The 67,556-nt window shown below is 39.2% G+C and overlaps 1 protein-coding gene and 2 long non-coding RNA genes across 7 annotated transcripts; 2 read left to right on the top strand and 1 right to left on the bottom strand.

The window, feature by feature from the left end:
* The first annotated feature begins 32,261 nt into the window (after positions 1–32,261).
* On the top strand, positions 32,262–33,237 carry LOC103444160 (uncharacterized). The gene is made up of 2 exons (XR_011570975.1): positions 32,262–32,400; positions 32,898–33,237. It is a non-coding gene; the product is annotated as an uncharacterized lncRNA (long non-coding RNA).
* Positions 33,238–53,669: 20,432 nt separating this feature from the next.
* On the top strand, positions 53,670–55,601 carry LOC139187963 (uncharacterized). Of its 2 annotated transcripts, XR_011571006.1 has the most exons (3): positions 53,679–53,820; positions 54,367–54,450; positions 55,473–55,601. It is a non-coding gene; the product is annotated as an uncharacterized lncRNA (long non-coding RNA). The 2 variants fall into 2 exon arrangements; XR_011571007.1 differs by lacking the exon at positions 55,473–55,601 and having other exon boundaries at positions 53,670–53,820; positions 54,345–54,617.
* Positions 54,508–66,731, bottom strand: LOC103444158 (DNA glycosylase/AP lyase ROS1-like). 4 transcript variants are annotated; one of them, XM_070804648.1, is made up of 21 exons: positions 66,482–66,703; positions 65,101–66,337; positions 62,252–64,069; positions 61,803–62,156; positions 60,204–60,294; positions 59,041–60,106; positions 58,669–58,938; positions 58,488–58,567; positions 58,262–58,346; positions 58,073–58,164; positions 57,927–57,995; positions 57,791–57,827; positions 57,626–57,708; positions 56,870–57,307; positions 56,482–56,518; positions 56,347–56,404; positions 56,112–56,251; positions 55,961–56,026; positions 55,640–55,754; positions 55,514–55,552; positions 54,508–54,952 (listed from the first exon to the last, which is right to left on the bottom strand). In XM_070804648.1, the coding sequence occupies exons 2-21, from the start codon at positions 66,089–66,091 to the stop codon at positions 54,837–54,839; spliced, it is 6,045 nt and encodes a 2,014-aa protein (XP_070660749.1). In that variant the 5' UTR covers positions 66,092–66,337; positions 66,482–66,703; the 3' UTR covers positions 54,508–54,836. The 4 variants fall into 4 exon arrangements, with proteins under 4 accessions (XP_070660749.1, XP_070660748.1, XP_070660746.1 ...); XM_070804647.1 differs by having other exon boundaries at positions 65,101–66,286; positions 66,482–66,692; XM_070804645.1 differs by having other exon boundaries at positions 58,669–60,106; positions 65,101–66,286; positions 66,482–66,731.
* Between the last annotated feature and the right edge of the window lie 825 nt (positions 66,732–67,556).

The raw sequence follows: 67,556 nt of genomic DNA, 5'->3' as shown, positions 1-67,556 counted from the left end.
ATATTTATACCTTATGCAATGGTGTTTAATTATATTACTTCCCATAATATTAATCCTAATTAAACTCAACCTTATCATGCAAATCATAAGTATCCATATCAGCTAATATAACATTAGTATTGTTTATCAGAATTGTTTAGCTACACTCCTTATCGTACACAACCTTTACAAACCAAGTTATACTCTAACTCTTATAATCTCAAACCCTAGTTACATGTATCTACAAGTGTGCAGCTCTTATAAGTCTTACATTCTCCCACTAGAGCTAACACTTTTTGATACCAGTAATACCGAAAAGAGATTATACTTAGATGGCCATGAGTTTTCGAGCTTAACATAATTCTGAAAATCAAGTTTCTTTCATTGCAAAGCATTCATAAAGAGCTACAAGGAACAACATGGTCATTATCAGAACATCGTCCCCATAACCACTTAACAAAGCTCTGCCATACATACAACTCCACCAAGATATGAAAATATGTAAATGTGACTGTACATATATTTAAACACATTTAACATGTGGTCCACTTTATGACTACCAATGCAGACTTTCTTCATGCTTCAAAAGAAGCTACAACGGTTGTTATTCTTTAAACAATATCTCATATTGTCATTCATGTATTAAAACATATCATTATAAATAATGATGTACGCCTTAAGGGAATCTTGAACAACCAACAGCAATGACTTTATTAATTATAAATAAAACCTTATGTTCAAATGCATAAATATTAAACTTGTTTAACTGGAAACATAATAAACTAGATTAACATAGCTCCCACTATTCCACAGCTTCGAAATCTGATAACACACCTATCTTGGCTACAAGCCCTTTGAACACTGCAACTGGTACTAGTTTATTCAAAGGATCTGTAATCATAGAACCAGTTGCCAAGTAATCAATCTTAACAAGTCATGCCATTACCTTTTCTCGAGCAATAAGATACTTAATCTCCAAATTCCTTGTTGCAGTTGACCTCTTCTTGTTCTTGGAGAAAAATATAGCTGCATTATTATACAGAATATATGACTAGGCCTTTGAATTGAGTCTATAACTCTTAGTCCCACAATAAAGTTTTTCATCCATATTGTCTGATTGACTGTTTCACAGCATGAGAAATACTCAACTACCATAATTGAGGTTGGAACAATGTCTTGCTTAGCACTTTTCCATGACACAACATCTCCTACCATGATGAAGACATAACCTGAAGTCGATTTTAAATCATCAGGACATCCTGCAAAGTCAGCATCACTATAACCCTCCAAAACCAAACTTTCAGTTTTCTTGTAAACGAGCATGTGAGATTTGGTTCTCTGAAGGTACCTCAGAACCATTTTCCTTGTATTCCAATGTGCTTCTCCAGGGTTAGACTGAAATCTCCTTAGAACACTAATGGTAAATGCAAGGTCAGGCCTTGTACAAACCTGAGCATACATCAAACTTCCCACCAATGAAGCATATGGTTTCTCCTTCATGTTCTCCATTTCAACCTCATTTCTGGGACTTTGTTCTTTGCTCGGTTTATCACTTTCTTTATGTACCCTTTCTGCAACAGTCCTAGAAGTCATCTCTATATATCTCTTTTGATTTTAATTGGCAAGACATATGAAGCTTCACCTAAATTGTTCATTTCAAACTTTCACTACAAAAAAGACTTAGTTTCATCCAATAAGCTAGAATAGTTTGCTGCTAAAGGATGTCATCTACTTACAGCAGTAATACAATATAAGTGCTCCCACTGACATTCAAATATATGCATTAGATAGATTCTCTGTAAAACCATGCTCCTTGATTACACGATGGAATTTTAAATACCACTGTCCAGATGCCTGTTTTAGACGATAAATAGATTTCTCCAACTTGCAGACCATATCTTCATTTCCCTCCTCTTTAAAGCCCTCATGTTGTCTCATACCTATATCCTCTTCCAACTCACCATTTAAGAAGGCTCTTTTTACATCCATTGGATGTAAAAACAATTCATAATGTGCTACCATTGCAATAATAACCCTGAATGCATCTTTAGTGGATACTGGACTAAAGGTATTTTTGTAATCAATGCCCTCTCTTTGTGTAAAGCCCTTGGAAACAAGCGTTGCTTTATGTCTTTCCACATTTCCCTTTGAGTCTCTTTTAGTTTTAAAGACCCACTTATAACCTATGGGTTTAGTTCCTTCTTTCAACTCCACTTAGCTCCAGACTTTGTTTTGTTTCATTGAGGGCAGTTCACTTGTCATTGCTTCCATCCACTTATCTACATTATTGCCTGAGATTGCTTCTTTATAACTCATAGGATCATCAAATTCAGACATGCTATAATCTGTCTCTACCATGTATACAAAATCATTCGAGTGTGTTGTCTTTCTTGCCTTTGTAAACTTTCTTAAAATCACTAAAGCTTGAGCAGTGGTTAATGTTTCCTGGTTTTGATGCTGATCAATCAATGTTATACCAATGTCTGCTAGCTGTTGATCTTCAATAGTTGGTTCTTTAATTTCATTCTATGGCAATGAATGTTCTTCTTTATCTTCACAACCCTCCATTTGATCGAAGATCTCCACTGTTGTTGTCTTAGTTTATTGCTTGTTACATTCAGCCCCTATGTCTTCTTCTTAAAAAATAAATAAAAAAGAACTATTCAGACCTCGAGCTAGTAATGTCATCATTCATCCCTAGTTCCAGAAACATATTTTGCCAGCCTCAACAATCTTCATATCATGAGTAGGGCAATAAAATATGAACCTTTCAGTTTTCTCAGCATATCCCACAAAGTAACAAGAGAGGGTCTTAGGGTCAAGCTTTTTGCCATTTGGATTATAAACTTTAGCTTTCGTTTTACATCCCCAAATATGAAGATGGTTTAGGCTAGGTTTTCTACCTATTCAAAGCTCGAAAGGTGTACTCACAACTGCTTTTGATGGAACTCAGTTCACAATATAATTAGCAGTCTTGACTGCTTCTCCCCACATAAAAGTTGGCAAGTTTACCTTGCACATCATGCTCCTAACCATGTCCATTAGGGTTCTATTTCTCTTCTCCGAGACTCCATTTTGCTCAGGTATACTAAGTGTGGTATACTGAGCTATGATGCCATTGTTCGGAGATATAATGCAAATGGTCCAGGCTACCTACCAGTTTCACTTTGCTAGCCATAGTATTCCCCATCCCTATCAGACCTAACCACTTTAATCTTCCTTTCCAATTGGTTTTCAACTTCTGTTTTGAAAATTTTAAAGACTTCAAAAGCTTTTGACTTTTCAGGGATTAAGTATATAAAAGAAAAACATGAAAAATCATCTATAAATGTTATATTGTGAAATGGCAGACAAACACTTGTCTACGGTCCGACACACAACGGGTAAATGGAGGGATATAAGGTCTTGTTACACTGCTTCAGGCTTGCTTCGAGGTCCTGTATAAGGTTGGTTCTAAGGCTAGTTTGGAACCCTTCCCTTGAACAGGAGCCTACTTATTTCCATCAATTGTTTTTGTAGGATAAGGTCCACATATATCTATATGAATGATTTCTAGAAGTTGTTTGCTTCTAGTTGATCCTTCTTTTCTTTAATTTGTCTTCTTTCCTTTAATGCATCCTATACAAAAATCCATATCTTTGAAATTCAAAGGTGGAAGGATTTCACTTTTGATTAAGGGTTCCATTCTTGGCTTTGAAATATGTCCAAGTCTTTTATACCAAATATGAGATGATTGTTGTAGTTTTGAGGTGTTCTTTACATTGAAAACCAAATTTTTGACAGTTAGTTTGAACTGAAACATGCCATCACAAATAGCACCAGTGCCAATATGAGAAGAGTTGTAAACGATGTTGAAGCTAATTTTATTCAATGTAAAATAATAACCTAGCAAAACAGGCTTTGAAACCAAGACTAACTTCCTTCTCATGGAAGGTACATAAGCAACATTCTCAAAATCCAAATGAAAACCAAATTCTAACTTGAGTCTAACTGTCCCTAAGGCGTTGACTTCAATTCTTCTTCCATTGCCCACCAAGACCTTCACTTCATCTTTATTTAGTGTTCTCTTTGTTGTGAAGTCTTGCAATGTATTTGTAATATGAATAGAAGAGCCAGCGTCAAGCCACCATGCATTACAAGGTATGACAACTGGAATTAGATTCAAAACAAACAAAAAACATTTTTACCTTTCTTAATTTCTTGCTTGGGAAGCCAAGCTTTGTATTTTGGACAATTTTTCTTCATGTGGCCTGCCTTTTTACAGAAAATAAAAATAAAAATTTGAAAATATTTGGTTTGTTAAATTTGAAAACCTTCTTAGAGAGGGCAATATTTCTGGCAGTGTCATACTTTATGTTATGATTAAAACTTTGAGCACAGTTGATCGATTCCACCTTTTTTTTCTAATCCCTTTCTTTATTGATTCTCACTTCCTCACCCACACATATAGATGTCAACTCATTGATGTCCCATTTAGCTTGTAATGCATTGTATGAAACTTTTAATTGAGTATAGCTTTCAGGTAAGGAATTCATAATAACATGAACCAAAAATGTCACAAATATCGGTACCTCAAGTGTCTTCAATTTTCCAGCAATGTCTACCACTTTGAGTATGTATTCTCGAACATTTTCCACTCCATCATACCTCATAATGGTAAGGGAATTCATCAGATTACTTGTTTCTATTTTCTTTGACTCCTTGTATTTGTCTTCAATGAATTTCATAAGTTCTTTAGCACTTCATGTCTATAGGAAGCCCTCTTGCACAACATCTGTCATAGTCTTCCATATGATCACTAAGGAGATTCTATTAGCTTTCTGCCACTTCTCATGTTTGGACCTTTGGCTTGCTGAGCTTCCTTCATTAGGCAATAATGGTTCATCACTCCTTAGTGCTAAATCCATATCCATCACTCCAAGTAGGACTGGAAATTTTCCCAAAAATCCCAAACCAAACCAAAAAAAATCCCAATTCCATACCAAAAAATTCCCAAACCGATAATACTGAAATTTTTGGGATCCATACCGAACCGATCCTAAAACTTTCAGTACAAGAATCGAGATTACATATTCAATGGTTCAGAATCCTGAACCGAATTGAAAATATATACGTATATTTATTATGGTTGCATGCATGTTGAATGTTGAATTTAAGTAATTTGAGAGTAGACTTTATTAGAAATAGAAGTATGAAATTAAGTAGTTTGAAACATTGGAATGTCAATTTGACTTTGTAAGAATGATTTGGTATTTCAATTGGTAAGAAATTTCAACTTAGTAAAGGTAAAAAGCCTAAATTTCAATTGATATGAAATTGGGCAACAAAATTTTAAGCCAAGGGCCCAATTTTAGCCCCCAACCCAAAAATCTCAAATTTATGCTCAAAAGCCCAAAACGCAATCCTGATCCATCCCAAAATACCGAAAACATTTCGGGAATCCCAAAAAATGGGAATACCAAAATTTCGGTTTGAGATTAGTATTCAGATTCTTGTCTCGAAAATTTTTTGTTTGGGATTTAGGATCCATTTTCAGTTTGGGATCCCATACCGAACCACCCCTAACTCAAAGTACAATCTCAAAATCCTGTTTCCACTTTTTATAATTGATTCCAGTAAGTGGCTCGATGGTATTGATATTCATGGAGCTTGGATTAACACCATGTTGATGCACAAAATTAGCGAGGACTTTGGTACAACAGAAAATGTTAAGTTTGTGAACTTCGCTAGATTGCTCCGGTCGCTATTGTGGACAAGTATGTAAATGGATAGAGACAGGGAAGCAAACACAAGATGTACGTGGTTCACCTAGATTGGCTACGTCCACGGAGTAGAGGAGTTCTCATTAATTGTGAAGGGTTTACACAAGTACCTAGGTTCAAGCTCTCCTTTAGTGAGTACAAGTGAATGATTTAGTACAAATGACATTCAGAAATATTGTGAGAGAATGATCTCTATTTATAAAAGAAAGTTTCTAGTTTCATTCTGACATTGACACGTGTCATATTGTGATTGGCTTCTAATGTTGACATGTGTCGCACTATGATTGGCTTCTAATGTCGACACGTGTCGCACTGTGATTGGCCTCCTGGTTGGAAGGAAACTCTTATGGGTCATTGACGGTATAACGTTGACCGGTGCTCAGTAGTTTCAGGATTGGTCGAGTATGGTACAAACAATGCTCCCCTAAGTTCCCGAGTAAGGGAAGCTCCTCGGTTGGGGACTTGCAAGATCCAAGCTATTGAGTAATCACGAAACTTCTAAGTACCGAAGTGTGGTATCATTTTCACTTGCCTTATCTGTCTCATATGTAGATGTGGCATCTTCTCTGGAAGTACTTTTCCTCCATCCATGGGTGGTATCTTTAACCGATGAAGATGCACAAGGTAATGTATCAATTTCACTTGAAGCTTACTTGTAGTTTCGGGCTTGGTCAAGTGCGATACAAACCCTATAGTAGAAGTCCCCCAAGTCGTCGAGCTAGGAGATTTGCCGAATGAGGTAACAGACAAGGTAAGCAATCAGACTTCCAAGCAAGTAACCTAGATCGGAGGTTCAACTTCAGCTTCCGGTTGATTGTTCTCATTCTCCTTGTGTCGTAAATAGCACCAAGGATAAGGAGAAGCATATGGAGAAGAGATGATATGAGATACTTTTGCTTTTGAAGAAGTAACTTTCCACAGGCTTATTCTTGAACTGGGCTAGAGGGTTTTCTGGTTTCCTCCAGAGTATAAGGCCGACTCAAGAATTTGAGGGTCAAAACAAGTCCATCAAATCTAGAGTACGTTCGACCATGATGATATAGGATACTTTTGCTTTTGACAAAGTAATGGATGTATCAGCACGTGTTCTGTTACGCTTGTTTCCACATGCTTCCTTGTATCCTTCTCACTTACCCTATATGTTCCTCAAACAGATATGGTATCTTCTCTGGAAGCATAAGATGTTGAAGATGAGTACTCAAGAGCAATGCCAGGTAAGTAATCAAGCAAAGGGTTCCAGGCAGTCAGTTCCTGACTAGAAGCTTGATTTTAAGTGCTGACTGATTGCTCTTTTTCTCCTTGTCTTGCAGGTAAGAACAAGGCCAAAGGAAAAGACAGGGAAAAAGCATGATATGGGATACTCTTGCTTTTAACCCTGATGATATGAGATACTCTTGCTCTAGTGTGGCTTGTTTACAGAGGTATTATCGAGAGGAAAAGAAGCTGAGTATTTCGAGAGACTCTGCTAAGAGTGCCCTCTCGGATGTGAAGAAAAGTTGAGCATTTTTTTTTATTTGCAGGTTTGCCTGGCTGTGGAGGATGGAGGTCGACATATATAGGAGTCTCCCTAACAACAAGTAGTAGTGCTATTCCTTTACCCTTCTTGGTCATAGCAATGTAGTGGGAGCTGCAAGCTTCACGTGTTTTAACTTTGTCAGAGCACTTTGAAAAAGTGGTATGTGGTATCTGGAAAGCTGATGCTGCGTGTGAAGATTGCAGATAAGCTTTATCCAAGGAAATCTGGCTCTCAAAGTTCGGAGAGCTGTGCCTCTTCGATTTTCAAACAAGCAATCCTGTCGGGGATCTGGCTCTCGAGATTCAGAGAACTGTGCCTCTTCGATTTTTGAGAAAGCAATCTTGTTGGGAGTCTGGCTCTCGAGATTCGGAAAGCAGTGTCTCTTCAATTTTTGAGAGAGTAATCCTGTTGGGAGTCTGGCTCTTGAGATTCGGAGGGCGGTGCCTCATCGATTTTTGAGCACGTAATCCTGTTGGGAGTCTGGCTCTCGAGATTCGGGGAGCGGTGCCTCTTCGATTTTTGAGAAAGTAATCCTGTTGGGAGTCTGACTCTTGAGATTCGGAGAACAGTGTCTCTTCGATTTTTGAGAAAATAATCTTGTTGGAAGTCTGGCTCTCGAGATTCGAAGGGCGATGCCTTTCGATTTTTGAGCAAACAATCTTGTTGGGAGTGTTTTCTTGAATGTGAGTAAAGGTTGGGCATTTTTGCCAGTCTGCCTTGCCACGAAGCACGGAGGTTGACACACATTGGGACTTTCTAGTTATCAAGCAATGGTGATGTTCCTTTACCCTTGTGGGTAATAGTAGGGTAGCTGGACCTTCAAAATTTATGTGTCTAAACTTTGTCAGAGATCTTTGACAAAGTTATCTGTGGTACCCGATGAGCTGATGTTACGTGTGGAAAGTGGTGCCTCTTCGAAATTCGGAGAGTGGTGCCTTTTCGGAATCCGGAGAGTGGTGCCTCTTCAATTTTTTAACCAACGACCATGTTGCCCTTTCTTTTATAAGGGCACCAATTGTGTGCAAGAAGTACATTCAAAGAGTTATTGCTTGTAGAAATTTTCCCTTTACTTCAGAGATTTATTGCACCTCATTTCTCCTTCATCATTTCTGAGAATGTCTAGCCCATCCGACCGTCGTTTTGACTTGAACTTTGGTGAAGAGGCAGCCATGCCTTCTCAAGACAACATATGGCGCCTATCCTTCTTATCCCTTACTGGTCATCTTACCGTTGAGGACTCTTTGATGAAGAATGATATGACCGCTGCGGTGGTGGCCAGGAACCTTCTCATTCCCAAAGATAACAGACTACTTTCCAAACGGTCTGATGAGTTGGCTGTTAAGGATTCTCTAGCTCTCAGTGTTCAGTGTGCAGGTTCTGTGTCTAATATGGCCCAACGCCTATTTGCTCGAACCCGCCAAGTTGAATCATTGGCGACTGAAGTTATGAGTCTCAAACAAGAGATTAGAGGGCTCAAGCATGAGAATAAACAGTTGCACAGGCTCGCACATGACTATGCTACAAACATCAAAAGGAAGCTTGACCAGCTGTAGGAATCTGATGGTCAAATTTTGCTTGATCATCAGAGGTTTGTGGGTTTGTTCCAAAGGCATTTATTGCCTTCGTCTTCCAGGGTTGTACCGAGTAATGAAGCTCCGAATGATTAACCTTCGGTGCCTCCTTCTTCTGGGGTTCTGCCCAGTACTGAGGCTCCGAATGATCACCTTCTGGTGCCTACTCTTTCTGGGGCTCTACCGACTGCTGAGACTTCTCATGAGTAACCTTTGTGAAGGCTCCCTCTTGTTTGTTTATTTTGATTCATGTATATGTACATATTTGTAACTTATCGGAGATATCAATAAAGAAGTTTTGCTTCATTTCAACGTATTATGTTAAATACACCAAGGCCTTCTTCACTAAGTTCTTTGAATTTTTTCTTTTGTTAAAGCTTGTATGTTGCACCTTTGAGAGTGAAGAATGTATGTTGGGGTAGTGCTCCCTTAATTTCCCGAGTGAGGAAAACTTCTCGGTTGGAGACTTGAAAAATCCAAGTCACTGAATGGTCGTGAGACTTCTGAGTATCAAGGTGCAGTAGCATATGGTAGGTGTCCCCCAAGTCTCCGGTTGAGGGAGTTGACGAATGAGGCATTTCCTTTCTAAGTGGTAGCCCAAAACTCCTCCTTCATATATATTTGTTATGAAAGTTGTTAGACCCAAAGAAGAGGAGGCCTAGGCAATTTTTTTTTTTTTTTTTGAATTTTTGAATTTTCGAAAATATATATATATATATATATATATATATATTTTAAGCTTTATAGGTGAAGCTTTTGTGTTGAAGCTTTGTAGGTGAAGCTTTAAGGTTGAAGCTTTGTTGGGCACCATGAATTGATTTTGCTTCACACTATCTTGATCAAGATAGTGTGAAGCTTTTGTAGGTGAAGCTTTTATGTTGAAGCTTTGCAGGTGAAGTTTTTGCAGGTGAAGCTTTTGTGGGTCAAACTTTTGTGGGTGAAGCTTTTGTAGGTCAAGCTTTTGTGGGTCAAGCTTTTGTGGGTGAAGCTTTTGTAGGTCAAGCTTTTGTGGGTCAAGCTTTTGTAAGTGAAGGTTTTGTGGGTGAAGCTTTTGTGGGTAAAGCTTTTGTGTTGAAGCTTTTGTAGGTGAAGCTTTGGAGTTGAAGCTTTGTAGGTGAAGCTTTGGAGTTGAAGCTTTTGTTGGGTACCATGAATTAATTTTGCTTCACACTATCTTGATCAAGATAGTGTGAAGCTTTTGAGAATTTGTAGTTGTCCTCCATTGATGAAGCTTTTGTTGGTGAAGCTTTTGTGGGTGAAGCTTTTGTGTTGAAGCTTTTGTAGGTGAAGCTTTGGAGTTGAAGCTTTTGTAGGTGAAGCTTTGGAGTTGAAGCTTTTGTTGGGTACCATGAATTGATTTTGCTTCACACTATCTTGATCAAGATAGTGTGAAGCTTTTGAGAATTTGTAGTTGTCCTCCATTGATGAAGCTTTTGTTGGTGAAGCTTTGGAGTTGGAGCTTTTGTTGGTGAAGCTTTTTTGGGTGAAACTTTTGTTGGGTACCATGAATTGATTTTGCTTCACACTATCTTGATCAAGATAGTGTGAAGCTTTCGAGATTTTGTAGTTGTCCTCCATTGATGAAGCTTTGTTGAATTTCCCTTTTTTTTTTTTTTTGGGAAACTAAAAATTTGAAAATGTGGGAGAGACAACATATACAAATTTTGCTTCCACACTGTTGAGCAAGAAATTGTGATGCAAGCCACACTTTGTAGTAGTCGAAGGTTTGGATGAACCATATAAATTGAATTTGCTTCGAACAGTCTTGAATTTGCTTCAAAGGTTTGAGAATTGTAGTTGCCCTTCATTGATGAAGCTTTTGTTGGCACCATAAATTGGTTTTGCTTCACACTGTCTTGATCAAGAGTGTGTGAAGCTTTTGAGAATTGTGGTTGAACTCCTTTGATGAAGTTTTTGTTGGAACCATAAATTGGTTTTGCTTCACACTGTCTTGATCAACAGTGTGTGAAGCTTTTGAGAATTGTGGTTGCCCTCCATTGATTAAGCTCTTGTTGGCACCATAAATTGATTTTACTTCACACTGTCTTGATCAAGAGTGTGTGAAGCTTTTGAGAATTATGGTTGAACTCCTTTGATGAAGCTCTTGTTGGCACCATAAATTGGTTTTGCTTCACACTGTCTTGATCAAGAATGTGTGAAGCTTTTGAGAATTGTGGTTGCCCTCCATTGATGAAGCTCTTGTTAGCACCATAAATTGGTTTTGCTTCACATTGTCTTGATCAAGAGTGTGTGAAGTTTTCTACTAGTTGTAGTGTTTGCATTGTTACAGTGGGGAAATGATTGAAGCAGATGTAAGAGGGCTGAATAGCTTGATCTTCGTATGCCATGCACTGAAGTTGTTGTTGGCTTGCAATAAAACTTTGTTGGTGACTATAACTCTTGTTGGGTATAAGTGCTCCCCTAGTTGAGTTGTCAAGCTTGAGGGTTTTTAATTATTTGTGAATGCTATGAGTTCATATGTACAAGTTGTACCACTCATCTTCTGGTAGGTGGAATGAATGGTGAGTTGCTTTCATCACTTGGTTGGTGGTACGAAGGTGAGTTCCTTCATCACCTTTCATCACATTTCATCACCTGGTTGGTGGCACGAAGATGAGTTCCTTCTTCCCCTGGTTGGTGGCATGAATGACAAGTTGCCAAATGATAATAGAGTACGGGTTGTACATTTCATCACCTGGTTGGTAGCATGAAAGAGAGTACGGGTTGTACATTTCATCACCTGGTTGGTGGCATGAAGATGAGTTCATTCTTCACCTGGTTGGTGGCATGAGTGGCAAGTTGCCAAATGATATTAGAGTACAGGTTGTACATTTCATCACCTGGCTGGTGGCATGAAGGAAAGTACAGGTTGTACATTTCATCACCTGGTTGGTGGCATGAATGGTAAGTTGCCAAATGATATTAGAGTACGGGTTGTACATTTCATCACTTGGTTGGTGGTATGAATGGCAAGTTGCCAAATGATATTAGAGTATGGGTTGTACATTTCATCACCTAGTTGGTGGCAAGAATGAGAGTACGGGTCATACATTTTATCACCTGGTTGGTGGCATGAAGATGAGTTCCTTCTTCACCTAGTTGGTGGCATGAGTGGCAAGTTGCCAAATGATATTAGAGTACGGGTTATACATTTCATCACCTGGTTGGTGGCATGAATAAGAGTACGGGGTGTACATTTCATCACCTGGTTGGTGGCATGAAGATGAGTTCCTTCTTCACATTTCATCACCTGGTTGGTGAGAATAAGGGCAATGTGTCTAGGCACATTGTAGCAAGTGTCGAATGATACAAAGTATGTTGAACCCTTTCAAAGCACAGTTGGCTTATGTATGAATGTGTTAGAATGTATGATTAAACGAATATACTATGAAGCTGTTCGTTTATTTGTATAGTCTTGTTGACATATACTTAGACTTTGTTTCATGTTGGAAGCATTCATGTTGAAGCTTTGAACCCGAGTGTTTCATTGCTAGGAATGTAAGAGGATTAGGACCAAGTTGTCTAAATCACCTTTTTATTGAATTCATGCCAAATAGTCTTCGTTACATAGGATGCCGAATGGCTGAAGCTTAACACTTGTACAATGCGAGTTTACTTGTAATAGTACTTCTAGTGATCAGCGTTCCATGGATAGCCAATGGTTTTGCCATCGGAGCTTCTAAGCTTGTAGGAGCCAGGGCGACTGATGCCAACAACTTCAAACGGTCCATCCCAGTTTGGACTAAGTGTTTCTTCACTCAGGACTCTATCGCAGAGTAATCTTTTCTTTAATACCCAGTCCCCTACTATGAAAGAACGAGGTTTGACCCTTGAGTCATAGTAGTTGGACATGCGCTGCTTGTAGGCGACATTCCTCAAGTGAGCCTAGTTTATGTGTTCCTCGACTAGATCTAAGTTGAGGGTAAGTTGTTTGTCATTTTCGTTTTGCACGTAGTTCTGGACTCGGAACGTTGCTTGCTCAAGCTCAACTGGGACAACTGCCTCTATACCAAAGGTAAGTGAGAATGGGGTTTCTCCTGTTGATGTCCGATACGAAGTGCGGTATGACCAAAGAACTTGGGGTACAAATTCTGGCCAACAAAATTTAGCCTTGTCCAAGTTGGTTTTCAAAGTTCGCTTGATTATTTTGTTGATAGCTTCAACTTGTCCATTAGACTGGGGATGAGCTGGCGAGGCAAAACATAAGTTGATGTTGAACTTAGAGCAGAACATCCTAAACTTATTGTTGTCGAACTGTCGCCCGTTGTCAGTGACTATCGCATTGAGAATGCTGAATCTGCAAATGATGTTCTTCTATACGAAGTCTTCTATTTTTACCTCAGTAATGGTTGCCAAGGATTCTACTTCGGCCCACTTTGTGAAGTAGTCAACTATAATGATTGCATAGTGAACTTTGCCCTTCCCTACAGGCATTGGGCCGATCAAATCAAGTCCCCATTGGGCGAAGGGCCAAGGGTTGATCATAGGAGTGAGCGGCTCGGGAGGGGAGTAAGGAATAGTTACGTAGCGTTGACACTTATCACATAAGCAGGATATTCTGATGGCATCTTGGTGGAGTGTTGGCCAGTAATATCCTTGGTGAAAAGCCTTGTGTACTAGGGATCGAGATTCAGCATGATCTCCGCAGACTCCTTCATGTATTTCCCGAAGGATAATTTTCGCCTCTGCGGGCGTAAGGCATCTTAGTTATGGTAGGTTAAAATCTCGCTTGTAGAGTTGGTCATTAATGATCAAGTAACGGGTAACCTTGTATCGAATTTGCTTAGCTTGGACTTCGTCATTTGAAAGGGTGCCATGAGTAAGGAATCTATAAATCGGGGTAATCCAACTATCCCCCTGTTGTAAGTTGCACACTTCCGCAGCCATGGTGCTTGGTGCTGCCAACAATTCGACCTGAATTTTTCTCCAAATCTTGTCTTCCACCGCTGAGGCGAGGCGAGCCAAAGCATCTGCATGACTGTTTACCGTTCAAGGAATTTGGATGATCTGGTAGTGGCAGTGCTTGAGCAATAATTGTGTTTGTGCCAGATATGTGCCATGGAGCTATCCTTAGCATCAAAGTTGTTGGTGACCTGGTTAACCACCAATTGGGAGTCACTGAAGATATCAATTCGTTTAACCCCAAGGTGTTTGGCCAAACGTAAACCTACTAGGAGGGCTTCATATTCGGCCTTATTGTTCGACCCCTTGAATTTGAAACGAAGAGCATACTCCATTACCACTTTGTCAGGGTCGTAAGGACTAGTCCTGCTCCACAACCGTGTTGGTTGGACAAGCCATCAACATATAGGCTCTATGCTAGGGCTGTTGGTTCTGTTTTCTGAGCTTTCAAGGGTAATGAAACCACTTCTTTAAGCGTAGAAACAATATCAACAGGATATGTGAAGTCAGTGATGAAATCTGCCACTGCTTGGCCCTTCTCAGCTAGCTTTGGTTGGTAGGAGATGTCAAACTCACCCAATGCTATCACCCATTTGATCATTCGCCTGGAAGTGTAAGGACTTTGGAGTATCTGTCGAAGAGGATGATTGGTAAGCACGATGATGGAGTGTGCTTGGAAGTAAGGGTGTAGTTTTCGAGCAGACATGACCAATGCTAGAGCCAATTTCTCAATGTTGGAGTATCGTGTCTCTGCATCTTGTAAGGCCTTACTAGCGTAGTAGACAGGCCGTTCGACATTACCATCATTTCGAATAAGAACGGAACTTACTGCTGAAGCTGATACCGACAGATAGATAATGAGAGTGTCACCAACCTCAGGTTTGGAGAGCAGATGGGCTTTACTCATGTAGTCTTTGAGGTTCTTGAATGCCTCAGCACATTTATCAGTCCATGTAATGTACTTCTTACTTCCCTTAAGGGCTTTGAAGAAAGGAGCACATCTGTCTATGGCCTTAGAGATGAACCTAGTTAAGGCTGCCACCTTGCCAGTAAGGCTTTGGATGTCTTTTGAAGTTACTGGTTCCTTCATGTTAAGGATAGCTTTGAACTTCTCGGGATTAGCCTCAATGCCTCATTGGCTTATCATGAAGCCTAAAAATTTGCCATAGCCTACGCCGAAGGCACATTTGTTGGGGTTCAACCTCATTCGATACCTCTTCAGAATGGTGAAAGTTTCAGATAAGTTGGTGATGTGTTGGTCAGCATGTTTGCTCTTGACTAACATATCATCAACGTAAACTTCCATGCTCTTCCCAATCTGTTCGGCGAACATTGAATTGACCAGTCTCTGATAAGTCACTCCTGTATTCTTTAGGCCGAAGGGCATGACTTTATAGAAATATAGTCCCCTGTCAATAGTGAAGGCTGTGTGTTCTTGGTCCGAATGGTTCATGAGGATTTGGTTGTATCCTGAGTAAGCATCCATGAAGCTCAGGAGTTCACACCCTGCTATATAATCTATAAGTCTGTCTATGAGAAGAAGAGGAAAGCTATCATTCGGGCATCCTTTGTTTAGGTCGGTGTAATCGACACACATTCTCCATAAGACCTTTTGGAACAGAAGACTTTTCTTGGTCGAATTTTTCTTAACAAGGACCACATTTGCTACCCACGTTGAATAATTGACTTCGCGGACGAAGCCTATGCCTTTGAGTTTTTCAACTTCTGCCTTCATTGCCTCGTACATTTCAGCGTCATAGGATATTCGCTTCTGTCTCACTGGCTTGGTCTTGGGGTCAATACTTAAGCGATGACAGATGATATCGGGAGAGATGCCTGGCATTTCCTCATATGACCAGGCGAAGACCTCAGTGTTCTCTTGCAAAAAAGAGATCAATGCCAACCGAATGGGTGGTGACAAGGTGGTGCCAATCTTCACCATGCGATCCGGATAATCTTTTGAGATAGAGACCTTCTCTAACTCTTCAGCAGGTTGTGCTTGCTGGGTGAAAGAGTCATCTCGAGGATCGTCGGGTTGACTGTTGCCACCGTGAAGATCCAAGTTGGCTTCGTCTGGGCTGGTCTTTATAACTTGGTCATGTATAGAAAGGGTTTCCTTGGGCACAGGCAGGTGCTGTTGCTTGACCGAAGTGTTGTAACATGATCGTGCACTAAGTTGATCTCCTCTGATGTAACCATTGCCATAGGGGCTTGGAAATTTCATCAACATATGTGTGGATACCATGGCCTTGAGATCATTGATGCATGTGTGTCCCAAGATGACATTGAATGTCGTTGGGCAATCAACCACCAGGAAGTTAGTGGTAATGGTAGCTGTGTAAGGGCCTGTACCAATGGTGAAAGGTAAGTGTATGCTCCCTAAAGGTTGCACGATATCACCGGAGAAGCTTATCAGAAGGGAAATCGAGCGATCGAGCAAGTGTTCAGCTACATTAAGTGCCCTGAAAGCATCGGCAAACATGATATTGACCAAAGCCCCCGTGTCTACCAGGATTCGTCGTACTTCAAAGTTGGCTAAGTGAGTTTCCACGATCAGTGGGTCATTGTGAGGGTAGATGATACCTCTTTCTTCCTCAGGGTAGAAACATATTGGATCCCAGTTAGGCTTTTGATGCTTGCCTCCCCTGATGTCTTCCACGTGAAACACTTGGTGGCCAGACCTTAAAGCTCGTTCACTATTTTTCATGGCCTTGTTGGAAGATTTAGATATGGGTGTGCCACCACTTATGGAATATATCACATTCACCTGGCGTTGGTTACGGTTACCCTTTGAAGGGTGAATGAGGAATTGATTAATTTTTCCTTCACGTGCCAAAGCTTCAATATTATCACGAAGGGTGATACACTTCTTGCCGTTATGGCCGTTATACTCGTGGTAGTAGCAAAACGTGCCCGTGTTCTTCGTGGACTTGTAATCCGGGTGCCTCGACTTTGGCTTCGGTATCAGGTATGCTATGCTGGGGTAAATGGCCACGCATGTGGCGTTCAAAGGTGTGTATGCCTCATACCTCGAGGTAGAGGCTGTCTTGACACGTGCTTGACCCACTGTGTTGACTGCCTGGGGTCGGGGATTATCGTGGTGATACCCTTGGTTATCGAGGTAGTGTCCCTTACTCCTTTTACTAAAATGAGACTGGTGAGGATGGAAATCTTTCCTTTTGCCCTGAGATTGATATGTCTGTTGACTTGGTAAAGTATTAAGTAAGGCAGGGGGAGGCACCGCTGCCGTTTGGAAGGTCAATGTCTTCTCATTTGGTTGGATATGGCTTCCATTCCCTACTTGCTGATAAGGGGTGGCTATGGGGGGTTTCCCTTGATATGTCCTTGCCTCAGGGGAGGCATGGTTGTAAGCCTGTGCCATCACCTCAGAGTAAGTCTTCCAAGTGTTGGCATTGATCATGTACTTGAAGAAACAATCACGTAGGCCTGCCGTGAAAGCCTTAAGGGCGGTCTTGTCATCTGCCTCAGTGCAGTGAGCATACTCTCGTAGTGACTCGTCCGACTTCTGGCGAATAATGTACAAGTCATCTGCAGAATGCAAGCGATCGGTCTGGAAAATGTGTTGAGAAACAAACAGTTTCCTCAATTCCTCAAATGAGTCTATCTTCTCAGGTGGAAGACAGCAATACCAGTTTAGAGCTCCGCTAGAGATGGTGAAAGGGAAGAGAAGACATTGTTCTTCGTTGGTGTGCATCCGGTATGCCATGGTGGACTCAAAGAGGTTAAGATGTTCAATCGGGTCCTCCTTTCCAGTATAGAGTTGCAAGCCAAGCTTCTACTTTGTCTTTGCTTGGAGGGGGTGTCGAGGATCCTCCTTGTAAGAGGGCCAGGCCTAGGTTGGTTCCAATCAGGTATCTCAGCTTGTCGTTCGACCTTCAACTTGTTTACTTCCTTAAGAAGATGTAGGACAAGAAGGTCCTGAGTGGAGTCATGTACCACTGGAGCTTTCTTTCATAAATCTCCATCTTCTCTTGGAAGTAGGAAGGTTTGATCAAGAGCATGTGATTTTTCCCTGGACTCGCCGTACTGACTTTCAAGGTATGTCTGTTGAAACATCTCTGAGTCCCTTATACCTTCGTGTTTCTCTAGGACTTGTTGCCCCTTCCCCAAATTGGTAGTCGGCCTGGGATGTGGGAGGGGACCGAGTCTTTCAAAAACCTTTGGGTCATTGATCTTCGAGCTTATGTGGAAGGGATTCTCTCGACGTTGCTTTAGGAAGTCTCGGCAGTCACGATAAACGGCTTTTGATCCTTCCAACCTTTCTGCAAGGAGGTGTCTTCCTCCACTTCTCCTGCTTCAAGTCGAAGTAGTTGGGTTGAAAGAAGTCTCATGTTGATCAATGTTTTGATGATTAGCTCGCTCCTCATCAGGGATACCCATGTCGAAGAAAGGTGACCCTCCTTGTTGAGAGGCATCCAGATGATGGTTGATGTCCATAAGGGTAACGAGTTCGCGTGTTTGAGTACGCCTAGTTTCGTGGAGCATCTCAAAGAGCTTCTCATACTGCTCCTGAAGGACCTCATTCTTCATTGCTATCTTGTTGTTTTGAGATTCTAGCTCATCGACTTTAGCTTGAAGAGCAACCCTCTTTCCTTTCTTCTTTCGTTGCTTCGCACTAGGTGCAAGATGGGTGTCATTATGTGTGCTGTGGTTTCCTTCACTCCCCATGTTGGAGAGGGATGCCTGGTCAAAAGAGAGTGTACGGATGGTGGAAACCAGCTTAACAAAGCTAAAGAGAGTGAGAATAAGTGTCGTTCCCACAGACGGCACCAAATGTTGATGCACAAAATCAGCGAGGACTTTGGTACAACAGAAAATGTTAAGTTTGTGACCTTCACTAGATTGCTCCGGTTGCTAGTATGGATAAGTATGTAAATGGATAGAGACAGGGAAGCAAACACAAGATGTACGTGGTTCACCCAAATTGGCTACGTCCACGGAGTAGAGGAATTCTCATTAATTGTGAAGGGTTTACACAAGTACATAGGTTCAAGCTCTCCTTTAGTGAGTACAAGTGAATGATTTAGTACAAATGACATTCGAAAATATTGTGAGAGAATGATCTCTATTTATAGAAGAGAGTTTCTAGTTTCATTCTGACGTTGACACGTGTCGTGTTGTGATTGGCTTCTGATGTTAACACGTATTGCGCTATGATTGGCTTCTGATGTCAACACGTGTCGTGCTGTGATTAGCCTCCTGGTTGGAGGGAAACTCTTCTGGGTCATTGACGGTATAATGTTGACTGGTGCTCAGTAGTTTCGGGATTGGTCAAGTATGGTACAAACCACCATAAAGCCACAATATGCAAAGAGATTAGTCTTTAGTCCCATATCCATATATCACAATTTCAATATCTTTGGAATACTAAAATTTGCAATCAAGTTTCTTTATCATGATGCTTTCATTTATTTTGAACAAACCAGTCTTTAACCATAATTATAAGTTTTTGTGACCCAGAGACCATGGCTGTGATTATTCATGATTTAAAAGAAGCATTGTGCCACCTAGTATTCAATACATGAATTACAATTTATCTTTAGATGACCTGCATTCATGTATTAAGCCCTAGTACAAATACTGATGTCCAAGTTGTTGAAAACATACGAATGAGCACCATAATCTGCAATCAAAGCATACTGATGTCAACCATTAGTCCATATTCTGCAATTAAAGCATATTGTTCTTTATACTTTCATCATAGGGTTAAAGGTTATGTGAAAACTCTGATACCAAATGTAAGATTATCATAATACACAACTGAATCACTTATACCTGTTAACCACTAACTTGAAGAAACCATGGCTGTTAGAACTCGGAATAGGGATCTTCTGCAACTTCTCAATCTCAAAATGCAAACACTCAGGTCTATGAGGTGTGAGGCACTTTTGTTGTGTATCAATTGAGACTGCGGGGACCTTATATTTATACCTTATGCAATGGTATTTAATTAGGTTATTTCCCATAATATTAATCCTAATTAAACTCAACCTTATCATGCAAATCCTAAATATCCATATCACCTAATATAACATTAGTATTGTTTATAAGAATTGTTTAGCTACACTCTTTATCGTACATAACCTTTTGTAGCTTACAAACCAAGTTATACTCTGACTCTTATAATCTCAAACCCTAGTTACAAGTATCTACAAGTGTGCAGCTCTTATAAATCTTACATTGCTCAAATATACCTTCTGCTGATTTAAATGATTTGTCATCCTCTCCAACTGAGTATATATGTTTAGTTGAATGCTTACAGTAACTGACGCTCAAGCATCCTGATATTCCTTTTGCTATTAATAATGTGACTCAGTTCATAAGTGCTTATGTGCCTCATTTGATTACAATAAAACGTATTCTTCATTATGTAAAGGGGACAATCATTCCTGGTCTCCTTATTCGACCATAATCATCAGCTCATATTACTGCTTACTTCGATGCAGATTGGACAGGTTGTATTGATACTAGATGGTCAACAATGTTGTAGAATAAAGATAATGCTGATGATCAAGGGAGCTGAATTGCATCATACTGCTGTTCAAAATCCATTTCAATGTTCTTAGTTTGAAGTTTATAAATCAAATGTAATAGACGACTAGGATTAAAACATCTAAATGATGGAAGGTGTTATCTGTCCTAGTTTGTTATGTTTTTAAGTTGCACCATGAGCTGCAAGTGAGCTAACTTACATGGCTCAAGCATGTGAGCTCTAATGGTTCAATGTGGATATTTTCTGTTGTTTGGTGACAATATGGTTGGTACATTTGAAGACAAAAAGCTAGAATGTTTGGTGCAACAGTTCAAATAAGTGGTAGTAAATGTTATCCACTACTTATGAAGAATGTGAACCCTGCTACAAGGGAGGTCACAGTGCAAGATGTTTGGAATTGGCACAAAAGGATGGGACATTTGAACTTCAAAAGTATGCAAATGTTGAAACAGAAGGAAATAGTAATAAGATTACCTGAGTTGATAGAACAGAATGGTGTATATGAAAGTTGTGCTACTGGAAAGCAACATAGAGAGGCTTTCAGTAGAGAAACAACTTGGATGGCTCAATATCCTCTATAATTAGTGCATAGTGATGTTTGTGGTCCTATGCATGTCACTACAATGGGGGGAAATAGGTACTTTCTCACATTCATTGATGATTGCACAAGAATGTGTTGGATTTACTTCCTAAAGTTCAAGTCTGAAGTGTTTAGTGTTTTCAAAAAGTCCAAGGCAATAGTTGAATACTAATCTGGATACCAAATCAAGAAGCTAAGGAGTGACAGAGATGGTAAATATACCTCAAATGATTTTGTAAAGTTCAGTGAAGACTATGGACTTGAAAAACAATTCATTGTTGCTTATTCCCTCAACCAAATGGAGTTCGTGAATTCTAGACTTATTTGTTTGGCTTTCATTGTCAATATTGTAATTGTACTACATATGCTGCAATTAGATTTTGCAATATTTCCTTAAGGGTCCTTGCTTCTGGGAATAAGTATTCAAGATTGTGGCACACCACCTCAAAGGTTTGGTCATGCATATGCATTACACGTCTGAATTCATGTTACACTTAGTTGTCTCATCAGTTTTGCTCACTAAATTCTTACGAGCCTACATGGGTTGACTAACACCTTTTTGTTGGGGGACATCTTTTAGCCTTTGATTTGCTCAGATCATTTTATGGGTTGACAAGTGTTTCTTGTACTTGTTGGCTGAAAACAAACATGCTTCTTTGATAAAAACAACGTTTTCATTGGCTTGGTTGTTCAGATTATGTTTGTTAGAGTTAGTGTGCATGGAAAACTTTGAGCTTTTCTTCTCCTCTTCCTCATTTAGGAAACCCTAGCTACTAAACCTCCTTCATGCATTAAACACCTAATAATTGAGAAATAGGTTTGCATTGTTTTCATGGTCTAGTATGAAGTTTCAAATCCTCTCTCAACCTAGTTTTTTCAAATTCACGTTGGTTTCTTCCTTCAACTATTTGACTGGTGAAACTTACTGGTATTTTGAATCCAGATTTCATTCATCTACATCATTACATCATCACACAGAGGTGGTGTTGGTCTTGGTGCCACAAGGATAAAAGTTCAAAGTTGGAGCTAGCTCCTAGTGAAGACTGAAAACGTCACCATCTCATGCAAAGTAAGGTTGCACAAAGGTAAAGTTATGCCTTAGATTAGATCTAGGAAGTTAGTTTGATGTGGTACTTTGTATGAACCTTAATTGCACTAGTGGGTTGGAAATAGTGGAGTCCCCAATTTTTTAACCCTGAGGTAGGTTTTTCTGGTCAAAATCAACTTGTGTTTATAGCTACTTAATGCTTGTCGCATATCTCATTATTAGCACATGTTACTTGCATCTTCTGTCTTGCTGATTAATATATGCCTACAACTATGCTCATTCAACGTAATAATAAGTAATGAACAAGACTATTGTTGACTAGGATATCTTCTAGTAACCTAAGTTGATTTACTTGTACTATGCTTGGTTGTCTAACGGTCCGATACTTAGCTGACTGGTGAGTTTAACTAGTTAGTTTAGCAGACTGTGTTTTTAATTATAGGATATTCCGCCTTGTACCAATTTCAGAGTTGCAGAGAAGAAGAATAGGACAATAGCGAAAATGGCAAAGTGTATGTTGCATGAAAAAACTTGCCATATTTCCTGCTAAGTGAAGGTGTTAACACTGCTGTCTACATATTAAATAGATGTCCTACATGAGCGCTTGCTAAGAAAACTCCTTTTGAAGCATTAAGTGGAAGGAAGCCAAGAATTAGGCATTTGAAAGTGTTTGGATGTGTGTGCTATAGCCATATTCCTAATGACTTGAGACATAAGTTACAATAATCATTTGTGAAAGGAATATTTGTTGGATATGGAAAAGCTGAGAAAGGTTACATAATTTACAACCTGGAAACCAAGAAGATAATGTTGTCAATAAGTGTGATTTTTTATGAAAGTGAAATATGAGGCTCGAAGAATGAAGAAATGGGTCCAAGTACTATTCCTGTGAAAATGCAATGTGAAGAAAGACAGAAGTCCATTGCATTAATTGAGATTGCAGAAAACCAAGAGGTTACTTAGTTAGAATGAAGTGCAATCCATTTCATATATTTCAAGACTCACAAAGTGAATTGGGGGAATCTAGCATAAGTGATTAAACACTAGTGAAGCTGAGAAGCTTGAGTGAAGTCTATGCCAGATGCAACCTTTGTATTGTTGAACCATAAGGTTTTGAAGAAGCAAGTAGGGATGAAGCTTGGTCCCCTTTTTCAATTGATTATATTAAAAAACAAAATTTGGATTTTTCAGTCACAAAAGCAATTCAGTATATTTTTTTGTTTTACACCCCGTAATTCTTCCTCAGCCAAGCTGGGGTAGAATAGTAGAGCAAGTACAAGTATTAGTAACATAGCAAAAATGCGTTCCTCGTTATTAATATATTTGCTCGCAATAATTATGGCCTCTCGAGCGAATTGATGATTGCATCTTTGATGCACTTGCTAGTACATCTGAGAAATCTTAATTGGATAGTTGTAAATAGCCCCAAATTGTGGAACAAAGGATTATCCCGGACCTACGCCAAGGTATTGATGGTGATTCTCAAATATCGCAGAACAAAATGTAATATGATGAGATAGAATCCAATAGAAACAAAGAAACAGAGAACGAGTTATCTACTCTTAAGAGTCAAAGCGAACCCTTTCATTTCGAATTAAAGGATTCGGAATGAATCAAATCTCCCCAGGTAGGATTCGACCCTACGACTAGTCAATGGATTTAGAGATGATTGAGAAGAATCAAACATGGGAACTTATTGATAAACCTGCTAAGAAACATGTAGTGGGTGTCAAATGGGCGTTCAAGACCTAACTCAACATAGATGGAACTATCTAGAAGCACAAACATAGACTGGTTGCCAAAGGTTATCCACAGAAGTCAGAAATTGACTTCAATGAAACATTTGCACCAGTTGCTAGATTGGACACAATTGGAACTCTAATTGCTCTTGCTTCTCAAAGAAATTGGAAATTCTATCAATTGGATGTAAAGTCTGCATTCTTAAATGGAATACTACGAGAAGAGGTCTATGTGGATCAACCTAAAGGTCATGTGAAATCAAGAGCTGAGAATAAGGTATACAAGCTCATAAAGGCTCTTTATGGATTGAATCAAGCTCTAAGAGCCTGGTATGATAAATTAAATTCTTACTTGCTGAGTTGTGGTTTTCACAGAAGTGCAAGTGAGACTACACATGTCAAATTCAAAAATGAAGAATTATTGATAATGTCAATATATGTTGATGATATTATATACACTGGTAATAATTGTAAGTTGATAAAAGAGTTCAAGAATGAGATGATGACCAAGTATGAGATGACTGATATTGGTAATCTATCATTTTCTTGGAATGGGAATCATTCAAACTGAGCATAGCATCTTAACAAAATGAAGTATGCTACTGTACCCTTGGACAAGTTTGGTCTAAAGGATTGCAAACCTGTCAATATTCCCTTGGCAGTGAATGAGAAACTCAAAGAGGGAAGATGGTAATGAAGCTGCAAATGAAGCATTATAGACAAATGGTTGGGAGTTTGTTGTATTTGACTGCTACAAGACCAGATATTGTGTTTGCAGCTAACTTACTCTCAAGATTTATACATAGTTCTACAAAGAAACACTTTGGCATAGCCAAGAGAGTGCTAAGGTACATACAAGGAAGATTGGCTTATAGAATTGAGTATGAAAAAGGCAATGAGGCAAAAATAACTGGCTAGTGTAACAATGACTGGAGTGGAGATGAGAATGACGTAAAAAGCATATCAGGCTTTCTCATTTGGTAGTGGCATTTTCTCATAGGCATTAGTGAAACAACACGTTGTGGCACTCTCCATTGCAGAAGCTGAGTATGTGAGTGCATCAAAAGCTACAACTCAAGCAATTTGGCTTAGGATTGTCTTAGAAGATTTTGATGAGTTGCAAACTGAATTAAGACTTTTGTATTGTGACAACACCTCTGCCATAGCCATGACAAATCCAATGTTTCATTAGAGGTCCAAGCATATCAACAAAATATATCATTTCATTAGGGAAGCTCTATAGAACAATGTGATCAATTTAGTGTACTGCAAATATGAGGAACAACTTGCAGACATATTCACTAAAGTTTTGCCTAAAGACAGGTTCAATTATCTCAAAGGAATGCTTGGAGTAAAGCCAGCAATAACCTTAGAAATGAGTGTTCCAGAATAAGGATGTTGCTAATAATCAAGGGAGCTGGATTGCATCATAGTGCGTTCAAAATCCATTTCAGTGTTCTTGGTTTGGAGTTTATAAATCAAGTGAAATAGACGGCTAGGATTAAAACATCTAAATGACGAAGAGTGTGCCATATGCCTTAGTTTTTTTATGTTTTTAATCCCTTCCCGAACCAAACGTGAACCTTTTGATTCATTTGGCTCTCATCCTCAATTTATTGAATTCCTTTTCAGAATTCAAGTATTCTTTTTTAATGTAAAATGTTTACACCGTGAGCTGCACGTGAGCTAGCTTACACGGCTCAAGCATGTGAGCTCTAATGGTTATTTTTTGTCCTTTGCATCCCTTCACAACAGGTGTGGGGTTGTGATTGTTGAATTATAAGTCTATAGCTGATTAGTATTAGTGAAATAAGATGAGTTTATTTGTGTATTCACTTGAGCATATCTACCACGTGTAAAGTCAAATGATGTAAGGCCATGAGTGTCATGTGTGATAATCCTAATTGTTAGGTAATGAATGGCTAAGATCAATTTTTCTGATGTGTTGATCCAGCTCAGCTTTTGTTAGCTGTAATATCTCTCCCTGCACGTTGTGGGTGAGAGTGTGAAAAGCAATTAATGAATTAGAATATCCCTCTGTGAATTTTGCAGAGAGGAGGAGCAAATATTCCTTTTTCTCATCGTCTCTGTGCATTCATCTTCTCTCATTCTCTTTTGCTAATAAGCATATCAAACACTAACATGGCCTCAGAGCTAGGTTGCGCCATTTAAAATCTGGGCATAAATCTGTGAGGTCACTGAGCTTAATCGAAGCTCACGAAAGGTTTGCAAGATGTCTGGATCTGGAGGCTCGGAGGTGAGAACTCCAATCTTCTCCGGTGAGAACTACGAGTTCTGGAGAATTAAAATGGTAACAATCTTCAAATCTATTGGGTTATGGAATCTGGTAGAAAAGGGATTGCCAACACCCAATTCAAAGAAGAAGAAGAAAAAAGCTGAAGGGTCATCGGAAGACGACGGTGATGAAATGGTTGTTGTGCTCATGAAGGATGCAAAAGCTCTAGGCATTATACAAAATGCTGTTTCTGATCAGATCTTTCCTCAGATTACCAACGCCGACTCAGCCAAGATGGCATGGGATCTACTGTACGGTGAATACCATGGTGGTGATCAGGTTAGATCTGTAAAACTTCAAAATCTTAGAAGAGAATTTGAGTATGCTAGAATGCGAGATGATGAATCCTTATCTAGTTATCTCACAAGGCTAAATGACTTAATTAATCAGATGAGAACATTTGGTGAATCTCTTTCTAATGAGAGACTTGTGCAGAAGGTTCTGATAAGTCTAAGTAAACCTTATGATTTGATTTGTTTGGTTATAGAAAATACAAAGTGTCTAGAGACTGTAGAATTGCAGGAAGTTGTTGCAATCTTGAAGAGTCAAGAACAACGGTTCGATTTGCATAATGTTGATACCACTGAGAAGGCATTCTCATCATTCTCAGTGAGTCCCAAAGGGCAAAATAGAAGTGGTGTTCAATCTGGTTCATCAAAATTTCAGAAGAATTGGAACTCTAAGGGAAAGAAATGGGATTCAAAACCTCGATTCCAACAGAAATTTTTCAATAGTCCTGCATCAAACTCATATCAGTCACAGTCATTGGGTCAAGAGAGTATCAAACCACAGTGTAGAGTGTGCTTTAAGTTTCATTTTGGTGAGTGTAGATATAAGGGGAAGCCCAAATGTTATACATGCGATAAGTTTGGTCATTGGGCTAGAGAATGCACTGTAGGGAAGAATGTGCAAAAGGCAAACTCTGCAAATCAGGTGGAAGTGACAGGGAATTTGTTCTATGCTAATAGTGCAATCTCAGAGACAAATGTCAATGGAAATTGGTATGTTGACAGTGGTTGTAGTAACCACATGACAGGGAATGCTGATCTTCTTGTTGACATAAAAACAAATGTTGCTGGAAAAGTGCAAATGCATACTGGTGTGTTAGTGAATGTTGCTGGAATGAGTTCATTGCAGATAGATACAAATAGAGGTAAAAAGTATATTAGAGAAGTCATGCACCTGCCAGGGTTAAAAGAGAACTTACTGAGTGTTGGACAAATGGATGAGCATGGATATTATCTAGTATTTGGAGGAGGCTTGTGTAATATATTTGATGGACCTTCACTTGACAATCTTGTCATCAAGGTCAGGAAGAAGGAAAATCGATGCTACCCTCTTTCTCTGTTGAAAAACAATCAGTTGGTTCTGAAGGCTAGCATAGAGCACTCTACTCAGATTTGGCACAAAAGACTAGGTCACTTGAACTTCAGGGGGCTTCAGCAACTCAGTGAGAAGAATATGGTGCATAGTCTTCCATATCTAGAAGCAATCAAAGATGTATGTCAAGGATGTCAATTTGGAAAACAACATAGAGACTGGTTTCCAAAAGAACAAGCCTGGAGAGCAAACTGTCATCTGGAACTTATTCATGTTGATCTGTGTGGTCCTATGCAGAATGCATCCTTGGCTGAAAACAAGTATTTCATGCTATTCATTGATGACTGTACAAGGATGATTTGGGTGTACTTTTTCAGATACAAATCTGATGCATTCAATTATTTCAAAAAATTTAAGTCTATAGTGGAGTTGCAGAGTGGTTTCAAACTTAAATGCCTAAGGAGTGACAGAGGTGGAGAATTCTTATCATCTGAGTTCACTAAGTTCTGTGATGCTGAAGGTATTCAAAGACAACTTACAATGGCTTATACTCCTCAACAGAATGGGGTAGTGGAAAGGAAAAACCGAACTATGGTTGAAATGGCAAAAGCTATGCTTCATGATAGAGATATGCCATACTTTCTTTGGGCCGAAGCTATACACACAGCTGTGTATATTCTAAATAGGTGTCCTACAAAGGCACTTGGAAATACAACTCCTTTTGAAGCTTATAGTGGTAGAAAACCAGGTATAGCATATCTCAAGATTTTTGGTTCCCTGTGCTATGTACATGTGCCTACTGAGACAAGACAGAAGCTAGATGCTAAGAGTGTCAAAGGTGTGTTTGTGGGATTTGCTACATGTGAGAAAGGATACAGAATATTTGATCCACGCACTAAGAACCTAATCTTGTCAAGAGATGTAGTTTTTTATGAATCTATGACTTGGAATTGGAAAGAAAATTCACAAAGGTCAATTGCTGCAACCTACATTCAGGATCAACCTGAAAATGTAGTTGGTGTGAATTCATATGAGTTGAGTGAAACTGAAGAAAGCTCTCTTAGTCCTAGTTTTCCCTCTTATACAGAAGAACAAGAAATATGTACCCCTGAGTCTGCAAAGATTTCAGAGACTTATGATCACTCACCTCTGAAATGGAGAAATTTGAATGACGTTCTTGCTCAATGCAATTCATGCATTCTGGAACCAGAAAGATATGCAGATGCAGCTCAAGATGAATCATGGTTAAAGGCAATGGAAGATGAATTAGCCATGAGTGAGAAGAATGGCACCTGGAAGCTTGTGGATAGACCAACAGAAAAGTCGGTTATTGGAGTTAAATGGGTCTACAAAACCAAGTTAAATCTTGATGGTTCAGTGTTAAAAAACAAAGCTAGGCTAGTTACAAAGGGTTATGCTCAAAAGCCAGGGCTAGACTACAATGAAACTTATGCTCCAGTGGCTAAATTGGATACTATCAGGACACTTGTAGCTTTGGCAGCACATAAGAGCTGGAAATTGTATCAGCTTGATGTAAAATCAGCATTTCTGAATGGTGTATTGGAAGAAGAAGTTTATGTAGATTAGCCCGAAGGGTATGTAGTCAAGGGAAAGGAAGATAAAGTCTACAAACTGCATAAAGCTCTATACGGGTTAAAGCAGGCTCCAAGGGCCTGGTATGGAGAAATTGATACATACTTTTTCCAGTGTGGTTTTGAGAAAAGTTTGAGTAAACCAACATTGTACACCAAAGCAAGGGGGTAAGACATTCTGATTGTTTCTATCTACGTGGATGACATAGTCTATACTGGTAGTAATAGACAGATGCTTGAAGAATTCAAAGAAGACATGAAAAGAAAATATGAAATGACAGATTTGGGTCTTCTCCATCATTTTCTTGGAATGGGGATAATTCAGACCAACTTTAGCATTTTCATTCATCAAAAGAAATATGCAAGTTCTTTACTAAACAAGTTTGGTCTAAATGAGTGCAAATCTGTGATCACACCACTAGTGGCGACTGAGAAATTAACCAAAGATGATGGAAGTGGAGCAGTAAGTGAAGAATTATACAGAAGCATTGTGGGGAGTCTTCTATATCTTACAGCTACTAGGCCGGACATTATGTATGCATCTAGTCTACTTACTAGATTTATGCATTGTCCTTCTAGCAAGCATTTTGGAACTGCCAAACGTGTGCTCAGATACATCAAATGGACTTTAGACTATGGTTTGGAGTATACAAAAGGCAAGAAGGCAATGTTGATTGGCTATTGTGACAGTGACTGGAGTGGATCACCAGATGATAGCAAAAGTACATCCGGTTATGCATTTTCTTTCGGAAGTGGAGTTTTTTCTTGGGCTTCAGTTAAACAAAGCTATGTGGCATTATCCACTGCAAAAGCAGAGTACATAAGTGCATCAAATGCCACTGCACAAGCAATCTGGCTCAGATTTGTATTGGAAGATTTTGGAGAACTTCAAACCGAAGCAACTCCACTACAGTGTGACAACACCTCTGCAATTGCAATCACCAAGAATTATGTGTTTCACCAGAAGACCAAACACATAGATAGAAGGTATCACTTCATTAAAGATGCATTGCAGAAAGGAATCATTGATTTGGTGTACTGTCCCACTGAAAAGCAGCTAGCAGATATTTTCACAAAACCTTTGGCTAAGGATCGGTTCAACTATCTCAGAAATATGCTTGGAGTAAAATCAGCTCAAGACTTAAAGGGGAGTGTTGAATTATAAGTCTATAGCTGATTAGTATTAGTGAAATAAGATGAGTTTATTTGTGTATTCACTTGAGCATATCTACCAAGTGTAAAGTCAAATGATGTAAGGTCATGAGTGCCATGTGTGATGATCCTAATTGTTAGGTAATGAATGGCTAAGATCAATTTTTCTGATGTGTTGATCCAGCTTAGCTTTTGTTAGCTGTAATATCTCTCCCTGCAGGTTGTGGGTGAGAGTGTGAGAAGCAATTAATGAATTAGAATATCCCTCTGTGAATTTTGCAGAGAGGAGGAGCAACTATTCCTTTTTCTCATCGTCTCTGTGCATTCATCTTCTCTCCTTCTCTTTTGCTAATAAGCATATCAAACACTAACAGTGATTCAATGCTTTTGTAATCAAATCCAAGGAAATAGAGAGAGCAACGTACTCTCCATTTTTTATTTCTGAGCTCCATTGTTCTTCTTGCTGTTGTTCATATTTTTCCAGAAAACTCATACACAAAACCATACAAAATACAGAAAACATCAAACGACAGGTTATTGGATTCATCATGGGGCTAATCTTCTGTCTTGGTGCTCGAAGAAACAGCCTACTGTCTCTAAATCCAGTGCGGAGTCAGAATATAGGGCCCTTTCCCATGCTTGTGCCGAGACGACATGGCTCTCCTATTTATTCCATTAGTTGGTATTCCTACACCATTTCCCATTCACTAATACTGTGATAATTTTACTACATATATGACCGCAAATCTGATTTTTCATGCTCGCACTCGGCATGTCTAACTGGATTACCACTTCCTTCGTGAGCGTGTGGCCTTAGGAAGCCATCATGTTCGTTTTCTGCCTTCTGTTGATCAACCAATAGACTTGCTAAAGGTTTGCGCAAGCACGGTCACGTCCACCTTCGGTTCGATGCCCAGTTTGTGGGGGGTGTTAACCAAGAGAACAAGTCAACGTGAAAGTTCTATGGGTGGTTTGGGAGTGAGGTGCTTAAAAAAAAGCATCCATGAAAAAAAGTTGTGAGGGTTTTAGGTGTTTGGTAAACTAAAAAAAAAAGGCTTATTTTGGAAGCTGCTGTGAGAATAAGTTGAAATCAAAAGAAAAAGCTGAAGCTGCTATTTGCAGCTTTGGAAAACTGGCTTTTTTTCAAAGCACACGAAGCTACAGTGCTCCTTTAATGAAAAGATCCACTATCAGACTACTTTTTTTTTTCCAAAAGCACTTCTACAAAAAAGTTTACCAAACACTCTGCTGCTTTATTTCACAGCCGCTTATTCTCACAGCACAGCCACTTATTCTCACAGTAGCTTTTTTTCAAAGCACAGCAATACCAAACCAGCCCTACTTCTTATCTTAGAACTCAAATTTAAATGCAAATGTTGATAAGTTAGTTTGAGTTGTATATCTCTTTGTACAGGACTCCTGTGCATTTGTAATATTTATATACGTACGGTGAAATCGATGAAGAAAAGCTAAGCTTTCCACAAATTATTTCTTCGCTGTTATCGCACCTTTCCTCTGCAGTTGCTACTCTACACGTAGCGACAAAAGTCAGATCAAATTAGTTGTCTGTGGCCCTATGATAATTTTGACTTCTCTATTATCCCTGGGTGAAATAATAATACAAGTAAGCACGACTACTTCCTTAAAAACTTGTCAATGTTGCTCATGATGCCGCCATAAGTATACTTAATTAATTCACTGGTCGTTGGAAATTTAGAACAGCCTAATCGAGCTGGAGCTGGCAACATAGTAATCTGTTGACCGGAAAATTAACCACCTAGCTAGCTTATTGGGTTTATATTATATATATATGTATGTATGCATAAAGAAAACAAGTCCATATCAAGTATATACTATATATAGACGACCAAGTCTATATGCAATATATATATATATATATACACGACCAAAGCTGGCGTTTTAGAACATCTTCACTTTTCTCACTCTATACATTGCATCTTCAGGGTAGAGAAGCCAGCTAATATTAGTGAAGAATTAAACGCATTTCCTAAATCACAGAACTCTTCGGAGAGCGATATCCGAATAAAGAGAGAATCGGGCAACCAATCTCCGAAGAGTGAAAACGCATCTCCTAAATCACAAAACTCTTTGGAGATCGATCTCCAAATAAAGTGAGTAAAGGGCGATCAATCTCCGAAGAGTGAAAAGGGAGATCAGGGACCTTTTTTTACTTGTATTCAAGGGAGATCAGGGACCCTTTTTTTCTTGTATTCCTTTTTTGTTGTTCTTCTAATATTTGTTTGTATTCATATGACACATCATGAGATGATAGGTAAATAGAAGCAGCATGGCGAAGCCTTTTTCTCTACCTTCTCTGTGCAATTTTGTACAGCCATCTACGATCAAGAGCAGCTGTAGTACTCGTCTTCATATGACCATGCAAGTAAAAGCTCAGAGCTTAGATGAAGGTAAACTTTCAAATTCTCGATCCCCAGTTTTGTTAATGATTCCGGATACATACGTGCGCAGGACGAACTTTCATTGCCTTAATTCAGTTTCATATTTTCCAGTTTCCTTCCGGAATATACTGTCAAGTAGTTTTAGCAATAGTCTACACAAGAACAAACAAATCAAAGTATTCCTTTATTGTTTATAATTTATTATTTAGTTTTTTATTAATACACAGCGTATACATAAAATTAGTTCCAATTGGACAACTTGGTTTGATACCATGAGGAAGTTGAAGCTCATAAATTCAATTGGCAACATGAGGAGTAGTCTATCTAACTTATAAACATGTAAAGTCCTTCCTTTCCCCAATAGGATTTACTCTTAACAGAATACCTAGTTTCCAATAATGCTTATGAACATATTATAGTGGTACACTTGTAACTAGCTTCCAATTATATATTCAAAAACGTGAGCTTGCACGTGTTATATGTTTGATTCTTGTTATTATCTGCAGGTAGATCAAGGAATATTGTGGATTCAAATTTGAGCGTTTTAAGAGAGAAGATGGCGGTCGTTAAGATGAGGGAGAGACTTGAGAAATATTGCTGCAAACATCAACTAAATGGATGGAATTATTCACCGGGATATAATTACGAACTCAGAAGAGCAAGAGAGGTATCGACGTTCTTTGAGCTCATACGTTTGGTGGGCGTGACTCTTGGTTTTACCTGTTTTACTGCTACATTCTTCCTTGTCCTTGTATCAATCTTGGTTCGTTTGAATCAATGGTAATGCTATATGTATGGATGAACGTCTGTCTTTATAATAAAAAATGTGTACATCTCTTTCCCTCCCTTTAATGGGTAGACAACTTATTTATTTGTCATACAAAAATTATCGTTCATGAAAACTTAAACTTTTAAGAAAGCAGAGACTCAATGTTGCTAAACGAACTTAAACTTTTAAGAAAGCAAAGGCTCAGTGTTGCTTAACTAAATGACTATTGACTTGGGTAACCAGTTGAAATTTATTTAAAAAAGAGTAATACTAGGGAGACTCAAGGTTCTAAAAGACGCTAGGCGTTAGTCGGGTGGTGAGCTAGGGCCTAGCGCCTAGCGCCTAGGCGGCTAGGCTAGGCCAGGCAGGATCTAGGAGGCCGACTAGGCAGACTAGTCAGATTTAAGTAAATATATTATATTTTGTGTAAATAAATGTTTGTTTATACTTAAAATATATATAATTTCATCATAAACTACAAAATAGAATGACATAGATATTATGAAATATTGGAACATAATGAAAACATGGGGAACAAGCATATAATGTGTGTTCATTTAAGTATTCAACAAGTCTCTTACAGTTTATTGAAAAAAATAAAATGCAAAATGAAAGTTATCTATTTGCCTAAGTGAGTTGCAACTTAGGCGGGTGCTTAGGTGGTCTAGACAGGCGCCTTAGTAGGTTTAGGCGCTATTTCTTAATTTTCAAATGCATGGGCATTAATTGGGGCAGTGGTCAGTAGCCTAGCGCCTAGGTGAGGCATCAACGGCGCTAGGAGGGGATTTTTAAAACAGTGGGGAGACCACAAATTTATATCACATTTAAGGTACTACATCATGTGACAAGTGATGCACACAATGAACATCTAATGAGATAAATTTATTAATGGGCGTGTCATGTATACATCACTTGGCAATGGTACACAAATAGTATGAAATGCAATCTCCCAAACAAAGAGCAATTAAATTAAAACTTACTAATTTAATTTAATTAGTATAGCTTGCTTTTAGAAGAAAAACATGCTAAAAATGTCTTTAGGAATACTAGATGATATTTTATTTAGAAATTTTATTCGAACCATGTTTTGTATTTTTGGCCTCAACTTACTTTCTACACCCTAATTCTATTTGATTTATCAATCTATCATTATCTCTTTATAACCAATAAAGTAGAACATTTATATAGTAATACTCTATAAAGTAATAACTTACTCATAGTCATAAGAAATTATGGTCCCAATTTGGGCCAATTATGTACAGGACTGGATCCATGGGACTACTTTTTTACTCAACTTTTGATACACATTTTTATGGGGTCTACTCCCAAATTGTATTTCAACAATCCGAACTTCTATCTTGTAGAACATCTTTCATAGATCATTCTTGCAAAAAATTAGACAAATCCAAAACCATTAAGACATTCATTTGTAGTGAAAAGAAATTGACGAATACAGTTTTACAAAGAAACCCTAAACCATTAGTCCAACGGTAATATGGCTTTGTACTTTGAATTTAACAAAATCAAGGCTTTATCTTCATCCTTGACATCTTCATGTAAATTTAACAAATCAGCAATTAATTTGTTAAATGAATCGAGGTGTGTAATCATTTTTGTTCCTTCTTTGTACTGGAATTGGTAAAACTGCTTTTTCAAATGGAGGCGATTTTTGATGCTCTTTATCATGTACTTGTCCTCCAATTTCTACCATAGCGACTTAACTAACATTTCTCGCATGACAAAATACTTTTGAGGTTTTGCAAGACATAAGCGAATCATAGAGCAAGCCATTCGATTTAACTTATTCCACTCAGCTTCTTCCATATCCTCCAGCTTGTCTTCTAACGTTAGATCCAAATCTTGTTGAGCCAACACATCTTTAACCTCACATTGCCACATACCAAAGTTATTTGTTCCATCAAACTTTTTAACTTCAAACTTTGCATTTTGAACTGTCGTCTTTGCCAAATGTGAAGCCTGAAAGGATGCGTGCCTCCCGATTCCGATTGAACACCCATCTTCGTCAAGCAGGTTTCAAATACAAATTTTGATACGGATGAGCCTAGTGGCTCTGATACCAATTGTTGTGCTAGAGCACGAAATGAAACAAATAAAATGAAAGAAATAACTCTCAATTTATTAACTGATTAAGATGACAAATGTACAAAGAGAATTTCAGAAATTGGCTCACCCAAACTTTTCTACGTGAGCTCCTTTTATTACAAAACAAATGGTTTCCCTTCTAATATGTAAAGCCATAAATAAGTTTGTGATGGAGAGAAAAACAAGGATAACCAATACAAAGTAATTGATCAAGGTTTATATTGAGCCACATATCAACATATTTCACAAGATCAATCAATTATACAAAGAGCTATGTATAATGATATTGGAAATTATATATTATAATATGAAATGTTGTAATATATAATTTTAATAATTGAATGAAAAATGGTGTTAATCGAATTTCTTAGAAAGGCTATGTTATTTAGGTACATTCTCTTGCTAAATGATGTCTACTTAATGAAAAGTTACATCCCTTTAATAAGCAGTACTTGGGTTCTATATAAACCCATGAAACCATTGGCGTTAAGGAGTGGGAAATTAGAATTAATTCTTATCCATGATAAATAGGATTTCCCCACTCTGTTTATCTTATTCTTGTTTGTCAAACCCCAAGTTGTGTTTTGAAAGTGCAGAATATAAGTTTGCCAGAGTCCAAAGATTGCTATGCTTAGACTTCAGATTATAGATTGTTGAATCCTGAGAGACGGAAGTCTACCAAACTATAAGCACAAGGGTAATGGCGAAATTCTGTCTTTAGGACATTGCATTTATGAAAGCCTAAATCTCCAAGTTTGGTAGTTTTTCTTTCTCCCTAGTTGTTTATATTAATCTCATACATAATTGATGTTATGATTTTTTTTTTTTTATGATTATTATCATTGGAATTCTTGTATTATTTTCATATTTTCTAATTGCTCTAACAATTGAATCTAAGTAAGTTGGACTATGAATGAATTTGACCTACTCAACTAATAATATGTTCTTCTCTCACATACATACATTTCAGTTCCTTAAAACTAACCTTATCACAATACACAATTTTCATTTTCATTTTCATCCTGTTTATGGTTTTGCTCTTACACGAACTAATTGACTGTTTCTTACTGTAATATGTAATTTTGGTTACAAATTAGGGTTTAGTTATTGTAAAAGGAGTGGAGTTGGAAGGGTGCACTGATAAATTTTGATTTTAATTGCATATTGTCCTTTGCAGTAATTGTATCATATAGAGTAGAAAAGACAACTTACATCCAAAGCATTTATCTAGGAGTGGAGTTGGTATGGATTTGAATAAAATTTTCCTATTTCATTTTCTCCATAGCATTTATCTAGGCGTACATTAGGTCTTACATGTGTGTACTAGAAAGGACAAGCGTTAAGTTTACAAGAAATTCAACTGTACAAATCCCGAGTATCTACATTTAGAAGTTGTGCAATTACCCGCATTTCAGCTTGAATTATGATGATCAGCATGACGATCATACATCTTTAATGTGCCTATCAATTATGAAGAAGAAACTGCTCAAGAAGAGTGTGAAGAGGAAGCTGCTCAAGAAGATGACATACCCTTGGTTCTCAAGATCCTCCTCAGCCACTTAAGCTAGGTAGGTAAGGGTATGGCACTTTGAAATGTACTATAGGCAAGCAGGAAGACCATAATACAATGACCCATTATAGACATCTTCCTCAAAAGACAAACATGTACCATTTTGTACTTTCATTAGTGTTTGTTTTTTTTTTTAATTGCACTTATCCGAATTGTTTTAATCCTTTTAATTGGTTTGTAGGCATCCACATCTGCACAGAAAAGATAGTCAACATCAACAAATCCACCAGAAGCTGCACCTAGAAAGAGAACAAAGAAATCAAGGGTAAGAACCTCATCATCTCCTTTTGAATATGCTAAAACATACCCTTAGTTTACCTCTTATTGTTGTAATCAATATTACATTTAGGCATCACATCCAAGCACATCATCTGCAAATCTAGGAGCTGAATCATCCAGAGGAACATGTAGCCAAAGATGAGGCAAACCAATACCTTGGGCATCTGGAAATAGTTTTTTTTTTTTTTTTTCATAAATAGTTGTATTTTGTAAAGTTAACTAAATTCTAATGTTGGAAGCATTGTGAATTGCTGATGTAGGAACTGTCTTTTGTAGTATTTGTATTTTGGGGTGTAGGTAGGGGTGGGTTCAAAAAACCGAAAACCGAAAAAAACCGAAAACCAAACCGAACCGAGGCCGAAAAAAACCGAACCGAAAAAACACTGAATCGAAACTGTCAAACCGAACCGAACCGAATCTGACCGGTTCGGTTTCGGTTTTTGAGGTTCGGAAACCGAACCGAACCGAACCGATATATATATATTTAATTATTTTTTTAAATATTATAAATAGTTTAGTCATACAATCATAACAAAACATACCTTGTTGCTAAGTTGGTTTCGGTGAACCTTTTCAACCCCCAACGCACGGGTTCGAACCTCCAGGATGTCTGAGATGTTTTTTAATTTTTTTGGGGAACTTAACAAAACCCTTTAACCCTAGCCACTAGCAGCCATACCTTTTATTTTTTTTCATTCCCTTCCTCTCTCTCTCGTTCCCTGCCTCCTCTCCTCCAGTGTAACCCTAACCCAGCGCAGCCGAGCCTCCTCTCTCTCTCGTTAGGTCTTCAACTTCAATCGCTCTGTCTCTCTCAATCTCTCAGGCGACCCACGACGGCGCGACCCTTTTCCCTTATCCCTCTCCTCTGTACTCTGGACCCTCTCTCCTTCCTTCCCAACTCCGCCGCTCTTCCGCTTCGTCTTCTTCCTTCACAGCGACCTGCAAGTGTCGCCGTCTCACTCGTCGTCACTGATTTGCTCTCAGTTTCTCACCGCCATGACCTGTGACCCACGACCTCTTGCTGTTTCGAGTCTCGACCCACTACTTCGTTCCTTTGCAAGGTTAGTCTTATAATAATTTCTCTCATGTTTGTTCTACATATTTTGTTTTCAATTTGATGCGTTTTGCAGAATTTATTTTCAATTTCATGGGTTCTGTAGCTTTTCAATTTCATGGGTTTTGGTTTTGCAATTTGTTTTGGGTAACTTCAGTTATGAACACTATTAGTTGAGGTTTCATTAATTTTATATTTTCTTATCCTTGCATGCGGTACTAATTTGTATCGACGAGATCCTCGGCGAGGCGGAGAAGAAATCGACTATGATAGATTTCACAGCTGAGATGAGGATCCAAGCTTTTCTTCGACTCTTTCATGGTTTTGGTTCGATTTCAAAACTACCCAAATGATAAAAAATTAAAAGACTATGATGGATTTCTGGGTTTTTTTCTTTCTTTCTGGATTTGGGTTTTTTGTTGAATATAAAGGCTTTAACTTCATGACTACAAAACGATTTGAGCTTTTTAGAGAGAGAGAGAGCGGCTTTTGATGATTTCAGCGAGTAAATGCTGTAAGGAAGAAATACAGAATGATAAAATGTTGATGCTAGCACAGGAGAAAAAAATGGCACTCTGTGATATCTGTGGTTCATTTCTTGTGGCCAATGATGCTGTAGAGAGAACTCAGTCTCATGTTACAGGGAAACAGCATATTGGTTATGGCATGGTTCGAGATTTTATCGCTGAGTTCAAGGTGAGTCTCTCTGTTGATTAATGAAGTATTGAAGTTAAGGAAAAATATAATTTCTTGCTCAGGGACTGAAAAACGTGGACCTTATTTTTCAGGAATCTAAGGAGAATGCAAGGGAAGAAGAAAGGTTAGCGAGGGAGAAAGAAGCAGAAGAACGGAGGAAACAGAGGGAGAAGGAACAGGAGGATAGAAGGAGAAGTAATTCAAGTGACAGGGGTTTATCTTATGTTGTTGTGGTTGTTTTGCATTTTTTGGAGGAAAAAAAAAAACCGAAAAAAAACCGAAACCGAACTGAAAAAACCGAACCGAAAAAAACCGAAAAAATTTTGGGCCGAACCGAACCGAACCGAAATTTCAGTTTGGTTTCGGTTTTGGCAAAAAACCGAACCGATCAAAACCGAACCCAGCCCTAGGTGTAGGTGCTAGATGATTTTAGTAGGCTTTTTGAACCATTGCAATGGTGCATTTATGGATAATTTGGCAGGTTTTCTGCATTTTCAATGACAGTTCATATTTTGGTCTTTGGAAATGTTTTGGGTAGTTAATGTTTGATGTTTTTACTAGTTCATGTTGTGGTTAGATCATGTTTATTTACAGGGAACTATGTATTGGAACTTTAACAAAAAATTCCCAGTATTGTTCACTTTAACGAAAAACCACATTTTTACACTAAAAAATCAATCCTGGTACTATTCACTTTACCCTTTATTTTGTCCTTATCATTAAAACTTAAAGTTTTCAAGCCATTTTCATTAGTTTTCGCATGGATTTTTTTCAATTTTGTGGTGAAGGTTGAAATTTTGGCTTCCAGTTTGTGGCTTCCTTTCTGCAATTTATAGGTTCAAAATTTCGAGATCTTCTGGATCCTTCTTCTTTAAAGGCCGAGTTGGCGTTATGCTTCCCTGGAGTTTCCCGATAAACAAACAAAAAATAGTTAAGAAGAAAGGATTATTGTAGAAGAATTGAAGGAGATGAGGAAGCAAAGGAAAAAATGCAGAGAAAAAATAAGAAGAAGGATCTGGACGGATTAGGTCTGGAAAGGATCCTCTCCCCAAAATTTCATGGGAAATACCTAGAAATAGGACAATTTCTTAATCTTGGGATAGAAATAAGACATTTCGACTATGCATAGGCATGCAAACGTCATGCACAACAATCGGACATAAATATGATTTTTTCTACACCTTGAAATGACCAAATTGTCCTCCCATATAAATGGGTTATTCAGAAATTCCATCCCTCATTTCTCATTTTGTAGAGAGAGAAAATCTCTCTCGCCCAATTCCAGTTCGAAGAACCTTAACCCACCCATCTTCTTCATCCAAGGGCTTTCTCTCTAACTCACTCATCTTCTTCATCCAAGCTCTATCTCTCTCTCTCTCTCTCTTTCTTTCTCTCTCTCTCTCTCTCTCTCTCTCTCTACATTTCAAATATGCACAAGAGCTCTCTCTCTAACCCACCCATCTTCTTCAATTTTACCTTTTCATTTGTAGGTTTTGTGAACTGGGTTTGCTTAATTTTGCTTTTTGATTGATGGATTTTTGGAGTTGAAGTGATTGGCTTGGTGTTTCTTGGAGGAAACCCAAATCCTTCAATTTTTTTATTTTTTTTATTTTATCATTTCTTTGATTTATATGTGAGTTTTCATTTCTTCTGTCTTCTCCCTCCCTCCACTCCCTCTCTCGATTCAAATTTACAAGCACTAAAATAGGGTTTGGCTTTTGTTGCAATTAAATAAAAAAACATATTAAAGGTCAATTGCCTTTTGGAGAAGAGATAAATTTGAGAGAAAAGGGAGAAATCATAGTGGAAACAAAGAAGAGAGAAGGATATGGACGAAATTGTTTCGCGTACTCATTCACTCTCTTCGTATTAAGCTCACTCATTGTATGTACACGACATGCACATGACACATGACATGCACATGTTATGCTCACAGATCTGAGCTCAACCCAAAAATCCATAGCTCACAGCTCTCTCTTTGAAATCAGAAAAATGACACAATCAGATAAATAACCCTAAACTTTATATGAAGAATCGAAGATTCATTAATTTGAATTTGGTATCAAATTTGATTGGGTTGAAATATTTCAAGGATTTGAAAATTGTAGTTTGAATGGGCACGAAAGAACCCAAATGAATCAAAGGAAATTGTTTCATGAACTCGTTCGCTTTTTTCGTATTTGCAAGGCATGCATCTGATCAAAGGAAAAAGTAGTAAACTACGTTAATGCGAAGAGTATCAAAGATGTAAATACGCACCATATACTCTATATGTAAACCACATGCATATAATATTTACAGTACATGGACATGATATGCACATAACAGGAGAAACTTTAACTACAACATATTGGTATAGTGGATACAATTAAAACATAATTTTTACGTATATAAGGTTACAATGACAGTTTGAAAAGTCTCGTTACGTATATCAACTACCACTTAACCGTGCATGTGGAAAACATGATATCGATACTCATTGTCGTTATTTCATTGACACACATGATCAGGATGTTGTCGAGTGTGCTAAGGAGGCCGAAGTGGCGTTGACGGCTCATCTTTGCTCGGCTGCTGAAAATATCGAGTGGTTCACTGAACTTACCATTTTGAAGGAGTTTGATGTCTCTACCCCTACTTCTATTAAGCTGGAGACCGCTCATCAGGAACTTGTCCACTTGAAGGCTAAGCTTAGTGCAACTCAGGCGATGTTAGAAGCTGCAAAGAATGAAATCAATTGTGTTTCACCGGTGGTAAATGACCTTGAGCATGTCAATTCGAAGTTACGAAGAGCTTGTCTTCATGCATGCTGAAGTGTCTCGTCTGAAGGATGTTGCCAGTAAGCTTGAGTCCAAAGAAATGAATCTACAAGGTGTGATGTCTGCTAGCGAGAACCTGAAAAAGGAACTACGTAAGCTGCAAAATGTTCACATTGGGCTTGTTGAGGAGAATGTGTAGCTGAAGAATGAGCACGAAGTGGCGCTTGTTTTTTGTCAGGTCGATTTCTACAAGCTTGGCTATGTAGACCATCTTCAAAGTAGGCCATCAAATTATAAGTTATCCGAGAATGACTTCGAGACTTTCTTCATTTTTCTAGTTGATCTGCTTGACTTTTCGTTTGAGGCTGCCTTTGGTGGAACAGTTGAGGGTCAGGCAGTCCAAGCTTGGGGCGGCCCCGGATGAGCTAATGGAAGCTTTAAATGCTGAGAACGGTGTGGCTGTTGAAGGCGTGGCAGTCAAGAGACCAGTCGTTACGTAAGCTGCCAATGAGTAGTCTTTTTTCTTAGACTTAGGAATTTTCTTCTTTTCCTTTTCATTCTACTTTATTTGGACTTTGTTGGCCTTTAAGCCGATTTATCAATTTGCTAGAAATTTAATAAACAATTTTCCTTGCTTTGTTACATCTTTCTATTTCACCATGTCTTTTGCAAAACTTTACCGTAGGATGGGCGGCTAGGTGAGCTGTTTCAATGAAGCAGTCAATTCCACGTCGTCACTTAGGGTTTAGTTTCAGTTTTGGTGCTCAATGAGCTTTACCTGCAAGAGGAAAAAATGCAAGATTTCTAACTTATAGAGTTGACGGCCGAACTCGTAGCTTTCGAAGGAAGCAGGTGAGTTCGTGTAGCTGCTATAGTTGCGAATCTTGGCTTTAGAAGCTTCACGAGCCTTGGCCCTCCCAGGGCACAAATTGAGAAATTTTTAACTTATAGAGCTGGCGACCGGACACATACTTCTCGTAGAAAGCAGAGGAATCCGTGTAGCTGTTACAGTCGTACATTTCGGCTTTAGCAGTTGCACGAGCCTTGGCCCTCCCAAGGCATAAATTGTGAAATTTTTAACTTATAGAGCTGACGACAGGACATGTGCTTCTCATAGAAAGCAGATGAACCCGCGTAGCTGCTATAGTCCTACATTTTGGCTTTAACGGTTACACGAGCCTTGGCTTTTCCAGGGAATAAATTGCAAAAATTTTAACTTATAGAGTCAGCAGATGGACACGGGCTTCTCGTAGAAAGCAAAGGAATCCACATAGTTGCTATAGTCATACATTTCGACTTTAGTGGTTGCACGAGCCTTGGCCATTCCGAGGCATAAATTACGAAATTTTTAACGTATAGAATAGGCGGCAGGACACATGTTTCTCGTAGAAAGCAGAGGAATCCGCGTAGCTGCTGTAGTTGTACATTTTGGCTTTAATTCTAGCAAAACTTAAACTGTAAACCCTCATTCGGAAGCACCGCTTTTAAATAAGCAGACGGTTCGCGTAGTCATAGCAAGTGTAAGTCTTAGCTTACAGATTACCTTGGCCTACCAGTCGTTGGGTCGTCGGTCGGGCATCTTACTTGCAGAAGTAAATGGCCTGAGTGACTACTTAGGTGTCTTCCCTAGCTTTCGGAGGCGTTTTAGGCTTAAGGTGTAGGTAGAATCGCACCTCCAAGGCCATATCCTTCCGAGTTGTAACTTGATTCCGCAGGTCGCTTAACTAGTATTGCAACACTTTATAGCCGAGTTACGTTCATGAAAACTTGAATGTTAAGGACGGAATCCTGCACTTAGCGTCTTTTCCGGTTAGAGACCTAGGCTCCCGCGAAATTGAATCCTTCAGTTGGTTAAGTTTTTCTAGGAGAAAGATTATTGTGGCCAATTCTGGGAGTTGTCCGGCATAGGTAATTGATGCATTCATAGGGAACTGAGCAGTTGTAAAACCCATCCATGTCTGGATATCCTGGATCAGTTTACCCTCTCTTGATGAGAGAGCACACGCTATGTTTGCAAGGGCAGGGGTGTCTTCTGCTGTCACATAGGTGGTTAATTTGTTTATGCATTCAGCCCAGGCTTGTAGGCAGTAATATCATAACAACTGATAGTTCTTGGCATGCGAAGTCTTGTTCGTCGAGCTGCTTAAGTCTTCAAACTTTATTTGTCTTAAATAGGGTCCAATGAATGGTTGGAGGTTACACGTAGCACTTTCTCAGGTTCTAGGCATTCCATTGTTTTTCGATCTCTTTGTCGCTCATAGTGCTGAAGGTGTAGCTGTCATTTTTGCTTACTCAGTTGATTTTGTATGGACATTCCCAGATGGAAGCCATCTTTTTTAAGCCTTCCTAGCGGGCTATTATGAAGGCTTTTCTGAAGACTAAGTCTTATGGCTGGAACTGCTGGATCTTCACCTCCTTGTTGTAGCTAAAGATGAACTGTTACTGATAAGCCGCAATGCGGGTGATAACCTTATAGCGCTATTCTTCTGCTAAGTCTAGGTTTGTAGCCATCTCCTTCTCGTTCTGCTCGAAATTTGACAGTACAGTGTTGATGCTTGGCACTATGACGTTATGAGGGATATCGCCTCAGAGCCATACATTAGGGAGAATCGAGTTTCGTTGATTGCTTGTCTCTTGGTGGTACGATATGCCCATAGAACATCAGGGAGCTCGTCTGGCCACTTACCCTTCTCATCTGAGAGAAACTTCTTGAGGCAGTCGAGAATGGTCTTGTTGGACGCCTCAGCCTGCCCATTGCCCTGCGGATACCGAGGCGTGGACATGAGCTACTTTATGCCATATTTTTTTAAGAATTTCACCAAGTCTTTGCCCATGAACTGCGGACCATTATCCATGACAATGGAGTAAGGGATGTCGAAACGGAAAATGAAGTTTTTCCATATGAAGTGCTCTATGTTTGTCTGGGTAGTTCTAGTCATGGGTTCAGCTTTGACCCATTTTGTGAAGTAGTTGGTCACTACTATCATCATGCCTTTGCCCCTAGTGGTAGGCGGCATTGGTTCTACCAGGCCAATCGCTCACTGCATGAATGACCAAGGGCTTACTTGCGGGTGTAGTTCGTTGGCAGGTAATGTGAGCATGGTCTTGAAGCGCTGGCAGCTATCACACTTTTGTACATACTCCTTGGGGTCTTGATGCATGGTTGGCTAGTAGTAACCAGCGTTAAGAGCTTTTTACGCCAGGGAGCGGCCTCCAGAGTGGTTTCCACAGAAGCCTTCATGGATTGAGCTAAGAATCTTCAAGTCGTCGGGAGGTGATAAGCAGTGGAGATGTGGTCCTGAGAATGAACCATGAACGAGCATGCCGTTCCACATGTAGTAACGTGCTGCCTTCATTTGGAGCTTTCTGAACTCCAATCTATCTGTAGGGAGCGTTTCGTTGGCTATGTAATTGATGATGGGATCCTGCCAACTTGAAGTTGTGCTGATCTACACCATATCGACTAATGGTTCCTCATCTATGCTCGGCTTCTCCAAGTACTCAACTGGGATGGAGCGCTTGAGTTGATGGTTTAAGGCAGAGCCTAGGCCTGCTAGTGCATCTACGTGGGCATTTTTTGCTTGTGGAACCTGAGTGAGTGTGTACGCCTGGAATGTAACAACCCGTCTCGATTTTATCAGAACGAAAGGAGTATTTTCATGAAATGGCACCTTAGGCTAGATCTTTTTCTTTTGAAATTGTTTTTTGGTGTTCAATGGTGTGCCCAAAGGGCCTACCTGTAATCCTTGTCCCACAGCCCATCTTCCCTCTTTTCTTTTTGGACCCATGAGTCCTCACTTCTCTTCCCTCTTATTTTTCTGAAAAAAAGCTCTCTCTCTATCTAAACTCGCTCTCTCGGCTCTCTCTATCTCAACTCCTTCGAGGGCTTTTCTCACCAACAAACAACACCACAACAACATCAACATCTCCATTTAACACCATAGTGAGCTTAGAAACCTTGAACCCCTTCCTTTCTCCCAGCCTACACTATTCACTGAAGTTCTTCGACGAGTTTCCTCCTTATCCGATGAATGTAAGCCTTGAACCTTATCCAAAAGTTGTAAATCATGCCTTAGTGTATGTTTAGAAGTGGTTTTAAGAAGTTTTATCGATGTTTGGATGTATGAACCTTATGGGGGAAAACTTCCCTAGTTTTCTGCAGAGTACCTCCCATTTCGAGGCAATTTGTAGCCAAAGCACGACAATTTGACCAGTGTGCAAGGTATCAATCTCTTCGTCTCGCTGAGTACTACAACTTTCCTTTTTGTTTCACCCAATTTTATTGAGTATTGAAGAAGTTATATTCATTTGAATCTAACCCAGTTTTTGGCAATCTCAATGGCTTTTGAGGCGTTTTCCAGCCAAACCACGCTGAGTTAGACGTCATGCAAGGTACCATTCTCTTTGTCTCGTCAAGAACTATGATTTTTATTTTTGAATCACTTGATTTTGTTGAGTATAGACAGAGTTATGAACGTTTAAATTTTGTTCAATCTCCCAGCTGGAATCCGGCCTTCTCCTTCAATTGGTTCCAGCGACCCACATAACAAACGGGCCAAAGAACCGGCCCAAGGTTGCCCAGCCCAAACCAAAGATGAGCCCAACCTAAACCCAATTCCCTAATCCCAAGAAAATGAAACCCAAACCCATTAACCTAAAGCCTAAACCCATTAACCCTAAAACTCTAGACCCAACCCAACAAGCCAAGGCCAAGCCTAGTAGCTAAACCTAGCATTTTGGACCCGACCTGTTAATATTAGTATTTGGGTGGATGCTTAATGGGTCGGGTAACCCATTAACAACCCGTTAAATAACGGGTCACTTTGGGTCAACCCGTTAGACCCGTTAGTTAGGGATGTTTTAGTAATTTCAGTAAAGTCTTAACAACAAAAACTAAACTCTATGCAATAATAATAATAATAATAACAATAATTGTTAATGGGTGACCCGTTAGCTTAACGGATCGGGTTCGAGTGACCCATTAACTTAACGGGTCGGATTGAACCCAACCCAAACCTGATAAACCCGACCCGTTTACAAGTCTACTAGTAGCCCTCTAACCCAATCCATCAGAAAACCCATGGAACCCAGCCCTTTTAGGCAGCCCAACCCCATAACCTTTTAAACCCAAAACCCTTTATAAGCCTTGAGCCGAATACCCCTATGACCCAAATCCTTGTAACCTAAGTCCAAAATCCTAAACCCTAGCCGGCCCAAACCCTCTATGTGGAATATTCCATTAGAGAATATTCCGTCAAGGAATATTCTCTGGAATATTCTTATATTGACTTTACTAAATTTACCCGGGATCCTTCTTAGGGTAATTCAACGTCCTGAATCAATTTCCGATGTCTATTTTTCCAAATTCAATCATTTGATTAGAGTTTTATTAATTGGACCATTTATGTGCTTAGGTGCAATTATTATGGCGTTTCCGTCTTCGCTAGTTTGCATGGTTTTTCAATGGCGAAGTATCTGTGAGTTGACCCCTTCTAAAAATGCATGTTTTAATAGTAGAAATGCATACATGAAAAGCATGATTTAATGATTATATTTTATGAAACGTTTTATGAGATAACATGCTTATTGAGGCTAGTTTAAATTTTTACTATTTTTCCTATAACCCGTGTTCTTTATAGAATATCTTATGGATGACGATATAATATTTAGAACATGTTTCGAACACCTCTTTATAGTATAGATGATGGATGACTTTATACTATGAAGTTATTTTTCAAATATATGTATGTTCAATGGTTTGTATTTACCTAGTGGTCCCTATTCCGCTATGGGGCGAGGGATAAATTCCGTCACGGGCGAGGTTGCGGTGTTAGCATAAGGCTTGAAGAAATAATCTTTAGCTATGGGCTGAGAGACACGGGAAGCTGGCACGGGGCCTGAAGGTGTTTTTCCTCTGGCAATTGGCAAATGGACGGGGAGCTGGCACGGGGCCTGGAGTGAGATTGGACATTCACTAGTGATTACTATATATACAAGATATGTTTTGAGACATTGCACGACATGCTAGGTTTCGAAAAACCTATTTTATTTATCATGCTATATTGTGTTTTCATAAAACATGAGGGTTAGTATGTTGATAACTGTTTTCTTTATATATTTATCAACTTGGTCCACTCATGTTTGTTTTACCCCCCCCTTCAGGACTTAGGATTGAGGTGTACAATCCCGACGTCAAGGCACTTCCGCATCGGCATCTTCGAGTCCTTTCCGTATAAGACCCATCTCTTTATTCATTCAATTTTATATTATTTCTTCCTAGTGTTCTAAATTAGTTGGATGCTCTGAACATGTTCATTAAATGCATATTCATTATTTTGATATTTATAAGTCTTATCTATTCCTTGTTTTCAGCATTTGCATTCAATAAATGGTTTTCGTCACCCTCGAGTGTTGGCCAACACGTGACCATCCCGATGTCCCGAGGAGATCAGGATCGAGGCATGTCATGGAACGTCTCTAGTCGCTCTCGTACCTTCTCAAGGTATCAGGCCATCTTTAAATACTTTGCTGCGTATTCCCCTAAGGTTTGGTTGGTCATCAGTTGGGAATCGAAATAGATTGTGAACTTCTTCACCACTAGGTCTTTCGCCAATCAGAGACCTACTAGTAGGGCTTCATACTCTGCTTCGTTGTTTGACGCCTACTTAGAGTGAACGCTTACTCGAGCATCGAACCATCTAGGGTAGTGAGAACTAGGCCTGCTCTCGATCCCTAGTAGTTAGATGATCCATCGACGTGCAAATGCTAGAAATCTCCTGTAAGTGGGCATGGTGTGGCTATGGCATGCTCAGCTGCCTCTAGGGCACTTTTGGGCTGAGTTGTTGCGTGTTTTAGGCTTAGGGTGAATTCTGCTACGAAGTCCGTCAATGCTTGGGCCTTCATCGTCGTGCAGGGTTGGTATACTAAGCCATATTGGCCAAGTTCCAACTCCCACTTCATTACTCGTTGAGAAGCCTCTTGACTATGCAAAACTAATCGCAATGGGTATTGGGTCATGATAATGACCGGATGTCTTTTAAAGTAGGGTCTGAGCTTCCGAGCTGCAACAACTAGAGCCAAAATTAGTTTTTCAATCTTTGGGTATCTGGTTTCCACATCTAGGAGAGCTTTGGATGTATAGAATACATGCAGTTGGGCCCCCATCTCTTCTCATATGAGGGCTGAGCTTATTGCTGCTTTAAATACTGCTATATGGATGCATAAGTCATCCGCTGCTTCCGGCTTGGATAGTAAGGGAGGTGATGTCAGGTACTTCTTCAAGTCTTGTGATGCATTCTCACACTTCGTTGTTCCATTTGTCTCGCTATGCGTCCTGATCGCCTTGCATTGGTTGGTAGGTCGCAAGAGGAATCGGTTGAGTGCAGCTGCTTGTTAAGTCAGACCTTGGATCCTTTTCAGAGTGGTGGGGGACTTCATATCTAGGATCGTTCAGATCTTTTTTGGATGTGTGTTCAGCGTGGTCTGATCGCTTCTTAGGGTCAAGGAAGATGTACTCGTCATCTTCTTCGGGTTTCCATCCTGATTCATTTACCAAGGCATTGTAGACCTTGACACCATCTTCTTGACCTGTCTGCTGTAATTGCTATTTGGTGGAGATAAAATCGTCTTTCTGCATTTCAGCTACTATTGTTAGGGCGAAAAACTTCTTCTTCGACTCCTTGAGAACTTGTACAGTAGTACATCGATGAGACATTACCTGGTTGCCTTTGATCTCTCCGATTGCTTTTCTTGGGATGCGAAATTGGATCTTCTGATACTCGATCGAGGTCACAGTTCCAATCTTCACTAGCCAAGGTCGGCCCAATATCCTATTGTAGGGAAATTGATCGCTAACGATCACGAAGGTATGCGATAAGACAATTGAAAGGCTGGTTATGTTGAGCGTGATAGTGCCAATGGCAGTCGAGGTAAGTCCGTTGAATTTGATCAAGACCTAAGTTTTGCATCTGATCATGTTTTCCAGGCCCATCTTCTAGATGACTGGCAGTTGTAGGATGTTAACTGAGCTACCATTGTCCATCATAATTTTGTCAACGATGGTGTGGGCTAGTTGAACAGAAATCACTAAGGCGTCGTCATAAGGAAAATCTACTCCCTTAGCGACTTGCTCGGTGAAGCCAATGATTGGTCCAGGTATAACATGTATGGCTTGAACCTGAAATACCGATCTCGCCTGCTGGATTTTCCTCTTTTGTAATTGTTGGTGACCCCTAGATGTTCGGATTCGACAAAGATTTTGTTGATTCGGATTATCTTGGCTAAGGGTTCAGCATCGGCGTCTGCTTCTCGCCTTGGCGAGGCAGCTAGCATGTCGACATACTGGTCGTAATTGCCTTCCTTCACTAGCTTCTCAAGGTACTTCATCCATGTGGTGCAATTGTTAGTTGCGTGCCCCGAACCTCTGTGGAATATGCAATACTTCGTCTAGTCTATCTTGGAAGTGTCGTTTCTCATGGGTTGCGACATCTTGAACCGTGGCTTGTCCTTAAGGTCGCAAATGAGCTGGTTGATGAGGACTGAGAACTTGGTGTATGTCTTAGGTGTGGTGCCTTCTTTCATCGAGGATTAGTCCCTATGTCTGCTTTTTGGCTTGTTTTTATCATTGAGTGGTTTATCGCTCGCTTTCTTCTAAGTCGGCTCTGTGTTTTTTGCGCAGCTGCTCAGGTGGCTTCTATGAGCACTTGGCCTCATCCTAGAGGGAGTGTTTTTCTTCCAAAGCATAAGAGTCTACCAGGGTCAAGTTCTTGTCCATGATCAGTTCTCCGAAAAGTGGGTGATCTGTTGGGAACCCCTTTAGGAAGGTTGAGTATGCAATGATGTCATCGCATCCAACAATCTTCACCTTCTCTGCCTTGAACCTCTTGACGTATATGTGAAGTGACTCTTTCGGGTCATTCTTCATGTTGAAGAGATGGTCAGACTTCTTCTTGATCTAGCAGTAAGACGAATATTCCTTAGTGAAAACCAAGGAAAGTTCGCTGAAGTTCCTGATTGAGTGTGGCGACAGGGTGTGGAACCATTCTTGCACTTCACCTTCAAGCATCGTGGCAAAGATTTTTCACATGAGAGCATCATTGCTGTAGTAGAGGGTCATGGCGCTTTGGTAGTGCATCAAGTGTCTGTCCGGATCTTTATCTCCTTTGAACAAGGTGAAATGTGGCTGACTAAACTTCCACAGTGACTCTGTCTGCTCAATCTCATCTGTAAATGGTGACCTGTTCATGTTGGCCACGTCTCTACGAAGGGCATCATTGGTAATATCAATGCACTGGAATCTGCATAGTTGCTCTACTATGAGCTTTTGTACTTCCTTCTGGATTTGCCCTGGTAGGGCAGTGGAGCCTCTAGTTGCCCCTGGTGTTGACCTGCTGGTCTATGTTGCTCTTTGGCATGTCATGCTCATTTATGTCGCGATCACGGTGCACGTGGTTCATTATGTGCTACTCGCCGTCGCGCTTGGCGAAGGTTGCTAGTGGAACTTGAGTTGGACTGCTCTCATACTCTTCTCGGTCCGCCATATAGTGCCTATTCCGATGCCTCACAAAAGGATCTCCTTGTGGGCCTAACCTCGTATGGACATTTCACTTGGAATGCCTGAGTGCTCGTTTGAGTGTGGACCCAACCTCGAATGCACATTGACTCGTGAGCCGAGTAGGGAATGAACGCTTCTCTATGCATCTAGGTAGGAGAGGATGTTTTCCGGATGGCCTAAATAAAAGTGTACACTACGCGAACGCACAGTTCATGGTGAGTTGAGCGACTTTTTGCTAGGACGTCGTCGGAATGAGTCACGTTCTTCTGCCCTCATCCTACTTTAGGACACCTCGTCAGGGGCGCGCTACATCTCAATGCGCTTTAGGAGCTAGTTCACCAAGGTGGTCTGCTGCACGAGGGCACTTGTCAAATTGGCAACCTGTTGGGGCAGGTGGTGTTCGCCATTTGGATTGTAAGAGTTTAGATAATGGGCGTCATTATGTGTGGTAGAAGTGTAATGGACTGCAGGTACAAAGCTTAAGCCCAGAGCGGGCATTCCTGCAGAAAAGTAGGGTGAAAATAACCCTGAGTTGATCGCAGGACTGGTGGTTGGAATTTGGATCGCCGGATGTGGCCTCGAGTTGGATTGGGCCACGAGCTGGGTCGCCGGAGCGGGTCGTGAGGCGAGCCAACCAGATTGGATGGTAGAGCCATGCGCATGGGTGCATTAGGCTCACGCTTGTAGCAGCTGGCCTTGGGCATGCGCTTTGCGCTGGGCCGGCGCTAGCTTCTCGCATTTAGCCTGCACGGGATTGGGCCCTCATAGCCGTTGGGCTGCATCACCATGGCATGTTGGTTGGATGGCTTGGGCTTGGGCTCGTTAAGCTGTCTGGCTGGCGGTAGCTAGGCTTGCTGCTGCAGTAAGCTGGGCCTCCTGCCCTAGGCCTGCTGTGGCAGTTGCCAAGTTTCAGGGCGCCTGTCCGTGGGTCAATGAGTGGATCTGGGCCTCTACCTAGGGTTTTGGGGGTTAGGGCGCTGCTAGGGCAATGAGGCCGATACTTAGGCCGTGGCTTGGTGGCCTTGTTGTGGTTGCTAGGTCTTGGCAACAATGGTGGTACAGCTCCGTAACGATAAGGCTCCTCCTGCCGTCGTGTTGAGCCTCGAGGATCATCATCGTGGGGCTATATCCTCGTCTCCACTCTCCGATCCAAATCCTTGTACGTACAGGGTTCCGTTCATCGTGGTTTTTGAATTTCCTACTATTGTATCCTTTCTCCAGGGATTGATCAAGAAACTTTTCTAGGAAAAATTAATTGATACGACGTGTGAGAAATTCAACGTAACAAAAAATTCAAGAAACAAATGCAAGAGGCTTCTTCAAGTATTTGAATCAGCTCTCAATGAAAGCACCAATTTGTTGATGCAAATTTCCGCCGTCTCTAGTTTTGACGAAAATGCACTTGCAAAACAATCAACACTTTTGATCAAGGACCTAAGCCTCATGAGCCCACGAGATGAGGGAAGGGGGTTAGGCCAATGGATCTCTGATGCTAAGTTAGTTTATCTGAGAAGAGTAAAGTGTTTAGGGCTTTTTAGGGTAGTAAAAGCTTCTAAAATTTGGTAGAATATGAGGTATATATAGGAGGAGAGGGCCGACCATAATGTTAGGGTTTTACCTACACATGACGGCATCCTATTGGCCAATATTTATGGAGAAATATTCTCAAGATATTAAATAGGAAATAATATCTTGAGATAATGGAGTAGTTATCCCTAATTGAATGGATTTAATCTTCAATTGGGAATGTATTAAAGATAGGATTTGGGTAATTAATCCTTATCTTTAATGCTTTGAATTTTTCTTGCCAAGGGCAGGTGAGCTGTGTGCAGTCATATTCAGCTGCTGGGACATTCAAGGGTGTGAGCTGCGTGTGGGAGTATATGAAGAGCCTGCTCATTTATTAAGGGCAATCTTATCTTTCTTGGGCAAAAGTCCACATGTCGCCTCTATAATTTTTGAGATTATTTTAGGCTCCACATTGATAATCAAGAATGTTGTTAAAAAAGAAAAAGTTTTAAGGGTAAAAGAATTACGAACGATCACTTTCTAATAGTTTATGCAACACTAGAAGTTTGAGAAAAACTAGTCTCGAAAGGAAAGGAAAGCAAAACATAAAATTCTAAAACTTCCAAAATAATTTTGAAACTTGAAAGATATTTTTAGTTTAGTGTTTAGCCTACTAAACAACAAAACTTAAAATCATCGTGAGACAGAAAAAAAAACATCAAAAACTTAAAATCATTAGTGACTCGCATAAACATTATTTTGTTCCAGAATTCATCTTTTTATCTGCTATAGCATCATGTTCATCGGTTATACATGTGGTTAAGTTGAGACAATATCAATATGATTAATAATGGGCCGCTAACACGAGTATGAAATCTTGACAATTACATCCCCAATATTTTTATTTACTTTTTCACCACGTTGCCATACGGTGAGAGTCTGAGGGAAGTCATATAATCCCAGCCGTCAGCGAGATGAAGTTTCCAATTATGGAGGGAAAGAGCAAAAGGCGGTAAAATTCCAATTTGAAACTCATCCCCAAAATCTAACACTGGATCGGGATCCCGCAATTTCAATGCAACTCCATCTCTCTTCCGATTTCCGCAGCTTCATTGCCGTCTCTCAACTCGTCTTCAGCAGGTTCATTCTCTCAAACCCTAGCTTTCTATTCACTCTGTTTTTTATTGCTCTTTCTATTTGCTGTTTGGTTGCCGAGAAAACAGTGGAATGTCAAAAGAAAATAGTAGTAAGAATTGTGATGGGCACTTCAATTGTACTTGGTTTAATTTTCGTATCGTATCCGCCATTGGTTTTTTAGTATTTGATAATTATTACTGCAATCAATACTTTTCCGTTTCAAAAAGAATTATCATTTATTAAACAGTAGGAATTGTTTATTATTGACATTCAGATCACAAATATCGACAAATCTAGTATCCTGTAAATTTTGGAATCCATCGGATTCGAAACGAGGTTAACAATGGAATGCTTTTCTGGGTTTATTTGTGCACTTTCTTTCAGTAATGCTAGAAATTATTATCGTAATTTATGACAATACTAATTTAGATATGTTCCGTTGATTCGTGTTTTGACGATTATCCTTATATTTCCTTTTTGATACAAAATAAATTGATTTTGGTTTCTGAAAATTTCAACGAGTTCAGGAAAATTCTTGTTCTTTGACAGAATTACTGGGCGTATCTTCTCCAGAATTTCAATAATGTAGAAGCTTGAATGGGTTTATTCATCAGCAGTAACCAATGAGTGCAGGTAAACATCAGTTACAATGTTACTTGTTAAATGATTCGACTTCACACCTTCTTCAGCTGTATTTAAAGTCTTTCATTCCAGTTTCTTTGTATAAACCGTTATAATGTTTTCGGATCTTCTGGGAATTTATTGAAAGGATTACTCCTTTCTGGGAATTTATTAAACAACTAATCTGTACAGAATACAATCAACTCATCACGAGACCTCACATTTTCTGAATGATGCTGGCTTTCTGCTGCCCGCCCGTCATATAATGTGTGCATCTCATGCTAGAGGAAGAATAATTGAATGTGCTAGAATTTGTTAGTAGTTGTTCTTCTCATACAGTCAGTAGTCTTCTGCAAATCTGAGGAAAAATCTTCTCTGCGCCATTGTCATGGTCAGTTTTATTTCTTCCCTTCATTTATTGTCTTAGTCATCTTACTCGCAGGGAAGTGCAATCTGGCCATTAAGGGCCGTGGTGCTCTTGTTTTCCTTTCGAATCCCCTCACACAAACATATCCTGCAAGTAAATGAATTAGTCCACAAGGGAACTTGTTTGTCATCTTGTCAGTTGACTGCCAAATGGCAGACATCAGTTCTGCAAAACAATGTTTTCTTTTTTCAACTGTCACCCACCTTAAGAACTTCTGCTTTAGAGATGTGTAAATTAACCACCTCTTTATCCATGTGTTAACTTTACAGGTGCTTCTTTATCCATGTGTTAACTTCACAGGAGCCTAAATAGTATAATTTTATGCCAAAGTGATGTATTTACTCAAATGATCAAATACAATTGGTTTTTGATTGACTTACTCTAGGATATTCTAATATCGTAGGTGCATTTATATCTAGTGATCAATCGACTAGATGAAGTTCTTAAACTAGACGTAGTTGCAAACATGCAAGTAAGTTGTGTCAGAATTTAAATTCATGATCTTGGGTTATCTTCTCATTTGTGTACTATGTTCCTAAATAGTTATCCTCAAAATAATATAAAGAACTAAAGTCAGTGTCATATGTTCCTATATCGTTTTCTCAAGGGCTCAAACTAATATGAAGAACTGAAGGCAGCATCACATACCTCTCCAAAAGCAGTATTGAATTCCCTCTGTTGATAGACCTGATAGACAGGTATTTCATTGTGAGTTACTTTTACATTTCTATTTGGGATCTTATAAAGTAACCCTGGTATCTCAATTTCTCATACCTTTGAATATTGTTGATACCGAAGTTCCAAAGTATACAGTCCGTCTTGGCAAATTCCATATCCACCCCCTTGGAACATCAATTGGGTTATGACTAGATTCATGATCTGCGAACATCTGCATCATGATAAGAGTTTTATTATAAATGTGGAAATTAATGGCTCGAGCACTATGTATTATAGGCAGATAGCAGATTCTTTTTGACCTATTGGGTTGGAGGAGTGCCTCTAACTTAGATAAGGTGTACTTTCTGGACTGCTATTAACTTAGTGCAGATTGTGCACAGTAGATGAAGGTGAAGGAAATTAGTGAAGAAGACTTGCCTCATTAACTTGAAAGTAGGTTCCATTGAGGGGAAAGCTTCCTCTCATTGCTGTTCTACAAGGTATCTGAGACAAGTTGAATTAATTTTTTTGTAAACAACTGCAGGGGGTCTATTTTGTTTACATATTATCACAATTAAATTTTCCTTACCAAAATCGTCCCTCTGACTATTTGCGAGTTTTCTTCTCTTATACTATTGCATGAAAAGCATGTCTTCTCATTGCACAATCTGTTTTGATCTTGGGAGCTGCACCTGCTTTCTGGTTGTTGAATTGAATTTGCAGTTTCACCTGGTATACAGCGGTGCAGAACAAATGTATCACTTAGAAAAGTGTACAAGATTCTCAAAAATGTATCTCAGTTATCAGTGATTTCTTAAGCTTACCTGGTGTCCATATAGCTAGAAGGTATGGACTTGGATCATCTGGTTCCCGTCCATCCATCTGTAAAGTTGAACAGTGAGTAATTGAGATTAAGAATGCTTCATGTCTTCCAGATACAAAATTAAATTTTAACCTACCCCTTCCAAGAGTGGATGTGAATCAGGTAGCTCATACCTGCATTATATCCGCACAGAATGTATAAGTTTGTCATAGAGAAATATAGTTATGTTTATGTGCATACGTTTCTGTATAGGTATGTATGTCAAAACTCATAACATATCCTAGGCATAGAGTTATTTAAAATGCATTACAAGATTTCTGATGGTAGAGAATTCGGTATTGAGACAACATAAAATGTTTTGTTTAATTGAACATTTGAGGGCTTTGTTGTTACTTATCCCACTCGTAGATATTAAAACATTTAGTGCAAACTTTAAAGTAGACTTTGGTCCTACTTTAGCCAAATTTGTGTCTGATTGTATTGCTACACATGTGGTATTGTGAAATGGGAAGACAGGGACTTACACTTGGTGCTCTGTTCGTAGTCTACTGACATTCTTCAGCTTGGGTGTAGGGATAGAAGTAGCTTCTGGATTCAAGGCAACTAAGGCCTTGGACATGTCACCTTCTTGGAGCTCCATCTTCTCTTGCATATAGTTTTGTAATGTAGCTGTGAACTCTTCCATGTTGAGTTTGATCGTAGGAATCTCATCAGGGTCCTCACAGAAAAAGTCCTCAAGTTCACTTTCTGATAGCTCGGTCAACTCTTGTTCTGGCGTTGCTGGCTCTTCGATGATTGGTTCACACTCTTTAATTACAGTACCTGCTATCTGGAGTGAGTTGTTCTCAGGCAGAGGCAGTGACATAGGAGTGACAGCTATTTCAGGATTTATCTCGGCTTCCCTGGAAACACTTGAACTGACAATGCTCTTCTCTTCTGGCCCTGGCAGGGCAAGTCTTGCACTGCACCAGACAAGGTTGGTATTAATCTGATTAATACTATGTCTAATTCTTCTGAGAGTGTCATAATAATATATTATATTGTATTTTTTTTTTCTCTTCATGTGATTAGTGAAACGTAGAGTACTTTTTACAAACTACAGATTCTCCATGAAACTATGTACTAGTTTAAGTTCTTTAAACACTTTCTGATTACTAATTAATGAGGCCTGAATCTCATGCCCCAAAAAATATGAAGGTTCTCGTGACATGCTTCAGTGTTTATTTTCCTGCACAGTGACATCAATATACTTGTAATTTTCCAGAGATTATTGCTCAAACCTTGCGAAAGCACTTGCAAAGTGTCGGCATTCTCCTCTCATTGGACATGCATTGCAATTTGGTTTACTCTTTGTGCAAAAAACCTGCATACATATGAAAATATGAGGTTCTCATTTATTTATTTTTAACAAATTATGTTTCTAAGTAATTAAGCGCCATGTGTACCTTTCCAAATGTAATCATCTGGTAATGCAGCTCGTAACTGTGGTTCAATGGTCAGCTAATCAGTAAAACAGCAAGTAAAAAAGAAAGAACTGACATCAATATTAATACGAAAGGTTCTAGGGTACTATGAGATTACAGGGTTAGTTGATCAAGTTTGCATAATCTTGGCCATAGATACTTTTGAACTGTCTCCAGCATTGGGTACCTAGAGAGGAATACGGTTAGCATTTGCAAGTACAGGAAAAGTTTTAAGCATTCAATTATCGAGATATTATTTCTTACAGTTCTAAGAGGTGTAACTGCAGTGATTCAGGTAATGGTTGGAGGGGCACCCATCCCAGTCTTACTGCTATCCTTCCAACATTTGTGTCAACCTGTACAGAGCAAATAAGAAACAATATTTCTTATATTGTAAGATGTTCCAGGACTATCATAGGAAAACCAACTAAATAGTAACCACACAATTTTTACCGGGAAAGCAAGGTGGTGAAGTGTTAAAAGCCGGATGCACTCCACACTTTTCAAGCCCAATCCTCGTATGCTTAATAGATAATCCCTGCAGAATAATCATATGTCACAACTAATTAACTATATACCGATGCACTGCAGTGCATTATTCATTCATTTGGATAGCCTTCTGGATAAAAGGGGCAGTTGCAATGTTATTTAAGAAAATGAATTATTTGGAATGGCATACTTTGCTTTATCAGGGGGAACATCTCTTAACCATTCCAGATCGATGCTTTCATGTTCTCTAACCAGTCGCTTTAGGAATTCCTACAAACATTTTGCAATCATTGTTAACCTATCCAGTGATGTCATCTTGGGGGAAATTAACAAACATGAGGTCTTTAGACTGGACACTAATAGTAGAGAACCTGCATTCGTTGTGCTAGCAAGTTATTCATCCCTCGCTCCTTGATTGCGTCAGATATTTCTTTGACATTAGCATTTATGAGTGCTTCATAGTCCAGCGAGTCCATTGCTTCTCTTTTTCTTTCTGTTTTCCTACCATTGGCTTGCGCCTGCTTTCTCAAAATGTCCCAGTCAACTGCATTCTTTTTCTCGCTCTCAGCCTTTCCTTTTCTTCCTTTTGGAGGTTTTGTGCTTGTCCCACTATTTGACTGACCATAAGAATTTAATTTCTCCTGTAAATTGGAATCAACCGAATGATTTTCCATGTGTATGTGCTTATTTGCTACAGAGATACTATCAATGACATTGAAAGATTTTTTATTGAGCTCACTGACATTTTGGACATGCTGCATGCTATCACTCTTGTTTGGCAGAAATGGTACAGTATGTTTTACAGGCTCTGTGACTGATGTATTTTCAGATTGGAAGGTTGGGTTCCCCTCGAATTGGTGACTGTAGAGGGAAGGTTGGTTATATCCTGTGCTTGACCTTGGTTGAGAATTACTTTGCTGGTCTGTCGAGTGCTCTCTGAAAGATGGATACGGGTCCTTTGTTGGTGTCCCTTGAGAACTCCACAAAGTATTCTGTTGCATGGAGGAATTAACGACACTTCCTGACAGTTCCTCAGTTCTTAAGCTCTTGCAATTTTCTTCCTGTTCAATATTGAACCTGGAAGCAGTTGTAGGCCAAGAGGATATGCTTTCCTCACTAAAATTTCCAAATTTCCACGACTCTGGTTTTCCAGAATCTGGGTTCATGTGAAACTGATTGTTGCTGGAAAGAGCAACTGGTACTTGCATTTTTTCGTCATCAAGATTGATTGGATCCTTGAAGGAAGTGCCATTGAGATGATCAATTCTATCTGATTTTCTCTTTAGCTGTGCATATTTAAAATGCCCATTCTTGGATCCATCATATGACACTGAACTTCCATTTACTTGATTGTAAAAGTCTTGAAACTTGGTCCCCTTCGCCATCTGTTGACATGTTGAAATGGAGACATGAACCTTGGGTTGGCACCCAGTGCCAGGATCTTCTGTTTCTGAGTTGGAGCCTGAGCATGATTTGATTCCTAAAGCGCCTTGAGTGACTGAGGATTCAAAAGAATCTTGAGAAGATACAAATTCTTCCTCCAAACATTGACTATGTGCATCCACTAAGTTCCTTTCTGTCCCTGAGGTCCCACTGTCTTTCTGGTTTTCTTCAGATTCATGGAGTGTCATAGAAATCGGGTGATAGATTGGTTGACTTGACCTGTCTTCATGCCATTTGGTGGCATCATCTGGACTTGTCATGTGAACTGCTGGTTCTTTAACCAATATGTTTGTCCTAACCTTGGGTTGAGCTTGGTGATTGCTTGACTTAAGAGGAAATCGTGCAGCCAAAGACATAAAGGCAGAGCTACAAAAGGTGAAAGGAACAAAAAGAATACTGTTCACTTCAAGACATTCACGTATGGGAATCTGGTTGCATATACTTGCTAAAATTGTGAACTTACCTTGATAGATGGTCTGAAACATTCTGAGTAAGGAAAACTCCAATCACTGAGTCAACAACTGATCCTTTCCATTTTGAAAAACGTCTGTCTCCTGTATGGATTATAATATTTTATCAAGGGTTGGCATGCATGTTATCTTTTAAGTACCCATCCACTAATTGAAGAAAATTGTAATGAATTTATATTTTTACGGTACATGAGAAGCCAAAGCACTTTTTACGTGCTGTCTAATTGGGAGAACTATAAATCGTACAATCTTTCACCATTAAAAACTTCTTTATAAAAAATGGTACCGGCCTGGTTTATATATGTTTCATAAGTAGTCAAGTTAGAGTTTGCTTGGTTGAGTTTACATTTTCAATATTGACTCTAAATTGAAAAATCAGGTTTCTTGAAAGAAAATGCATTTGTTCTGCAGATGGCCACTAAAGTAGTTATGTGAGCCAGAAAAATTGGTGCTAAAGGAGAAAAGGAAAGGTAGGTCAGCCTAGCAAATGGTATGAAATTTATCTTTGTTAATAATAATATCATTATTTTTTTTCTTCACATGTATAATCATTACCGTGATCCTTTAAATTGGTCAAATTTTGTGCTAGACAGAGCCTCATTGCATATTTATCAAAGTTTTACTGGACACCAACTCTGACAAATAGGTCATGGTTCACTGGTTTAACCAATTACTGCCGGTCTTTGAGATAATATACTAAACTTATTTTCTTGGGTAGATTTTAAACTTGAATTAGGAAAATGTGTTTGCTAACATAACAATGCTAATGCTATTTATCTATATTTTAGCCTTTTTTTTTACTTGAATTCTTCCTAGGCAATCATTTTTTATGTAATGAGAAGGCTTGTATATCAATCATTGCTTATTTTGGAGTTTAGATTAAGGGACTACATCAACTGCTTATCAAGCTTATTAATCTACAGTTTACATATTCACTCAATTACAAATAAGGGCCTAAATTTATGTAATTTTTTATTACTATTGTGCTGAAAAAAGAATACACACACACACACACACACACACATAATATATATATCTTCTGTAAAGCTATTGTTTCTCAAGACATCTAAATTATCAAAAACACCTTAAAATGTTTCAGTCTTCCATTTTAGTTCTGAAAAACCTGTCTTTGGTAACAAAAACTAAAAGAATTAGGGAAGTGTTATTGGCATTCCAAAAATCTCATTCTACACTCCTCACAAGTGTATTTTTCTTTCCAAATATAGACAGTTTGGAGTGTAGAATGAGATTTTTGGAGTGCCAATAACAATTCCCAAGAATTAAAATAAATACAAAAATAAATAAAAATACAAAAACAAGGAAGGATGTGTTACTTTTCTAGCTTACTAGGTGGATGGCTTAAGTTGCATTTCACAGTTTCACAGTTGGACAGGCAGTACAGTTCAGTAATGAATCTCAGGATAACTGTCCTCTCTAGTTCAAAGCTTCAATATTTTATAACACATTGCAATTAAATCTGTTAAAGAGCTCTCAAACATGTAGACGGCAATGTTGATGTCACAAATTTATAACATATGCAGCATGGTAGTTCATGACAATCCAATTTAGGAATAAAATATAAGGTACTGTACCTTGAACAAGATGCATGCGTGCAATGAATGATTCAACTCGGCCTTGGAAAACCTTTCTTTCCTCTTCCCAATACTTCTCCTTTTCCATATCATTTCCTTCAATGCCTCCACTTCCTTCCATTCCCATCAAGAGATTCCATATCCTATTTGTTTCCGGGTCAAGCTCTACTTTGGGCCGTGGCTTACGTTTCTTGATAAATCTTTCATAGGGAACTACTGCACCATCTCCTTTGTATGGGACAAGTGCATTTTGCTCATGCTCTAAAATTTTGCTGCATCTTCCATTCAGGTTTAGATTATTAAATTTATGTACAATGTCATCTGGTAATGTAGTATATCTTCTCACAGTAAACCCTGCATCAAAATCAAGAGTATGTCATTATCTAAATGAGTTAAAAATAATTATTGTCATGATACATTTTTCAGAGGTTTCTTAAGTTAGAAAGTACCGATTGCTTTTGCAGAAGGCTGCTGATAATCATATAAGGCATCCTTCTCTTGCAGGACATTATCTATACCTGCCTGTGTGGGTCCCACAGTCTGCTTCATGTTTAACATATTATCGTGGCGAGGTTGAGATACTTCCTTGTTTCCTGGTTGAAAGGATTTTCTGGGATATGATGAAGCTAGCTGGTTACAGGCTTCAATTGTGGAATGGTTGGAAAAGCTAACAACTTGAGCGAAATCTTGGCATGAATGTGTGGATGAGATCTGCGGATTTAGAAAACTATTCCCAGAAGCAACTGATTGAGTGTAACTGTCACTCATAAACCTGCCTATGCCTTTGTTCTGTCTGTCCATCCTTTCATTACGTTCAATGGAAGAACTTAACATTGTATGGTTCTTTGATGCGAATCCATTTGAGTTGACTGTATTTGGCCCTGTTCTTTCAAATATTCCCAGACACTCCTCAACCGGTGTAACTTCACAAGGCATATTATAGATGCTCAAATATCCATTCTCAAATTTCTGCTGCTTATGACGTAATGAGATATCCTGGCTGAGCATTCTCTGATGGCCATCCAATTGTTTTATCTCTTGGCAAGATAGCGAACTAGGTGGATGATTGGTTGAAAGATGTGTGTGCTCAACCGTTCGACAATACTCCCTCTTGGATCCCCTTACTTCTCTTGGAAGAGAGAAGGAGAGGATCTTTTGTACTGACTGAGAGTTACCCTGGGTAATATTTTCTTTCATCTGAAGGCTTTCACTGCTAGTTTTCATTCGAATGGCATCTTGACCTACTCCTTTAGCATGGGTATGTTGCTGAAAGGGAGTGTATCCATCTATGTATCTTCTATGAGATAAATCAGAACTCCCATTCTCTACATGTCTCCCCATAACATGCGATTTTTTCAGATGCATGTCTTTTGTTGTAGCAAGTAGGGATGCTGATGGTCGCCTTTCGGGCAGGAATACAAAGTTATCCAACATAAGATTCATGGAAGAGGTGCAGTTATTCATAGTTCCTGGAATCTGGTTTTCTACCTTCAATTTGCTATGTATGACACTTTGCTCTGATGGCCTGGCTTTAAAACCCTGGCTAGTTCCAGGGACCATAGGTTTCCCTTGAGAATCAAAATTCATATTGATCCCTTGCTGCATCTGCTCTTGTTGACCACCTGCTTTGCATTGGTTTTCATCCATGGTATTTTCCGAATCAAAATCTAGAGCTCTTTTGCATGATTTTGCACCTTTTCCACCATTAGGGTCTATTGTTTCCCTTGCACCGTCTCCCAGTGGACTTGGGGATTCCTTTTGAACACTCTTTCTTACATACTTCCTCTTCGCTGGTTGGCTCTCCTTAGACTCTGTATTGTTTGGAGTTGCAGGCTTTGGTGTCCCTTTGGGCTTGCCTTCTCTGATTACCTTGGGCCTGTGTTTTCTTCGCTTTGGTGCTTTCTGCTGCGGTGTAATGTTTAGATCAATCCCTCTGTCGCCTTCCCTGTCAGAATCTTTGTTTTCCTTGTACGGTGTAGAAATGGCTGCAGATGACGACTCCACAATGTTCTGCAAGAGTTCGTCACTATATTTTTTAATTGCTTCATCTTCTATAGACATGGTTAGTTTCACCTGATTGTCTTTTTCCTTGCCAGAATCTTCATCCTTCAAGAATTCCAGTATTGCAGAAAGCTGGTCGTTCTCCAAATTCTTGTTCTGGTCTGTTGTGAACTGGTGTTGCCTGGCAACACATGGGGAAGCGTCAGCTTTTATTCTTGGTAAGGAGTTTAGGTCACAGCTTGACAGGAGTGGTGAAGGGAAACCATCTGTGCAGAAAAACAGTTTTTCTGTCAAGCAATTTTAACAGCGAAGGGATTTTCAGACTTGTATGGTCATTAAGATATTTTGTCCCTTAAATTGAACTTGATTATGATTTCAAGACCACTCAAAATGCAGTATGGCACAGCCAAGTGATAAATGTTTCTACTTCGTAAATTTCTGATTTTCGAAAGAACTCAAATGAGATTGAAACATTTTATGCATTGCTTATTTCTGTTGGTTTATTGCCTAAGGCTGTTGTACGGTGCAAGTGTGAAGGTTTTAGGCTTTCAAGTGCAACTAGCCACTGGATTTTGAGAGGCAACCATCACATCTATGTTTAAGTGGGTAGACTCTAGGGAGGATAATACTAAGAATCACAATTATCTAGCGGCATTCAAAATGTGTTACGATGCTTTCTTTGCCCCGCTTCCCGCTGCTTTTCTTTTGTTTTAGGTTAACATCATCCAGTTACATCAAGTCATTCCTCAAAGGTAGTGTTCGTGCCAAAATGAAGCTGGTTTAAGCGTATTTTGTTTTTGTTTCTATCAAGTCATTCCTCAAAGGTAGTGTTTGTGCCAAAATGAAGCTGGTTTAAGCGTATTTTGTTTTTGTTTCTTGTTTGGGTTTTTTCAATCTACATTAGAAATCTTATATCATAAACAAGTTATAGTGCATCATTGCTTCAAAGCTATAAGAGAAACATAAAGACACGATTGTTTATGATGTGAATTATTACATTATTATTAAAACTTTTTTTTTTAAATGCAATAAATACGTGCAATTGAGCTGATACATTAAGACGTGAAAGTTCCACTTGGAAATGATCTCATCTATGATAATATTCCAAATTTTGAATCAATTATTTGTCACATAAAACATGATTTTTGTGACTTGAAATTGATTTGTGGTACATGATATCAAATGCATGCTCATTTCGTTTCTCTAAAGTTTCGGTTTTTTATGAGTCAAACAATAGATGGTCGAAATCTTTCTTTGCAAAGTATGACACAGATATGAAATGAGTTAAAATGCTTACACCGGCATGTCTGGGATGAGCTGTCACCATTACTCAATGGGTTTGAATTTGAACTTGAAGAGTGATTTTGATCCACAGATAACCAATGAACTGAGTTGGAATCTCTACAACTGTTGTCAACTTGAGAAGGAAAATCCATAACCAATGATGTGCTCATCACATTACTTGAAGGATATGAACCATTGCTGCAATTTTGGTCAGTTAGCAAGAAACTGCCCGGGGTGATTCCTTGGTTGCTCGATTGAGGATGCAACTTAGGAATTTGATTTGTCTTTGTTGCTACATCCACACTACTTGAAGGATATGAACCATTGTTCCAATTTTGGTTGGTTAGCGAGAAATTGTCCGAGTCAATTCCTTGGTTTCTTAATTGAGGATGCAACTTGGGAATTGGATGTGTGTTCACTGCTATGCCCACATTACTCCAAGGATATGAACCATGGTTGCAATTTTGGTTGGTTAGCAAGAAACTGCCCGAGTCGATTCCTTGGTTGCTCATTTGAGGATGCAACTTAGGAATTAGAGGTGTGTTTGCTGCTATGTCCACACTTTTGCTCGGGTTCCTGTTTGCAGAGGCAACATACGCAGCATTATCATGTAGCAGCTGTTGTGTCATTAGATTATCGTTCCAACTTGAGCCCTCATCAAAGAGCAACTGTGTAAAGGATCCTGCATTGTAGGAGTCTGAAATGTGATTGATCATTTGAATGTTCTCCCCCGGACTTTCATCAAAACCATTTCTAAGTAGCTGATCATTTGAGCAAACAGGTTGAGCCATGCCATTGTAACTAGCCCCCACCGGTACATCCTCCCTTGAAATTCCAGTCAACTGCTGTTGCCAATTTCCTCCTTGACGGAGGTTCCCATAAAGGTTGACCGGGACCGGATGAGGCTTCACTGGAATCGGCTTCTGTGGAGTCACCGGTACCCAAGAATCCGTGACTCGTAAATCGTCATCCTGGGGAATCAAAAATCCCCCTCCAAATTTCATCCTTGATTGATTCCCTACAATTCAAACCATCCAAGTCTCTTTTGACTTGTCTGTTACATTAATCTCTACTAACATTCTCCCTTGCCTCCCTCTAATCAGATAAGTTGGGCCGAAAATCGAAAACAGCCGGTTTTCCTGTTTCTTATCCCCATTGCCGGAAACAACCGGTGCCAAAACACCCAAATACTCTCCCACCTACCACGCAATGCATAATACAATCATCATCCGCTCGATACCGGAAAATCGCTACAAATTACCATATCGACATTCAAATTCCGGAAAGAAACACAAATCGGAAAATTTCAGAAATTTTTCAGAGACCAAGTCTCCCACCTAACATGTAAATTACAGAGAAAGAATATTCGATTTCTGAAATGTAAAAACGCTTACAGAAATAGCAAATGTATTTGACGGGAGGCAGCGGCAGCTCGGCTCTCTCCGATCCGGCGGTGAGACGACTGAGAGTCGTCGGAGCTGGGTCAGTCAGTCAATGCCGGAATTTACAGTCAGTTTTCTTTCCACCAGTAGAATGGGAGTTGTAGAGAGAGAAAGAGGAGAGAGAAAGAGGAGAGAGAGAGAGAGAGTAGATGACAAATCAGTTAAGACTATGTTGTAAACTTTATATATTAAATGGAAACTTAATACGGGCACCTCCTGAATTAGTGAATTTTATTAGATGGGCGCCCGCGGCATGTACGGGTAAAACGAATTTTCGGAAACCGCATTTACTTTACGGTAGTTTGTTTCACCAGTTTAGTACATCTCATTTATTGGGGTACTTGAATGACAGTGGTAATTGGTAAAACTGTAATAATTTACACCGATGGTAACTCAAGCTGTAGTTTTAGTGAGAGAAGTTATCAACAAATGAAACATTGTGACGTTGGAGGTGATATTGAAGTTCTTTAGTATTTATTTTTTGTATATTTTTAGTAAAAATGTTAGCGAATTTTATAAAAACACTTGAAATGCTTTCTGTAAAAAGAATGGAACTAATATTTCTTCCAAAATGCATTTCAAGTGCTTTTGAAATTCAAAAACGTTTTCATCAAAATCACTTTTATTCATTTTAACGGCACATTTACGTAAAAGTAATTGGAATTAAAAAAGAAATTGAACTTAGATTACAGAATACTTAATGTTACCAAATATAAGAGAATCCAAAATTTTATGGGACCCACACAAATTTTAGAATCCAAAACTTCAAAACTTGGGGAACTTGCAATTTGGTGGTATTTGACTTTTAGGTTATTAGAGAGTGGATTTTCTTCTCCATTATACTCTCAATTTTTTTCTAAAATTTCATTATCCCCTTTCGTTAACCCAACACCACCAACCGATGCCCAGCAGAACCTTCCCTCTCCTTCCCTTCCGCCGCAAACACCTCCCTCTCCTATCCCACTCCTTATCCTCAAGCCATCCTTCCCTAACACACCTCCATATCCTGCGGGTACATGATATATTA

Source organism: Malus domestica, chromosome 09 (genome assembly GCF_042453785.1).
Source record: "Malus domestica chromosome 09, GDT2T_hap1".
NCBI classification, from domain to species: domain Eukaryota; kingdom Viridiplantae; phylum Streptophyta; class Magnoliopsida; order Rosales; family Rosaceae; genus Malus; species Malus domestica.
The sequence above is the reverse complement of the archived record's forward strand: the minus strand, read 5'-3'. Positions and strand labels throughout refer to the sequence as shown.

Bases quoted from the DNA above. Each gene is read 5' to 3' on its own strand.
- LOC103444158 (XM_070804645.1), bottom strand. From the start codon at position 66,091: ATGAAATTTGGAGGGGGATTTTTGATTCCCCAGGATGACGATTTACGA. The intron at 57,996-58,072 runs GTAAGAAATAAT...ATTCCTCTCTAG, and splicing joins CAGTTACACCTCTTAGAACT to GTACCCAATGCTGGAGACAG. The intron at 55,553-55,639 runs GTATGAGAAATT...CCTGTCTATCAG, and splicing joins GGTATCAACAATATTCAAAG to GTCTATCAACAGAGGGAATT.